The sequence below is a fragment of the Lytechinus pictus genome, chromosome 1 (assembly GCF_037042905.1).
Source record: "Lytechinus pictus isolate F3 Inbred chromosome 1, Lp3.0, whole genome shotgun sequence".
Classification (NCBI taxonomy): domain Eukaryota; kingdom Metazoa; phylum Echinodermata; class Echinoidea; order Temnopleuroida; family Toxopneustidae; genus Lytechinus; species Lytechinus pictus.
In genome coordinates, this window is record NC_087245.1 from 1,676,350 (window position 1) to 1,734,102 (window position 57,753).

The 57,753-nt window shown below is 35.3% G+C and overlaps 3 protein-coding genes across 3 annotated transcripts; 1 reads left to right on the forward strand and 2 right to left on the reverse strand.

Annotated features, from left to right (window-relative positions):
- Positions 1-5,854: 5,854 nt before the first annotated feature.
- LOC129284261 (tripartite motif-containing protein 2-like) lies at positions 5,855-14,785 on the reverse strand. The gene is made up of 2 exons (XM_064103966.1): positions 13,733-14,785; positions 5,855-6,748 (listed from the first exon to the last, which is right to left on the reverse strand). The coding sequence occupies exons 1-2, from the start codon at positions 14,679-14,681 to the stop codon at positions 6,249-6,251; spliced, it is 1,449 nt and encodes a 482-aa protein (XP_063960036.1). The 5' UTR covers positions 14,682-14,785; the 3' UTR covers positions 5,855-6,248.
- A 3,074-nt stretch (positions 14,786-17,859) lies between these two features.
- LOC129267977 (uncharacterized) lies at positions 17,860-36,461 on the forward strand. The gene is made up of 5 exons (XM_054905892.2): positions 17,860-18,975; positions 23,413-23,508; positions 24,728-24,842; positions 26,538-26,644; positions 33,874-36,461. The coding sequence occupies exons 1-5, from the start codon at positions 18,447-18,449 to the stop codon at positions 34,083-34,085; spliced, it is 1,059 nt and encodes a 352-aa protein (XP_054761867.1). The 5' UTR covers positions 17,860-18,446; the 3' UTR covers positions 34,086-36,461.
- A 295-nt stretch (positions 36,462-36,756) lies between these two features.
- On the reverse strand, positions 36,757-52,111 carry LOC129255646 (F-box only protein 16-like). The gene is made up of 8 exons (XM_054893992.2): positions 51,906-52,111; positions 48,374-48,409; positions 47,740-47,946; positions 47,039-47,203; positions 46,283-46,500; positions 45,740-45,905; positions 43,622-43,802; positions 36,757-43,057 (listed from the first exon to the last, which is right to left on the reverse strand). The coding sequence occupies exons 1-8, from the start codon at positions 52,014-52,016 to the stop codon at positions 42,990-42,992; spliced, it is 1,152 nt and encodes a 383-aa protein (XP_054749967.1). The 5' UTR covers positions 52,017-52,111; the 3' UTR covers positions 36,757-42,989.
- Positions 52,112-57,753: the final 5,642 nt, after the last annotated feature.

Sequence of the window (57,753 nt, forward strand, 5' to 3'; positions counted from 1 at the left end):
ATAAATGAGAATATGTGGGAGTCAGCATAGATCAAAGGCCTTTCTAAGGCTGGGCTACCGAGACCGTAGAGAAATTTTGCTGTATTCTTGGTGATAAAGAAATTTCCTCTTATTTTTCAGATTTATCTATCGGCGTCAATTAGGTGTTTTTTATAAATGTCTTTGAAAGAGGCTGATGTGCATCTTTTTATTTAGTATTTTGTTCCATAACATATAACTCCAGCATATTTTACAGATTTTCTAGGAGATTCATAGTTTAACAGAGACAAATATTAGTCACTAGATTGTCTTGTTGAATATGAAGGACATTTTCAGTCAATATAAAATATTTTGTGAATACGGGAGGAAGCTACTGGTGCTCAAACACATACACTCTAAAAATAGTTGGGCAAAAAATGCCCAACTTTTAACCAACCCTGGGCAACATACTGTCTACAGAACTCCAAATTGGGTAATAAAAACTAATGATTGGGTAATAAATTTGCTCAATTTGATAATAATTGCCCAGAATACATATATTTTTTACCAACATACATAACCCAACACAATGGACAGTATGCTGCCCAACTCTTCAAGTGTGTACATAAAAGATGCTATTTGTAAATATCACCAATTTTAAGAACTTTAAACTTTTAGAATAGTGGTACAGAAGGTGTTCTGGCATGGGAGCAAGTAAAATTGTGATGCAGGAAATATAAAAGAATATTGGGTCAAATGCATAAAAAGTGGCTCGGTTTAAAAATGGCAGTGGAAAAAATGGCAAAGGTAAATATGGCAGAGGAATAAATAGCAGCGGTAATTATGGCAGAGGTAATACTGGCAGAGGTAAAAATTTGAGTTGGTATTTTTTTTTCCTGGACATACATGCACGACCTCCTCATGTGAAATCGCTCTTCTAATATTCAAATTTGAAGAACACTTTGGATCTCAAATATTGTACTTAATTCATTACAGGGGAAATTCACACTGACATAAAGTTTATTAAAATGATATTGGTGAGGGTTTTAGGGAATCCATCAAAGATTTAAAAAGCTACTAAAATTTTACATGTTAATTACCTCTGCCATTATTACCTCTGTCATTTTTACCTCTGCCATTTTTACCTCTGCCATTTTTACCTTTGCCATTTTTACCTATGCCATTATTACCTCTGCCATTTTTACCTCTGCCATTTTTACTCTGCCATTTTTATATACATCTGCCATTATTACCTCTGCCATTGCCATTATTACCTCTACCATTTTTACCTGACACCATCTATTCGGATCCAATATGATGAATTTAATTGAATTGGATTTATTAGAACTTCACTGGCAATTGCCAATATTTTGTTCATAACAAGAAGTACAAAATGATACAAGACAAATATACAATGCAAGGAATATAAGCAAATAAACAAAAACAAAATAGTATTTCGTCAAAAAGAAAAAAAAGAAAGAAAAAAAAGAAACAACCTATAAGTTATATACAAATATACACAACTTTAAGTCAGTGTGAATTTCCCCTGTAATCAAATATACACAATGATGTTGAAATATGAATAATTAAAAGATTTGTTATTTTTCTGTTATCCAAGTTATGTAAGTGGTTCAAAGAAATCCCGAACTCGTCTATTTTCAGTGTGTTAATGGTAGCGCACATTGGTGTTTTCATTAAAATTCGTTTGATATGTATGTGATGAAGTGCTGTTTTGCTATACGAACTGCCCAATATAAATCCTTTCATCACTCATTAATTAAAATCATTTTGGCATGAAAATGTTTGAGTTTTATCATATCAACGATTAAGTACAGACCTAAAATGGTGAAAAACAATCCAAATAATATCTCATCAGTTCATAATACTCATTTCGTCGAGGAGTTCATTCAAGGTCAATAATTATGACTGATATTAAACGGAAAGGCTCTATCTTTTCCTTGCTGATGTAGCATGTCATGATCTTTACCTCTGTCATGTCTGTCATTTTTGCCTCTGCCATTATTACCTCTGTCATTTTTACCTCTGCCATTTTTACCTCTGTCATTATTACCTCTGCCATTATTACCTCTGCTATTTTTACCTCTGCCATTTTTACCTTTGCCATTATTACCTCTGCCATTTTTACTCTGCCATTTTTATATACATCTGCCATTATTACCTCTGCCATTGCCATTATTACCTCTACCATTTTTACCTGACACCATCTATTCGGATCCAATATGATGAATTTAATTGAATTGGATTTATTAGAACTTCACTGGCAATTGCCAATATTTTGTTCATAACAAGAAGTACAAAATGATACAAGACAAATATACAATGCAAGGAATATAAGCAAATAAACAAAAACAAAATAGTATTTCGTCAAAAAGAAAAAAAAGAAAGAAAAAAAAGAAACAACCTATAAGTTATATACAAATATACACAACTTTAAGTCAGTGTGAATTTCCCCTGTAATCAAATATACACAATGATGTTGAAATATGAATAATTAAAAGATTTGTTATTTTTCTGTTATCCAAGTTATGTAAGTGGTTCAAAGAAATCCCGAACTCGTCTATTTTCAGTGTGTTAATGGTAGCGCACATTGGTGTTTTCATTAAAATTCGTTTGATATGTATGTGATGAAGTGCTGTTTTGCTATACGAACTGCCCAATATAAATCCTTTCATCACTCATTAATTAAAATCATTTTGGCATGAAAATGTTTGAGTTTTATCATATCAACGATTAAGTACAGACCTAAAATGGTGAAAAACAATCCAAATAATATCTCATCAGTTCATAATACTCATTTCGTCGAGGAGTTCATTCAAGGTCAATAATTATGACTGATATTAAACGGAAAGGCTCTATCTTTTCCTTGCTGATGTAGCATGTCATGATCTTTACCTCTGTCATGTCTGTCATTTTTGCCTCTGCCATTATTACCTCTGTCATTTTTACCTCTGCCATTTTTATATACATCTGCCATTATTACCTCTGCCATTGCCATTATTACCTCTACCATTTTTACCTGACACCATCTATTCGGATCCAATATGATGAATTTAATTGAATTGGATTTATTAGAACTTCACTGGCAATTGCCAATATTTTGTTCATAACAAGAAGTACAAAATGATACAAGACAAATATACAATGCAAGGAATATAAGCAAATAAACAAAAACAAAATAGTATTTCGTCAAAAAGAAAAAAAAGAAAGAAAAAAAAGAAACAACCTATAAGTTATATACAAATATACACAACTTTAAGTCAGTGTGAATTTCCCCTGTAATCAAATATACACAATGATGTTGAAATATGAATAATTAAAAGATTTGTTATTTTTCTGTTATCCAAGTTATGTAAGTGGTTCAAAGAAATCCCGAACTCGTCTATTTTCAGTGTGTTAATGGTAGCGCACATTGGTGTTTTCATTAAAATTCGTTTGATATGTATGTGATGAAGTGCTGTTTTGCTATACGAACTGCCCAATATAAATCCTTTCATCACTCATTAATTAAAATCATTTTGGCATGAAAATGTTTGAGTTTTATCATATCAACGATTAAGTACAGACCTAAAATGGTGAAAAACAATCCAAATAATATCTCATCAGTTCATAATACTCATTTCGTCGAGGAGTTCATTCAAGGTCAATAATTATGACTGATATTAAACGGAAAGGCTCTATCTTTTCCTTGCTGATGTAGCATGTCATGATCTTTACCTCTGTCATGTCTGTCATTTTTGCCTCTGCCATTATTACCTCTGTCATTTTTATCTCTGCCATTTTTACCTCTGTCATTATTACCTCTGCCATTATTACCTCTGCTATTTTTACCTCTGCCATTTTTACCTTTGCCATTATTACCTCTGCCATTTTTACTCTGCCATTTTTATATACATCTGCCATTATTACCTCTGCCATTGCCATTATTACCTCTACCATTTTTACCTGACACCATCTATTCGGATCCAATATGATGAATTTAATTGAATTGGATTTATTAGAACTTCACTGGCAATTGCCAATATTTTGTTCATAACAAGAAGTACAAAATGATACAAGACAAATATACAATGCAAGGAATATAAGCAAATAAACAAAAACAAAATAGTATTTCGTCAAAAAGAAAAAAAAGAAAGAAAAAAAAGAAACAACCTATAAGTTATATACAAATATACACAACTTTAAGTCAGTGTGAATTTCCCCTGTAATCAAATATACACAATGATGTTGAAATATGAATAATTAAAAGATTTGTTATTTTTCTGTTATCCAAGTTATGTAAGTGGTTCAAAGAAATCCCGAACTCGTCTATTTTCAGTGTGTTAATGGTAGCGCACATTGGTGTTTTCATTAAAATTAGTTTGATATGTATGTGATGAAGTGCTGTTTTGCTATACGAACTGCCCAATATTAATCCTTTCATCACTCATTAATTAAAATCATTTTGGCATGAAAATGTTTGAGTTTTATCATATCAACGATTAAGTACAGACCTAAAATGGTGAAAAACAATCCAAATAATATCTCATCAGTTCATAATACTCATTTCGTCGAGGAGTTCATTCAAGGTCAATAATTATGACTGATATTAAACGGAAAGGCTCTATCTTTTCCTTGCTGATGTAGCATGTCATGATCTTTACCTCTGTCATGTCTGTCATTTTTGCCTCTGCCATTATTACCTCTGTCATTTTTACCTCTGCCATTTTTACCTCTGTCATTATTACCTCTGCCATTATTACCTCTGCTATTTTTACCTCTGCCATTTTTACCTTTGCCATTATTACCTCTGCCATTTTTACCTTTTGCTTGCGGTTTGAACAATAGTGACGTCACGCTGCGCTGGTGCGAACAATAGCGACGTCACGCTGCGCTGGTGCGAACACGACTCACAGAACAAAAGCGGTATTTGAAGCAAAAGTGTGGCAGTGTAAAATATCGCTTCTCTCCTGTCTGCCTGTAACATCTTTTCCTCAAACGTGCTGTCAAACATTTCTCTTTTCTAATTAAAAAATGTATAATTGGCATTCAGTTCGCACTTACTAGGAAGAAAACATGAACATGTAGGATACTGTACACCTTGGGGTTCTCTCTCAATTTACTTAAACATGTTCTAAGACGCGATCGGGCTGATCAAGCCCCGGCCGGATCAAGCAAACGCTCAAGCTGCTCTGAAGAATCTTTGGAAAACCCAAGGAAGTAAAATCATTTCATTTGAAGTTCGGCATAATGTTAGGAATGATTAAGTCTTTATTTTGCCCTATGCAAAAACCCTATGCAACAAGTTCTGCATGTGATCGGAGTAAAATCCAAATCGGCTTCAAGTCGCAGCCGATGACCGTTTGACGTCATTACGATTTGGAATTAAATTTGCTTTTATTCCTACAGGGAGTCTCGAACTGAACCGAGTTTCGATTTAAGTAGCCCTACCACCATTCTTTACTCTTATCGCTAAGATTCTATTGGCTGGAATGTTCATATCAAATGTTATTACAATTTCTTTAAACTTCGGATCGCAGTGACTCGCATGGTGTGCGCCGGGCTTTGGTTTGATTGAACCGTGACTAGACGACCAAAGACTAGTACGCGTAGTAGAAGACGGATGATAACATTTAATATGGGCAAGATTATGAAATGAATGATAGGTAACTAGCAATCATCAACTGGTACAATATGGATTAAGTTTGATTTATGAATACATTTTGATCATCCATTTTTCTTATCCCGACCCCCCCCCCCCCCGAAAAAAAAATTGACGAAAAAGTGGTCTAATACAGAATAGCAACGTATTGTTCTACCCGTTTCCTTGATCATGATCGCCATGTTTTCTGCTAGGGTAAGGGGATACTTTTTTTTCTTTCAATGATTTTTTTATTTTCATAACTTCATATACATATAACAAACATCATCATTATACATTGTACATATTATATACAAATTGAAAAAAAATACAAAACAAAGCATAATAAAAAAGGGGTAAAAATTAAAAAATAAATAAAAAACATTTCAGGATTGAATTGTTATGACATCACATTTGATTTCGTTTTCCATCAAGCTGCCTAAACTATTATATGAATGAGGGATGTAGAATTTTCCATTTCTTTTCAAACTTAGATAATTTTTTATTCTGAATGCCAATTTGTTTTTCTATTTTGTATATTCGTTTCAGCTTTACATAGAACAAATCAAAAGACGGTGAAATATTCAAATGCCTGCATGTATAAATCATTTGTTTAGCTACAACTAAACTACAATTTTTCTTTACATCACCTCTAGTTCCACGTCGAGTTGGGGGGAGAGGAGCAGTTACTGAAAGATTTATGAGTGTTAAAGAGATACCTTGGTAGTCGTTCAGCTTCCCTATTTAATGATAGAAGCTCAGTCCTGATTTTGGTACTTTCTTTACTATGCTTGTGTATCTTGCCATGGTCTTCAATATTGGGGTCTGGGTTGGGGTTGTTAAGTCCCCCTCTCAAGATTTCTACTTGAAAAGAACTCAAAGTGTTAGAATAGTTTGGTACCATAGCCTTTGTGAAGCTTTTCCGAACAAAGGCAGTGCTGGGCATTGAAGTTGACTGCTTGCTATTCAATAGTTGAGAGTAGTTATTATTAGAACATACATAAAGGCCAAACAGCGCCAGAATAATACAAAACTGGAGAGCATCCATGGTGTAATACAGGAAGCATTTCTTTCTTGATGACATTGTTGAGCACTGATAGTGAGAAGTCTGCTCATGCGATATTTGATCCTGTGGAACTTCTATCTCTTCACCTGCAGAAGTATGTGAGAGGAACAAAATATATCAGAGAATGAAGTCAAATGCAGAAAATATAATTTCATGGATTTAGCATTCATGAACAATGCCACCTGTCCCATTTTCAGTAATTTAATATATATATATATATATATATATAGTATATATATATGCGAAACAAATGATAATATTCACCAGTAATGTAAGTTTGCAATGCCAACAAAGTTTTTTATTAGCTTTCTAAATTTCCGGTAGTCATCTACCTTCTTCGGGAAAGATTCATGAAGATTCATATAATATGTATATATATATATATATATATATATATGTGTGTGTGTGTGTGAGGGTGTGTGTGTGTGTGTGTGTGGAGGGGCCGTGGCCGAGTGGTCTAAGGCGCCTGGCTATACATGGAAAGTTCGGGGTTCGATCCGCGGCACCTATGCTCCTATGTGTGTGTGCGTTAGGGTGTGTGTGTCTTTTGATTAGTAATGTGTCTTAATCAAACTAAATAATACGAGGTTTCAGCTTTACAGCTTGCTTACTCTTTATTTTTGGAGCATGGAATTGATAATGGAATTTATCAGGACAGGATCCCCCCTTAATTTTTTTTGGGGGGATGTTTTGTTTTCAATTATTTTTGTCATCGCAGTGGTTTTTTTTTAAATGGAAGGTTTATGAATTGGTACCACAATGGCAAATAAAAATATAATGCGCTTTATTTTCAGTGCTAGTTTTTAGTTGTGGTAAAACTGGAATTGAAGAGGAAGTGGTAAACCAGACGGGTGCAGTGTTTATCAGTCTATTCCTCAATTGCAGGAGGATCCACCCTATTCACGCATTATTTGGTTCCTATAGAATTTAATGTTGGAAATAGACTTGAGTTCTTTGGATATAATATGTTTGGGTTATTAACTTGGTGTTGGCATATTAGCTATGCATGACCGCCAAGTTAATGGCATGGGAAAGTGTGGTTGGGTGACTGGCGAATTGTTGCTTTGGATATGTTGGATGTTGAATGAATTTGATTAGAGTAAATAGGTCTTTAGTCCTCATTAACAAGGGAAAAAAAAGGACTGGAATGTTGATATTATTGAAAACAGGTATATGCTCAGAGAATAAGAAATCATTCCTTCATTATTTATTCATTTCCTTTGTGTATGGAATGTAATTGCTTTTTACGTGCAAAGTGCAGGTGTAGTTAACCATTCACGTGTGTAGGTCCTTTTAGCTTTTTATCTCTCTTTGCCCTGATTAGGGCTCTGATGCATAACTCCGGCAAGGCAAGGCTATCAGTCTTTGGAAAATATTTATGGAAAAAAAAGAATGCGATTTGATTAGTTATGCGTCTTAATCAAACTAAAAAATACGAGGTTTCAGCTTTACAGCTTGCTTACTCTTTACTTTCGGAGCATGGAATTGATAATGGAATTTATTAGGACAAGCTCCCCCCTTATTTTTTTTTTTTTTTTGGGGGGGGGGTTGTTTTGTTTTCAATCATTTTTGCCACCGCAGTGGTTTTTGACAAGGAAGGTTTATGAATTGGTATTATTATAATACACTCACTTTAAAGATATAGATGTAAAGTTGTAAGGAAATGGTGCATGATTTTCGTTGTTTGATTATCCTTACATCAATGATGTAAGAGATGTTCTAGCTAGTTGCAGCTAGACGGATAGCTAGCTGTATAGCCTTTTTCATTTTAGTATGAAGATGAATAATTTAGTAGATCGTTCTCTTTTATGTCATGTTTGCATCTGAGTAAAACCAAGAAGAGATTTCTTTGAAAAAATCCAAACCCCCACTTTTTTATGCTTGAGTTATAGTACATGAAGTAAAGATGAGAATATTCATTCTGAAACAAATTTAGGCACATCGGAAAAGTCTCATTGCAGTTGGTTTTATGGGGGGGGGGGTAATTTAGAAAGTAATGGAAAGGTATTTTCTTTTCTACGGTAAACCAGACAGGTGCAGTGTTAAACAATCAATTCCTTGAATTGCAGAAGGATTCATCCTATTCACGCATTATTTGGTTCCTATAGAATTTAATGTTGGAAATAGACGGGAGTTTCTTTGGATATAATATGTTTGGGTTAGGCTTAACTTGGTGTTGGCATATTAGATATGCATGACCTCCACGTTAATGGCATGGGGAAGTGTGGTTGGATGACTGGCGAATTATTGTGTTGGATATGTTGGATGTTGAATGAATGGGGGTGTTTGGAGTGTGATACTATGAGAGGGCGTGGTTGTATTGTGTTTGTGTTGCCTGTTTGCATTTCATGGGTAGTCTTTCATGTCTTTCATTCATTCAGGTTCTGTTGTATTTTTCGGATTGGGTAAAAGTGTATGGATAGAAGGTTATATTTTACTTTACTCACTTTAAATGTCAGAGGTCTAAGAGACAAGGCTAAAAGAAAAAACATTTTTGAATTTTGCAAAAATAAAGGGAGTAATATTGTGTTTTTACAGGAAACCTATAGTACGGAAGAGGTTGAAGAGAAGTGGAAATTAGAGTGGAATGGGCCTATATTGTTTAGTCATGGAACGAACCATAGTAGAGGTGTTTCAGTTCTCATTTCTCCAATTTTAAATATAAAAATGGATAATGTTATTTTTGATGAAAATGGAAGATACGTCGTTATGAAGTTTGAATTTCAACAATCTAAAATAATTTTAGTTAATTGTTATTTCCCCACAAGAGATAAGGAGAAGATGCAAATTGAATTTTTAGAGGAACTAGATAAATGTATTTCAAAGCTTTACAGCTCTGAAGAAATGATAATTATTGGGGGAGATTTTAATACAATAATGAATGGAGATTTGGATTATTTAGGTCCAAGAATCTTTTATAAAAACAGATTTAACAAGAAATTTGATGGATTTTTAGATAGATTCGGTTTAGAAGATATATGGAGGAGGATGAATCCTGAAAAGAAACAATTTACATTCAGGCAAAAATGTCCTATTATGCAAAGTCGATTGGATTATTGGTTCGGGTCCTCTGCTTTTCAGCATTTAGTTAATGGTTGTGATATTGTAACATCAATCACGCCAGATCATTCGGGCGTTCTGCTTCAATTAACAAGCAATGTAGACAAGCCACACTTAGGCAATTCATATTGGAAGTTCAACAATAGTCTGTGCGCAGATCAGGAATTCGTGAATTTATTCAAAGATAAAATAGTTGAATTAAAAAAAGAATGGCTCCCGAAAATAGAAGATAAATTATTGTTGTGGGATTTTTTAAAAATGAAAATGAGGGAGTTTATTAATAAGTACACAAAGAAAAAAGCAAAGCTTAGGAAACATGAAATTGAAAAATTAGAGGAAGATATAAGAAGTTTGGAAATCCACCTATCGACTCAGCCTTCGAGGAAAATACTTGATGAAATGGAGGAGAAAAAGTCTAAATTGAACAGATTGTTTGATTATAGCCGACAAGGTGTAAAAATCCGATCAAGAGCTTTTTGGTTTGAGGAAGGAGAACAAAAAACACAATATTTTGAACAGTTATTAAAATCAAACAAACGGAAAAGTGTAATAAAAGAAATATATGATCAAGGTGAACAGACTATAAAAGATAGGAGTGAAATATTGAAGAAGATAAAGTCATTTTACGAAAAATTATATTCATTGAATGAAGTGATTGTAAATGAAAACTCTTTTTTCCTGAAGGATATTCCTAAATTATCCAAAGAAAGTCGAGATATTTGTGAAGGTAAAATTACTATTCAGGATTGTTTAAGTGTTTTGAAAGAAATGAAATTTAATAAAACCCCTGGAAACGACGGTTTTACTGTTGAATTTTATTACACCTTTTGGAATTTATTGGGGGGATTTTTGGTGGAAGTGTTAAATGAAGTGTATAATAGGGGATTATTAGCAACTTCACAAAGGCAGGGAGTGATTACACTATTAGAAAAGGAAGGCAAAAACCCTTTATACATTCAAAACTATAGACCAATCACGCTTTTAAATGTTGATTACAAGATCTTATCAAAGGTACTAGCAAAAAGATTGAAAAAGGTTCTGAATGAGATAATTCATATTGATCAAATAGGGTATGTTGAAAATAGGAACATTGGAGATGGTGTGAGATTAATCGATGATATTTTATTTCAGTCCTCTTTTGGAAATATTGGATATTTGATTACGGTGGACTTTGAAAAGGCTTTTGATTCTGTTTCCCATGATTTTCTTTTTCAGACTCTTAAATTATTTGGATTTGGCCAGTCTTTCTGTTCTTGGGTTCGTGTTTTATATACAGATATAACTAGTTGTATTATGAATGGAGGTTATTCCACTGGTTATTTTGATATAAAACGAGGGGTAAGACAGGGGGACCCCATTTCTCCTTATCTGTTTTTGCTCTGTATAGAAACACTAGCTTTGGCAATAAGAAGAGACGCTCTAGTTGAAGGAATTCAGTTTGGATCTCATGAAATTAAGCAAATATTGTATGCCGATGATATCACTCTGTTTGTTAAAAATAGCAATTCTGTTAAACGGCTTAAATATCTTTTGGAAGAATTCGAAAAAGTGAGCGGTCTGAAGATAAACAAAGGGAAAACAAACTTTTTTTGGATGGGAAAAGATCAAGACAGACCTCAAACTCCGCTATTTGGAAATTTGGTTCAGCAAATTAAAATCTTAGGCGTTTATTTCTCTCTAAATGTAATAATAAAAGAAGATCTAAACTTCAAAGAGATACTAAGCAAAATAAAAAGACTTTTGGGATGGTGGAAACAAAGGGATCTAACCCTAATGGGTAAAATACAATTGTTGAAAAGTTATGCATTATCAAAATTAAATTACGTCTCGTCACTTTTAGTTGTTCCTAAGTGGTTGTTCGTTGAGGTGGAACGGATCACTTTTGAGTTTTTATGGTCAGGTAAAGACCGTATAAAGAGAAACATTATGTATCAGGATTACTCACACGGTGGGTTAAGAATGATGAATTTTAAGTTGTTCATAAAGGCCCAACGTCTAATGTGGCTGAAACGTCTATTATACGGGGAACGCAATGCTGGGTGGAAATTGTATTTTGATTTCTGTTTTAGATCACTCGGTGGGAGACTGTTATTTCTATGCGATTTTGATATTTGCAAATTAACACAGACAATGCCACAATTTTATTCTGAAATGCTGAAGGCTTGGCAAGATATGAGAAAATATAGATATACAAAAGAGGAAGTAAACCCGATTATATTTAATAATAAGAATGTATGTGTAAGAGGTAAAATGATTTTTGATATTGATCTTTATAATAAGGGAATATACACTGTAGATCATATTTTTGATAACGGGGTTGTGAGACCTGTGGCTTATTTTCAAAATCTTGGGGTAACCGCAGATGAACTGCTCCACATTATTGATATAGTACATGCTATTCCAATTACTTGGAAAAATGCCTTTAGCTCTATTAAATTTATAAAGATTGACGATGAGAACTTCAATGTTAATTTGAATATCAGTAAGCTGGAAACTACTTTTGAGGTGATTAAATCAAAAATTATTTATAGTTGTTTTGTTGAAAATTTACGGGAAACTTACAATTTAACATTGAAAGATAAAAACATTAATTTGAATTTTACAGATGTTGAAATGTGTAATAGGCTTGCCCAAACCAGGAGCATAACTTTGATTAGGAAACAAAGAGAATTCCAGTTCTTACTTTTACACGGGGCGATTTATACCAAAGAACAGTTATTGAGATTTGGGTATGTTAAAGACAGTTTATGCTCTTTTTGTGGCAGAGAAACCGAATCATACATTCATATTTTTCTAAATTGTCCCAAGGTAAAACCTTTATGGGAATTTTTCATTAAATATTTCTGTATGTCTGAATTAAGAGATTTAGAATGGAGAGATATACATTTGGGATTATCTGGAAGTACGAATAGAAATAATTGTGTAAACTGTATAATCTTTTTCATCAAATATGCCATTTTCCAATCCAGAACTAATGGTCAGGTTCCTTCCTGCCATAAAATACAAAAATATATTGCGGAACGTAGGGAGGAAGAAAAATGCTTAGCTATAAAATCGGGCAAATTGAGTTTGCATGTAAAGAAATGGGAAGAACTGAAGGTGAATGAGGCAGTGAATGCAAACAGGTGTGAAGCGTCTGCTGGTGCTGTGAGTATGTAATGGTATGTCCGCGTGTGAATGCGAGTGTGCAATGGTATATGTCCGCGTGTGAATGTGAGTGCTTGCTGCCAGGGATGGGGGGGGGGGGGTTCCTATCTCCATGGTTAGCAAAATATATGTTTGAGTAGATCCAAAAAGAAAGAATATTTTGTTTGGGGTGTGGAAAAGGTTTTGTTTGTTTTATTTTGTTGATGTTGTGTTTTGTTTTGTTTTCGTGTGTGCTTTATATACAAAATCTTTATTCAGATTATTGTATACTTTCTAAGAATAAACATAGAGACTTTTTTTTTTCTGTATTGTCTTACAAAATTTGGAGGAATGAATATACATGTATAAGTACTTTTTTTTTATTATGGGATAACCTCTTCACTTAAAAAAAGTCTGTACTTTTGATTTTTCATCATACAATACGGTATTATTATACAGTAAATACATGTGAAATTACGAGGTTTTTGTTATTGGTATTATGGGTTATGATACTATTTGTTCGAAAAATTTATATCAAGATGTATATTATTTCATATGTTATATTGCTGTATAAGTGTACTTCACTTTAATTTGCATACATGTATTTGATTTATTACCCTTGTACATGAAAAATGTAATAGTATCTGAATAAAGGCTAAAAAAGCAAGAGAAAAAAAAAAAAAAGTTAATACGTTTCCCTTCTCGCCGTTCTTATTCTCCAAGCCTCTTATCGAAAAGAGAACTTTCAATGACAAAATCTTCAGTAAAATCTTTGTACACATCTCAAATGACTTAAAAGTTGGAGATAAAAGTGCGATTACAAACAAATCGATATGCCTGAAACTCATTTCCATTTAGAGGAAATTATGAAATTGTGATCGTACCTTGGTTATTAGCTTCTGGAACCTGCAACCGAAGGACGCCCAAGTTAGGTGCCTCAAAAACCGGTGCCTCATTCTCGGAGAAATGAAAAGATCCAACTTTGGTACATTGACGCCTTGCAGCTACATCATTAGGAATTTGTTGGTCTGTTCCTTGACGGAGGCGTTTTGCCAAGTCCTCGTATCGCAAAACAACTTCCTTTGGCTCAGTACTATCCAAAAGTTCTTCAGCAAATTTGATTTCTTCTGTGACTTTGGAAACCGCTTCCCCTACAGGTATCAATATGTTGTCTAAAGCTTCGTTAAGATCACTCCGATTGGTTTTGACCTCTGCCAGGAGCTCCTCTTTCCTATGATTGATGATATCAGTAATACGTTCTAAATACGAATTGAAACGTACTTTGATTACTTCTGATATATTGTCAAGTCGTTCATTTCCTTCCGCTTGTTTAGCCGCATAGTCTCCACGAAAATTCTCAAAAGACTCCATCCATTCCGTTGCTTTACTCATCAATTTTACGATTTCTTCCACTTTTGCTGCGGAAGCTTTTTCCAAGTTCTTAATCAAGAATGTATGTTCCCCGTGATTGCAAAGGGCACACTCGCTACAGATTAGCACGTTACATTTCTCACAGAAGAATTTCTTTCCGGCACCATGCTCCTTGCAGAATTCTTTCTTTGATTCAGAATCCTCATGGCGTTTGATTTCTTCGATGATCTGGTTGGCCAACAAATTTGGTCTCAGAGCTTCCGATCTATCATAATCATAACCTGTTTCTTGACGGCATATCGGGCACCTGATCCTATTACCTGCATTTGCCTCTATTGCCCGATTAATGCAGCTCTCACAAAAAGTATGCAAACATTTGAGGCATTTTGCATGTTCCAATCTGCAGTGACAGATAGCACATTCCAGATGACCCAATATTGCTTCTACAACAGATTCGGCCATGGTTTGTGCGGAAAGAGAAACATCAAAGTATGGTTCAACTCCTACACAACTAAGAAGCAGGTAGCCCTATATGTTGAATATTTGTAAACAAAACTTATGCCTTTGGCATAGAGGTGGGTTTTCCCCACTGAACTATATATAGTTCAGTGGGGAAAACCCACCTCTATGCCAAAGGCATAAGTTTTGTTTAGAAATATCCAACATTCAAGTTCAGTAGTCTACCCGGTTCACAGAACCTTTCAGTGCACGTGTGTAATACTACTTTCTGTAGTGTATGTCAAAGCTATCCATTACTAGTTTGCAGGCACAGACCTTTATTAGTTTTTGCATAGTGCACAATGCAGATTTTGAAGTGGTGAGGCTAGATTCTCTTACTTGACACAGACAGAGAATTTGGCATCTAGTCCTCACCCTAGACTTGGTATAATTGGACAAAGTGTCAAACATGAGTCTGTTCTTGCAGACTAATCCATCGTCGCTTGGTTCAGTCATAAAAGAAACAAATTCTTGTAATTGGGATTTCAAACATTCAACATTCTGTTCTAATTTTCATGTATCAATTATTCTGTACCCGTTTAAGAAAAAAAAAACGCTTTCATCTCAGTAATGGAATTTCTGCAAACTTCCCCTTCTGTCAGCTGATACATTTGTAAATCACTGTCCACGAAGTAATGGCACCTGTATATATGTTATATCATGTATAATAATTGTAAATACATGTATGTTATTGTTAACCTTTATATACATGTACATGTAATATGAATAAGCCTTTATTTGCCCCAACGGGGCCAAAAGGCATTCTTCCAATAAAGTTCAAGTTCATAAAGGTAGAAAGAAATGATTTAATGCACTGAGTTCTGATATTCTAATGGTCCGATGCTATTCGATCCAGTATTATTTCCTCCGAGAGGCTTAAGTGTAAAAAAATCCTTTAAAACCATTCCGCAGCCCCTGTATAGTGCGAGTGAGCACATCGAGATACATGGTATTCAAGGGCGTCCTATTAAGGGAAAATATTAGAGATTTTAAAGCCCTCTCAAAAAATTAATCTTATGACATTGCAAGATTGATTGTTATTGATTCTAATTATGAAGTTTAGCAAATGATTTTGTGTCACACGATAAAATCGATTAATTGTTATTATATTCTTGAGGCACTGGTACTGTGCATGCACCCATTTTGATATGGTCATATGCGCCCAAAGTGTTTCAATTATTGGGGTAAATGGAATAGCGGAGCGGTAGAACGACTTGAATTTTGCGTTTAACGCAAATTGAGTCAATAAGCACCGATATTCAAAAAGCATTCAATTTGATTCTAACATGATATCATTTTCGCGCATGTAGGTGTGTGTGCGTTATTTGTGTGGGAACGTGTGTGGGTTATACATTTAATAGTGGTTGCTAAAGCCCAAGCACCCCCCCTCCCCATTCGTTTTGCGGCACAAAATGTAAATTTTGTTACATAAATACCACTTCATGGTATAGAGCTTGATCGATCGAGAAACTCATAGGCGAAAACTGCTATCAGAAATAGAGAGATAGTAGTATACTCAAATAATTTAAGGACGGTTCACTTTAAAGGGGAAAAAATGAGCTATTATGAAGTTGGTTTACTAAGTCAAAAATGTATTTCCATTATGCAAGTATAAAAACGAGTTTAACATTCTTAACCAAAAATATTCGTTCAAGCAATATGCGCGCGCACATTTATGATGCACAATGAATATGCTAACAATTGATATAAATGAAGCCCATACGAAATCGCGCCTGAAAATCATTATTTACAGCTTCAAAATGGTTGATTGTAAAGTGACCGGAAACACATTAATATCATTGCATAGACTAAAATGTAGTTTATTAATCAACTCAGAGGTGAAGTAATGATGATTTTCCAGTTACAAATATCTTGAAAGCGTCTCCATTAATTTTTTTTTCTACCTGGGTATTTTTTTTTCATTCATATGAACATTATTAAATAGCTAGAACTAATAATCAAAGTTCATCATTTTATTAATAAGACCTTTTTGATACTAACCTATACCTTTAGTAGGGGAGGTAGAAATTGGGTAAATACGGTAGATTCGAGGTCTGTTTCCTAGACTGGTCTGTATATACCTTCATGCATGGCAGGGGAGGAGGGAATGGTGGAGCAGGGGCAGTTGCCTCAAGAAGTTTCTCAAACTTATTTTTTACTAAATATTTTCACGAAATCACCGAAATTTAAAGTGTGCATGAATCTTTTAATTTATTTTTATTAAACACAAAAGCGCCCCTGACGATCTCGGTCGCTTCGCTCTCTTGCTTTCGAGTTTCTTCGAAAATTGTTAAGTGTCTTGCCCCCGCCCCCGGAAAAAAATCTGCGTGTGGTAATGAGTACCTTCAGTCAGATGACAGCAATTATTGTCGGTTTTTACAACAGGTTGGACAGAGAATATAATAACAACAAATTAACAGATTTAATTAAGAGAAAATTATAAACCTGCATGTCCTATTTCTCTATCATAGGTTTAATTACTATAACAAACGAAAACTTTAGATAAATTGTATTAAAATTGAGAAAATCCTTGCGTTACAGAATAGCAGAGTTATGGATTTCTAATTTTCTGACATTTTGAGATCATGCTTCCCTTATTTCATGAAATTTTTATTCTATAAAGTGTAATTCAGCAGTCATCTTTGATGAAGACGTAGTTATACTACCTATATTAAAGTGTATAGAAGAGCTGTACGATCATTTGACGTCAATATTAAAAATTAAAAAACTAATGTAAAGAATAAGATTCTTATTTGTATTGCCTTTTGTATTTTACCATTCATTCCTTTTAATTATCTATCATTTTCTGTCTTTATCAAAACAAATTTAATTTCAGATCAGACTTCCCCCTTATTAAGCGAGACTCAGATTTATACCTCGTTTGCGCATGCGTGTCGATTATTAGATCCAACTGGAGTCACGATTGAAAACTGCTCCTTTAGTCATTTTTAATTACTAATCATGCTTAAAATGACATAAATAGTTTTTTAGAATTCACAAGAATTGATAAAAAGACACATCCTTGCGATATTTAGCAAAATGCCAGTCTTTGTTTGTTCTACATCAGCAGTATACTTCCTAACAGAAATCGTTGGTTGTTTGTAATGTGAAAGGAAAAGGCAATTGGATTTGCTGACGACCTGACAGTCATCACATCTTCGCCAGGTTAAGGGAGTCCGTTAGTCATTCTCCCGCTCAAAGCAGAGTAAAGTGGTTCACTGTGTATGAGAGGAATGAATAGGAACAAACATATTTAGAGTTCGGAAGCAGTGGAGTAGCACTCCCAGTCGTTCACTCGTTGACAGAAGCTTGATTTGGTGGGCAAAGGAAAGTCGTTCATTTATGCAATCGAGAGCTCTTTTATCTTCTGAACTTCTTTACCCGACTGGAATTTTGTTTTCTTGTTCGGTCTAGCGCCCGTTCACTGTGAGCACTGATTTCATAGTAGTACCATTTGGTTGTATCTGGTATAATTTCAGAGTATGCACTATTGGGTGAGATTGTCTATCTCACTATATATTATCAAGATGATAAGCAATTGATAATTTAGTAACGTCAACCAGTCAAATGGAGTATATTACTTTTTGAAGTAAATGAAAATCTGCAAGAACTTATTCTATGAATTGAAAGATACGGGCTTCTACCCGCTGCTTTTCACCTAAACTTCAGACTGGGGTTTTGACAATTATAACTGTACAACTGTCATATGATTATTGTTCTCTAGTCAAAATGAGCAGCAAGAAACGTCCAGTGTCAAGGACCAGCAGTAGCAGTGTAACGGATGCCCTCTTTCCTGGTGTTAATCTTGAACAAGCGGAAAAGGATGCCGTGCTTAAGGAAGGTACAATTGACAAGGAATCTTCAAGCCTCTTCTATCCCTGGAGACCTAAATTTTGCGTCCTCACTCCAGAGAATCTAACCATCTTCCGCTGGCATTCCAAAAAGAAATCATCCCAAGAGAGGGTTCGAAATATTCTATATCGGATGCCCTTGGATGATGTTACAGCAATCGCCAACATAGCCAAAGGGAAGAAACATATTCACTTCACAATGGTGACGAAAGATGGCACTCTAGATCTACGTGTTGGTCTGAACAATCGCGAGTGGCTCACACAGATTCAGATGGCCGTTTTGGCGCGGAAAAATCGACGTGATTTCGTGAAAGAGTTAAAGACAAGATCGTCTGTTGTAGCCAATAAATTCAAAAGGAAAGCATTAAGACGAAGATCGTTTACTAAAGATCCAGAGTACGGAGATGGTAAGAACAATATAATATATTTTGACAGAATTATCCAATAGCTTTGAAGTACCATACATTAACTGTGAAGTTTAGAAGGTTTTAATTTATAAGTTATATTTATAAGTGCATATGGCATATTGGAAAACCCTCAGCCAAAAGTAGTAATCTATATTTTCATAAACTTAATTTAATAATCTCATCTAAGATTCACCTAAATAGCAACTAAAGGTGAATTTGCACGGGTATTCTGTTTGTTAATGTGTCGCTTTAGTTTATTTTTTTAATTGATTATTCCTATTAATATATTTATCTACCTGCACATTAACTGGCGTATGGATGCTCATTTTTATCATTCATCTTAATATCTTTCTTGGGTGTGCATTATGTACCATCGGTCATGAACCCTAAGGAAAGACACACGTCATCATCATCACAATCATGACCGACAGTAACCTTATACCAAGGAATGATTTTATACCCCCACCCTTCCCCTCCCGTCCTCAATCCCAGACTTTGAAAACAATGCAAATTCTCTACTGCAAGATACCATAATAACTTTAATTCATTTCGAGACGTCCCTCCCTTTAATGGAAATCGGAAATGAATTTGTTGGGAGGGATTAACACGAGGGATAATCGAGTCTAGTGCAGGCGCGTATATAGGAGACGTCTGATTAACATCGACTCTCTTTTTGTTTTTACTGTAATAATGTTAGAAGTTTCTGACTCAAGCTTATGTGACATTCGTTCATGGACATTGGCGATTCATAACAATTGATTTTCAATAATATGCGGAGGAACCTTAGACATTTATATTTGAGCTACTGTTTTAGTCATATATAATAATGATACGTGAATCACGCAGTATAAACATGACCACCGTTATTACGATGACAAACATTAATTCTATACCAACTTCGAAGATTTAGTAATATCTTTAATATGTTTACCAACAAATTTATTTACGTATTAAAGCATGAATATTGTTGTTTTCATACATGTTGCTCCAACAACTGACCATCAACGTTTTGATGAAACGTAGAACCACATTACTTTTCCCTGAGTTTTTTTTAAAGTTTAGTGCCTAAAAAGTACAGAGTATTGTTTTCCGGTAAAGGTTATGTTGAGTCATCTGGGGAGCATTTCATGAAAGCACTTGTCAGACGTTTTATCCGACATGTCCTGTTTTATCCGACAGTTACCATAGTAACAGTGCTTGTCAGCCAATCAGAATCCAGGAAAGTTGTCAGATCTGACAACTTGTCGGACAGAAATGTTGATGAAACGCTCCCCAGATTTCATTAATCTAAGGTCTTCAATCCACACTACCAGTGGGCATACCTGTCCAGTAGGTTCATATCAAATTTAGATAAAGTAAAATTCATTCAAAAATAGATTGGGTAACATTGATATTCAAAGCCATTCAGAGTTTAAATCTGCTCAGCACTCGTTCTTTTTCGATATCATCCTGTATAGTTTAAAGACAGTGAAAGGTTTTAAGCAGTTTAAGTGTTCAGCGTTTTCACTCCGACCACAATAAAGTTGTCCGACATTAAAAAATATTAATGATGGTATCTCACGTTTCCCTTCTCTTTCCTCAGGTGGACATAATAATTAAAACGATGACGGTGATGCATTCTCTTTACAATACAATACTTCATCAACAATGTTACTTTTGGTCATTTATATTATTTGTCATTGTTTTGTTCGTTTATTAGTCATACGACCATTCACTTTGTCAGAAACATAAAGTGTGCCAAGAAAACTCTTTTCATTCTCTCTCTTTAACAAGGTTTACGAAAAAATCAAATCTCTAATATTTTTTATTATTTGAATTTATTACATATCTTTAAAAAATAGCTACTGCTATTCTTTAAAAAACAAAACAATTTCATGTTCTAACTGGTGTATCACCACAAAATACGTCATCATAGTGCTGTCTTGTTTATTGAACTGAAATGACTTGATATTTCAAGTTCTCATATAGCTTTTTTTTTTCCAAGTGGGTTGTCGAATTGTCCGAAATATTATTTGATCGTATTCATGGTATTAGGATTTCATGACCACGGCATAGTATTGGGAGGGGTTATTATGGGATAATGGAGTTTTTCTTTAGTCTTTATGTATCTTGCTATGACAATCAAGGACTATTAAAATCACAGCCATTACTCATCCATCACTACTTATCCTATCCTCATAAGGCTTTTCGCATTCGTCTAGGCCAAGGTGCATTTTGGAGGCCGCATAATCCGTTTCTTTCCCCTACACGTTTTAATGTATGAGGAACTATACATGAGACCTGAAAAATGACAGTCTATCATCGGTCTATTACTACGCAAAAATACTGTTCGCCCATTAATAGTCACGAGAAAATTATTAAGGACAGGTTTTTAATTATAACTTCCCTTGGAATAGTTATACAAGAAGGCTGTGAATACACTTGCAATGGCATTGTCGGGAATCTTATCAAAATAAAATGTCAAGACAATTGAAAATCAACGGATCTTCTTGCCTTTTTTGTTCTTCTTTGTCTTTTCCCCCTTTCCTAGCATTTTTATTTCCGCACTTAGACCACGTACTACTACTCCATTGTCATAGTGCTTTCCCTTTTTCTCCCTGTCAATGTCCTTCTCCCCCCCCCCCTCCTCACCACTTTTTCTTTCCATACTCCTAGCTTGTCCATGTTATAATATCAATATATTTGGATACGTTTTTTTAAGGGGCAATTGGACATGCGTAAGAGTGTCGAAGAACAAAATGGTCAGATTGTCATTGACGATAAACATGATAATGCCAGAAACATTAATTTGTCGCCAGTGTGATCAAATTCAACCATTTCTCGTTTTGACGATACTAAGCAAGTTGTTGATTTATACGATGAGGTTCCATGGCGGATTTTAATCTTTCACCCCCAAATATCTATGTCATATTACATTATTTAATGCGAGATTAGATCCAATTGCATTATAATTGATTTTTTTTTTTTTTTTTTTTTTTTTTTTTTTTTATAATTCTGTTTTTATTATACAAATTGAAATTTGATCCAGACTAGGCATTTATTAAACAGGGAAAGGCATGACTTTTTGAGTTCCACTCACTTTCCAAGAAGATATTGAGTTGATGTATGTCCTCATGAATCTTGCACTTCGCAGGCTCCCATTTGTTATTAATAGAACATCACGTAGAAGACAAAGGAATTAACCCCTAATCTATCGACCTTGGCTGTGATGTATCATAACTTTCTGTATATAAGGGAGTGTGTATTGCGGGGAATGGATTCTTTGATAAGTTATCGACCTGGTATCGACAAAATATTGGAAAGGTGCTTTTCATTCTTGTGACTGATTCGAACAGACGGTAGTAGTAGTATACTATTGTCTAAATATTTTTTTACTCATTAATAAAAAGAAAAGCAATATTTCGAAGATGATAATTCATGAGAAAAGAGTCCTGTTCTAGACACGTGCTTGCAGGTCCCACTCCTATGAACCCACATCCACACACAAAAACAATGGTCATGAAGTTTGCACCCCGGTTCATTTTGCTTGAGACTAATTTAAAATGAACGTCTGGCATGGCCGAGCCTAAAATAAGACCTTCCTTCATTATTTCCTTTCTCTTTAACACTGCTCATTCCTGATACTGTTTCCTTAACTCTGAATCATCTTTTCTCGACTCTCTGCGGAATTAAAATGAAGGGGACAAGAAATAGAAAAAGAGAGAAAATGAAAGAGAGAGAAGAGGGGGGGGGGGTAGGAGATCAAAGAAATTTGTGGTATTTTGTTTGTAGATACTGCTGAAGGTAATAGGATGCACAGAGTATCTAAGGACACCCCCCCCCCCCTTCGACACACACACGCAAGCACACACAATGAATAAACTTGGGTAGAATGACGATGCCAAATTTTCTCGACATTGTTAATAATGTGTGATTAACAGAAGAGACAAAAAAGTTCGTAGTCTGTGAAGGCAGACAAAGAAGAACACAGAGAGACAAAAACGCATAAAATGGCCATATATGAAACTAAATATCAAAAATATGAATACATACTCATTCGTTTGGACTTCAATTACATGTTTACACCCTCGGTGACGGTGGCAGATAGGAGATTATGTTAGCAATGATGAGATACGAATAACAAGAGTGACTTGTGATTCGGATTTAGAATTTGATATCACAGTCTTTCTCCAAACTTAATGACGGGCTTATTTCGTAGTTGTAGAGTTCAAGAAACTTTTTAAACGGAAATTTTGATGAATACAAACAACGCACACAATCATTATCATATTTCATTACTACTGTTGATTATAATCATTATTGTCATCATTATCATGAATAATGATAATTTATTGTCACAAGTATAATTGTTTTTGCTATCATAATCACAATAATCATCATCATCATTATTATTATTATCATTGATTATCATGATTAGAGATATTCTTTTCCTTTCAGGTATAGGAATAACAATAAAGAATGAGGGAGAAACGATCGTTGTTGCTCGGCTCTTCTCTGATGGCCCAGCGGCTAAGAAAGGAACATTAAAAATCGGTTAGTGTCAGCAAATTATGCATAATTTGTATATTACAACATTATGTGTAAAATATATTTCTTGCAATTGAACATGTTGAATATCATCTATTTCAATATCAAGTTGAACGAGGAAATACCGTACAATGATTTCCATGAAAACTTGCAGAAATCGTTTGTGCGAGTCTTCTACTTTTGTGTCATTATAGGCTTAACGTCAGTGCGACCTCAAAATATTCCACACACATATTTTACAAATGAAAATAATTTTTAGTTTCAGTTTCTATCGGGCATTTCAGGAGATTCCTAAGATTAATGTTAATAATGCAATGTTAACTAAGGAATACAGATGTCCAATCACAAATAAATGAAATACAATATCGAGGTATAGAAATCGAGTGATCGAATGCTATCGATTAGGCAAGTAAAAGAGGTTCCGTGGCCGAGTGGTCTAAGGCGCCTGGCTATACATGGAAAGTCTGGGGGTTCGATCCCCGGCCGCTGCACCTATGCCCGTGAGCATGGCATTTAATCTACAATGCTCTTTTATCATGCCTTAAAATAAATGGAAATGCTATATGCATTATTAAAAAAGTAAATTTAAAAAAAAGTCCAGGGTTCGATCTCAGGTCGGGACACTCGTGCATGTGCGTTCATAGAAATACAAAATGTATATTGTGTATAATAATGTGAGATAACACATGACAAATTTAACGACAGTATAGATTTATCTGAAAATTGATTTCAATTATTCCCTACCCCTGAAAAAAACATTAAAGATAGTATTACCTTCTACATTGGATCCAATCATCTGTTTCTGTTTCTAATTCGTTTGCAATAAAAATTGCAATTTTTGTTTGTTTTCGTTCGCTCTTTCTCATCTTCCCTTTATTACATTATAACATAATTATACGATTATCCATTTCTGTGCATTTTATTTGCCCTCTTCAGATTCAGATTTATTTCTAACCGAACATAACGAATAATACAAATTATTTTCATACATTTTCATTTTTATGTGTTTATCTATTAATTTGATTTATACAATTATCTATATCGATTTCTACTATTCATTCATCTATTTGTAAATATATATCTTTATTTTTGGATGTGTTTATTCATGAGTTCAATGATTACTCGATGTACTTATACATTTCATTTTTTATATAAATACACGCATTTAGCTATTTTTGTTGTTTTTTAGTATTCATTTTTATTTCTTTATTTCTTTGTTTTGTAGGTGATGAGATTATAGAGGTGAATGGTCGAGATGTTCATGGCCATCATGCAGAAAAGGTGGCGTCTATCATCAAATCACAAACAGACAAAGTTATTCTAATGATCAAATCTTCAAAGTAAGACGCTTACTTATATCGTGTTTCTACGTGTTCTAGTACATATAAATTAATATTGATTTTAATATTAATTTCCTTTATTATAATTATTTTTTTATATCTTTATTTCATTATCAATTTTGTATTGCTGTTTGCTTTTGGCCCATATAGATTTAAGTGTTATACTTTTTTTTCTTGAGTGGTCCACACTTTACAAGCTTTGCTTTTCAGTGGGCCACTCCATTTTTCCAACATATCTTGCATATTGTTATTATCAAATTGGAAATATTATCTTCTGTATCAGGTGTATACTCTTTATATTTGGTTCATTTGAATATTTATGTCATTTATATTTTCTGATGTTATGTTTTATTTATTGTAATTATTGCATTATAAATTTTGTTGGAAAAATGAATAAATAAATGAATTAATTAATTAATTAAGTTGAGATATTTATTCATTCATAGATCATACTATTATGCGTTCAGCCATGTCATGATAACCTTTTTTTTTTAGCAATACCATTACAGAAGATATCAAGTATACATAAAAATTCGTTATTTGTCAATGTGCATTATAAAGCTACGGATCTTTTTTTTTTTAGAAAAACTATCTCACATCTGATTTTATTAACTGATTCTAAATTCACTTGATGTCAGTTCTACAAATTCAATGTGAAGTAATTAAAAATATTTTATTAAACTGGAAATTAATGGATGCCAATTGGTTCTTAGTTTTCTCGAAAAGAAAACAATAATGTATCCTAGTTTGTAGTGGTCCTGACTCTTGCCTGGAATCGAATTCCACCTTTGGCACTTCAATCCTTTGACAAAACATCAGTCCACATCATGCCACCTTCTATCGTGTCTACCGAGCTGTTAAAATGGTACTCGGGCAGTTTCATAAAGCTCACCGTAAGCTAAGATCAACTTTAAGAACGACTGGTGATCATTTTTTGTGGTAAATGATTTTCACAATTAAGATGTTCATGGTAATTATTTAGCGCGTAAGAAAGGATCACCAGTCGTTCTTCAAGTAGCTCTTAACTTACGAACTGGGGGCCGTTTCATAAAGATGTTTGTTAAGTTAAGAGTGACGCGCTAAATAATCACCAATGGTGAATATCATTAACCACAAGAAAGGATCACCAGTCATTCTTAAAGTCACTCTTAACTTACGGACATCTTTATGAAACGGCCTGCGGCTTTATGAATCATCCACCTGATAGGATGCAAAATAAAATAAGTCTCACTGGCGTTCAGATTATTCCTTCCATCCACAAAGTAGTTTCACGATGAAGGGGGGGGGGGAAGAATGTTACGGATAAGGATTAAAATATGATGTGATTTGTTTAATAATACACAGTACCAAGTTTTATCACAAAATAATATTTGATTTTGAAAAGGCCGTAATTTCCCCCACATAGGTCAATCTAGCCCCGTTGCTCATTATTTCACTTCTGAGCTTAGCAATTAGAGTTACACAGTCTTACTGGAATGTTCCACAGGAAGCGGAGAAAGTTCAGTTCGTGTAGTACAAGCTAGATCTGTAAAGTGGTTATGTTTATGTTTTGTGTAGAACAAACAATGACACAGGACATAGCGGTCGCGATTACTAACATTTTACCCATAAACTGAACTTATATATATAAAAAAGTTTAATTCCTATTTCAAATAATGGAGTTTGATTTTTTTTATACTTTACAATTTTCTTTAGTTCGAAGATCTCAGTTGGAACACAAAGCGAGTATCGTCATACAATATGTGGTGATGCACTGAAAAGACCAAGACCACTCAGTATAGTTACAGGATCAGCAATATCCAGTAAGTAGCTTTACTTGATAAAGATAATGATGATGATGATGATGATGACGATGACGACGACGACGGCGACGGTGATGATTATGACATCACTCGTGGAGAACAATTCTATGCTACTTGACATGCTTAACCTATAAGAGGATCAGTCTTCTATTGTGTTCAATTATCATTTTGTTAATAAAACCATAAATATATATTATACACACACATCCACCCACACTCACGCACAATTAGTGTTCTGTATGCTAATAATCAAACGTTCGCATGTTCATATTGACCTAGAGTACCATTAGGGAACGTGGATGAGAGAACGGTATAGGCCTACCAAACACAAGCCGCTGTGACTCTGAAATAAAATATGCTTTCATATTCCGATGAAGACTGAGAGTCAACATGGCGCTCTTGTTCTTGTTGGATTTTTATCCTTTTTCCTGCCACCTGTTCCTTGCCTTATTTCAAGCCTTAGTAGTTGCATGATTCACCGTGCGGTTGTAGATCTTTAAGTGAATTCTAATCAGAATGCCATGACTGCACCTTCACAGTGTATAGAATAAGCACGTTTATAGAAAGTGACTTGTCATGGTTTAGGCATAGAGTAATAGCTCCATGGTTTAGGCAGGGACGTCAGAGGGAGACTGGTTTAGGAAAGGGTCAACGGGGATGGGTCAGGTGGACTCCATTACCTAAATACCAAGACTGTTTGCGATTATTATTATTATTATTCATCTATCTTAAGTTCATAGTTTAACACCGAAGTCCTTTCTTTCCCAAAATGAATAGTTCAGTAACGTCTGACTACGGGTATTGACAATTAAGGCATCAAATATAAATAGGATATTAAGAAAGTTACGATGTTTGAAACAGTTATGCATTGTATTGTAAACATTAATATTATGAGCTGGGTTTTATGCAAATCAACGAGACAATGTTATTTCAATCCCCCTTTTCCTTACGTACTTTATTTTATGCCAAATATGAAATATAACTGTGAACAAAGACCCACTTCTAATAAGAAAGTGATGATGATCTCAGACATTTGAACTTTATTTTATGACGTGAAATTCAGGTGAGCCGATTAGTATGATTTGATAACACTTAAGCCCAAGTTTAAAAAAAAATATACTTCAAAATTTTGAAGTGTTTACTTTCCAAAGTAATCTATAAGACTGTGGCGTAATGTATCTGTGGGGAAAACACCGTATTGGGCAAGTATGAAAATTTCAAATATCTCACGCTAGAGGTTAGCGCTTAAATCGCACCCCTTCTGACTTTTGATGGCGGCAGATTTACGAGCTTTTTTTCCCCCGAAAGTCGCAACCGCCTAACCCCCTCGAATACTCCATACTGAGATTTGGTTGACGACACAGCCGTCGGAAAAAAACGGGCCCTGAGTGTCGCTTAAAATTGTATGCAGGCGAGAAGATAAAAAAAAGTTGTATTACTATTTTTAATTTGATCATTGAATAGAAATTGAATTAAATTATAAATACTACGATGGAGGAAAACAATTTCACAGATAACAGAGCAACACATATCCACATAAATCGACATGGTGACCGAGAAAAATGTTCTAATAAATTTCCATCAAATCGAGTATGCGATTGAACAGGCCACTTAAAACGTCTTCCTGAAAGTGTAGTTACAATAATCATGTGAAGTGAAAGTTGTAGAACATGCCAGATTTCAATCACCAAAGGAGAACACTTCTAAATCAGAGCTACCCAAAGCAATATGTTAGGGGTGAGATAAGAACGAAGAGGTAAATGGGGATTAGAGAAAATACATTGCTTGGCAGGCGCTCTGCCATTTAACATTATTTTTAAAGAATGCCACAATTCACAAGGTAGGACTCCAGTGCCTGTGAATAAGAAATACATATTGAAGGTTACAATATCATACAATGAGAATGTTGAAGTTAAAACGATGTTCAGTTTTATTTTTCTAAAAATATACAAGTATATATATATCTTCACATACGAAGATATATTTTCAACGAAATAAAACTTCAAATCGTTTGCACTTCAAATGTCTCTATGTATGATATATTATAGACTGCAAAAGCCACAATTGATCAAGTTATTATGCAAGGTACAAGATTCAAAATCCTTTCGTCATACTGGTATAAACAGAGTATATATACCAAGTATTCCAAATGAACAAGCATATAATTGAATACAAACATAATATAAGAGATACTGATGCTTGTAATTAGGTAATTCGACGAATTCGTTGTTGTATTACCCATTTATATACTTCTATTTTCTTTGTATGTTCCCTAAATACCATAGACTATCTACATGATCTATGCGGATATTTTTTTTAATAAATATTATATTATTCCTTGTAATGATTTGTTAAATTATCCTCCATGCGTTTTCCTTTAATTGTCGGCAGTCCTAAGTTTATATTATTTTGTATTTCGTTAATTCTATCCAACTTTTCAACTTACACATAATTTTGTCTATGTATCAAGCGCTTAGAAACAATGCGTACTAAGCGCTTTATAAGTAATGTATACTATTGTTTTATTCAAAATAATGTACTTTTATTACCAAAACTCAATGAATATATGGAATGGAAATCATAATCTTTGCTCTGTTGTTATAGCTTTATTAAGGACAATACGTACTACATATCGACCTTATGTTTACCCTCTTATGAAATTCGTGTTAATAAGATAAACCCACAGGAGGAAATCAAATTAAACTTCTTTTCCGTGAAGGCAACTTTCAGACGTGCTTCTCGCGGATGGTAGCCAAGCTGGCCGGTTCGACCCACTAATGTATAATGTAAAAGGGGGGTAACATAAAATCTGATCCAGACAAATGTCTTGATTGCCATCTTATCACTAGCGTACTGGTGAGTTTACAAGGGATGGAATGCCCCCACCCCCTGTTCTCGCCCCTATACCACACAGACACACAAGTTGTAATTCTTCGTAAAATCATTGTATTGTATTTTTCAAAATCACGATTTTCATCAACACATTTGATATCACTTATTACAAAACAATAGTATTTCCGAAACATTGCTCCATGTGAAGATTCATGTAGAAGATCTGTATAGGATTCTAGTGAGTCAACTTGATTTCAAGTCATTCCATAGCAATGATAACTACAAAATGAGGATTAAAACAAAACATTTCATACAGTGATCACATAATGATACCAGTGGGTCTCTTGTGCGACAGTTAGCTCCATTGACCAATGAACATTTTTTTTTTCATGATTATCATTGCGTATATTGTGTATATTGTGAACCAAAAATATGCTCTTGGCAGCCTGATCTCTATGATCTTCTGAATAGTAATGACAAAGCTTGGCAACCCTATCATCTTAATTCCTTTCCCAAACTAAATTGTTTGCAAACAGACCTTCATGAAGTATTGATGAACTCAAATCGAGTGAAATGGGGCTAAGTGCGACTAAGGACTACAAAATATGATCTGCCCAACCAACCCAAAACAAGCCCTAAACTGCTCCATTTCTCTCGCAATGCTGATAAATTTTTGTACAGACGTTTAAATGTCCCACCGGTCTGAGGAAAAACCCCATCTAAATATACTTTCCGTTTTCCATGTTACGATGATCACATCTTTCCCCTCGTGAGAAAAGGAGGGAACCCATTAGTGTTTGTTCATCTGACTTTTGCTTGCTTGATGTGGTGTCCCAAAGCAGACAACTGTTAATGAATGTTGGCATTTATGGACACAGTCATGCTTTTATTAAACTTTTTAAAGGGATAACAAGAGAGATTTCGATTTTGCTTTGCCGATTCTCAGACTATGAGCCCACCCACCAAAAAATTCAACGTTTAGTGTTTCTTTTTGTTAAGGAATGAAAGGCAATGTTGCTCCAGGAACGGAACAAGCTTTCACTCTTTATACCCTTCTTCATATTTTACTTCTTGAATCACGTGTTTATAATAAAATGCTTGGTGATAGTGGTCGGGTGGGAAGGGGGTGATAGCGGTCGGGTGGGAAGGGGGTGATAGCGGTCGGATGGGAAGGGGGTGATAGCGGTCGGGTGGGAAGGGGGTGATAGCGGTCGGGTGGGAAGGGGGTGATAGTGGTCGGGTGGGAAGGGGGTGTTAGTGGTCGGGTGGGAAGGGGGTGATAGCGGTCAGGTGGGAAGGGGGTGATAGCGGTCGGGTGGGAAGGGGGTGATAGCGGTCGGGTGGGAAGGGGGTGATAGCCACGGTCGGGTGGGAAGGGGGTGATAGCCACGGTCGGGTGGGAAGGGGGTGATAGCCACGGTCGGGTGGGAAGGGGGTGATATCGGTCGGGTGGGAAGGGGGTGATAGCGGTCGGGTGGGGAGGGGGTGATAGCGGTCGGGTGGGAAGGGGGTGATAGCGGTCGGGTGGGAAGGGGGTGATAGCGGTCGGGTGGGAAGGGGGTGATAGCGGTCGGGTGGGAAGGGGGTGATAGCGGTCGGGTGGGTAGGGGGTGATAGTGGTCGGGTGGGAAGGGGGTGATAGCGGTCGGGTGGGAAGGGGGTGATAGCGGTCGGGTGGGAAGGGGGTGATAGCGGTCGGGTGGGAAGGGGGTGATAGCGGTCGGGTGGGTAGGGGGTGATAGTGGTCGGGTGGGAAGGGGTGATAGTGGTCGGGTGGGAAGGGGGTGATAGCAGTCGGGTGCCAAGAGCCAAAAATTTCCCGGTCATAATCATGGTATGAACAGGCAGTGAATGGTGTAATGAGGCAACATTTTTGAGGGGGCCAGATATGGCGTATCGGGCAGAATTTATTATTTATAAAAAGTTGCCAGCAGGCGAATCGAGCGATTAAAAATTTTGACATTTTCATTTCAGAAATCAAATTTTGTGACAGATTTTGACATAGAATTCAAAAAATGATATCATTTTTACCCTTCCATCTTTCCTTTTCTTTTCTTTCCTTGTTTGTTTTTAATTATTTTTTTTGTCTGTACGCCACTGTGAACAGGATTCTTTTTTTTTTTTTCCTTTTTCCCGTTTTTTTATTTTCCCGTTGAAATCCGCCAGCCTGCCACCTTTCTGTTGCGTCACTGGTTTAGTTTCATGGAACTATAGCCTATCTATTGCTTAGCTCCCATTCGAGATAATCAATTTTAAGGTTTGGTTATTAATTGTTATAAAAATTATATTTCTTGCCTGTCTTTTCTGTACATTGTTTCGATGTTCAGTGTTTCAACTCACTATGTGGCTCTTTTCAGGTGGCTGTTTAAAAATGCAAGATTTTTTTTTTTTTTTTTTTTGGGGGGGTTGATGTACCTCTTACTTTCCTCACATGTCGAGCATGTCTCAGTTGGTGAGTCAGTAATCCGTTTCTTATGCGTGCTACGGAACCCTGCTCCACTGACAGGAAAGATGATAGACAAATGAAATTCAAACATTTAGGATTTTCTGAATGATTAACATTCAAGCATCCCACTCATTCTTACACCTAGATGAAGGTCATTTATTAGACTCCGTCAAAAATTTTAAACAGCCACCTGAAAGGAATTAAAAATCTTCTTCTTCCAAATTTTTCAATCATGTCAATGGTAATCTTTAGAGTCATAGAATTATTACATCAATAATGTCAATATTCTCAATTTTGTGAGGAAGACATGCCGGGCGCTTGTTTTCAGTGTTTTTTTTTTTCTAATGTGCATTCTGAACACATATGTATAAGAATCAGCACTATAGAACTGTACTCGGAGAATAATCTTAAACTGTGTGAAAGTGTTTGATTCGGGTATAAGGATGAGTGACGCATTTGCATGATATTTCTGTACAAGGCAGTTTGGGCTTTTTTTCAAAACCACATTTATATATATTTTCTCTTTGCTGTCTATGTCAACGATACCCCCTTAAACGAATGTAACCATATACATGAGATACCCCCAGGCCTAATTGCGAAATTTGGGGGTCATTCTCTTAAATTGCGACGTATATAAAAACTCTTGTTAAAACCCACCCCCTCTCATTTAATGGCAATCATACGCCGTAATGAGTCATGTTTATAATGTTCGTGTTTCATATCCATTAATACTTCTGGGAGCAAACCTTTCAAAATCTGTTTCCGACATATGTGTTCCAGTTTGGGAGTCTAGAATAAACCGCATTTAAAACTCGTGCAGCATTAAAATGTTATCAATTTAGTCTGGCTTTCTCACTCATGGGATTATTTTTAATATGAATAGTCTAATATCGAGGAGTTTCATAAATGAAACGATGGGTAAAAAATGTTAACGATCATTACAAAGTTGACAGAATACGTGCATACTTATTTGATTTGGCAAATCTGAGTGTCTGCATGCGTACGTTGCTGTATAATGGGTCGTTGTGGTAGTGGTGATGATGATCAGACATCGTGCTCATGACGACGACGATGATGATAACGACGATAAGATGGTTTTGATGGTGATGACGGTGAAAAATGATTCATGAATAGTTTCAACTGTGATGATTGTGAAAATGACGAAGACGACGAAAGTGATGATAATGATACAATGACTACGTTTTTTTTTTTTTTTTTTTTTTTTTGGGGGGGGGTTATTATGATACTACTAGGATACGTACCCCCCGGGGCACTTAACGCAATTGATGTACAAACGCCCGAAAACATACTTTCAAAACATCCCTAAACGTGTATTTTGCTTTTGTTTTCTTGGGATATTATTCATTTAACGCAATAGCAGCAAAATTTAGACCAGATGGGAGAAACATATTCTACACACAACATGGAAATGAAAATTATACAGCCTTTTATCGGTTCGGGAAATAAAGATATAATTTGATCCTCCTCTGTTTTATATGACGAACACCTGGCAAGAAATCAAAAGGTCCCATTAGTATTTTACTATGACTCGGTTGATGATTGGTCCCAACACCTTCTTGTTCATTAGGCGGGCGGACGTCCTGACCACTGAGCCATCATTCCAGTATGAGCCACCGTTCAGTGTGTGCAAAAATGAAAGAATAATAAATAAATCAATCAATATAAATCAAATAAATGAATTAATTGATTGATCAAATAATTGTTTAGTTGATTATTAATTAATTACTTAATTAAATAATTAATTAGTAAGGAATTAACCATTATGATATTTGTATGCCTATCTGTTTGAAATGAGGCCTTCTTAATGTGTTTTTAATTTTGTGGAAATGTTCATACGAAGCCAAAACAAGAAATTCCGGTACAGGAAATAGGTCTAGTATAATCTCATGATCTAATCATAATTCATTCTGTTGTATTTCACTCATTATAGATTCTCGATCCCGACGTCCCCACTCCTATGCACACAGTAGCTCGTCCGATGCGACCGGCGATCCGAGGTCGATGACGGCCGATCTTCTGAAGTCAATGAGGGTGGATGAAGAGGAGAATGCGTCTGGTTCGGACGGGATTTTTCGACCTCTAACTCGGGAACGACATCCGAAGCTAAGCCGAAACAGCAAGAATCTATCGCTCCCACTCTAAAATAAAAACCTAGAATATTACGAAGTTCAAGTCGTTTGACATCTGAATCACAATATAGAACTAATATGAAAAGCAAAACTGTGAACAAGTTCGTTCTGATCAACTGAAAAATATCAAAACGTTATGAATGATCAAGTTGAATTTCAAATTATCAAAACTTTTCTGGGATTAAATAAGCATTGAAGCGATACCACTCTATCATCATGTGATCTGCTACTAGTATATGAAAAGGTATAGAGATAATTTGAATCAAATTCTGGAAGAGAAATATGCATGATGCGATGTCACATGAAAAAAAAATGTTTGGTAGGTTTTTGTATATTCAATCTATGAATTAAAGGATAAGTCCATCCCAATAAAAATTTGATTTGAATAAAAAGACCCCCAAAAATCCAACAAGCACAACATTGAAAATGTCTTCAAAATCGGATGTAAAAGTTATGACATTATATTAAGTTTCGCTTTATTTCACAAAACTTTTATATGCACATCCTGGTCGGTATACAAATGAGGGGACTGATGACGTCATTCACTCACTTTTTCTTTTCTTTTTGTTTTTGGTATAAAATATGAAATATTCTAATTTTCTCCCCATTGTCCTGTGAAACAAAGTTTCATTCCTCCCAAACATGTCTACTTACCATTGTTTTAACATTTTGTTTCAGTCAAATCGGTCCTTAGTGTCATATCTTTAAAAAAAATATATCTGTAAAAATAAGATATTGTGTAATTCATAAAAACAAAAAAAAACAAAAATAGTGAGCGAGGGATATCATCGACTCTCTCAGCATTTTTACGTCACTGGATTACGCATTTAACTGTTCCAGTTGTGACAAATACGCGAAACTTTACAATTTTACAACCTTTCTATTTTATATCCGATTTTGATAAAATTTTCAGCGTTATCGGCTTGCTTGATTTTTCCCTATTGATTCAAATCAATATTTTTCTGGGGTTGACTTGACTTTCAAGAAAAATAAAAATTTCTGGATTTCTGTGAATGTCAAAGCATTATATTCTAAGTATCATTTCAAATTCCAAAAATATTTTTTGGCATTTTTATTTCATGCAAAAGTAATTTTATGTATATAAATGTATTTGCAAGCCCCAAATTATCATCTTGAAACTAACAGACGTGGTCTAAGATATTATTTCGTTTTAATTCTTATATTTCATGTATATATAGGACCTACAGACTTTAAGGTTATTTCTGCATATAAATATTTGATCTTTTTATAACCGGTGTATTCCAACTATGGATATACCATTGAATTAGTCGGTTGCAGTCTTTCTCTACTCCCAATTCAAGTTCCTGATCCTTTGTGTTTCTTTTGAATCTGACTCCAAGTTGATAGGTATGAACAAAGTTGTCATTCACTTCAATTCGGGAACAAAATTAAAATCATTGATAGTTAGGGTATGTACCTATTGTATGAGTTTGTAAACTATACTTTTTCTTTTACAAAAGTTATTTCAAAGGGCTTTATCTATGTATAGAAGTGAGGTCAGTGTATTTTGTTCATATAGAGGATAAACAAAGGAGAGTTTGAGGTGTTTTTAAATGGAAAAATTAGATGCATGAAAAAGAAACCTCTCTTTTCCTTTCTTTCTTTTCTTTCCCTTTGTTACTCTTCCCTTTCTTCATCATTAAGTAATCTTGGGTTGGCCTACCCGTTGCCCGCCAATTTCCGTGTATGTTGAAATGGTCTTTTACTATTATAAACTAATTCTATTTCGAATTTTCCCCAACTTGCAGTTCCATGATTACAAGATTCAAAGTAATGCCTCAACACATTACCAAGTTATGCACCTGTTGGTTGTAACCTAAATCCCTCTACTTTGAAGCCCATACACTGAGTCCTCCAACCTGATGATTGACACATCTTTATTTACAAAAAGGGGAAATAAACATAGTAAGCAAAAAAAATATATATATAATAAAATAAACCCTGACACACTGTTTCCATAAAATGTGTTTTGTAAAAAAAAAAGGGGGGGGGTGTTCAATTTACCCTATCGGTACAATTCATTCAGGTCTGGTTCACTGTATATAATGTAAATTTTCAGATAAATTACATGGAATACTTTTTGGATGATATGCTAGCACAATCATTTGGCAATGGACACGATTATTTTAATCTGTCAATATTCAGATAAATTAGGTGAACTAGAGAATTACACTGGAATTGTTAAAGAGAATATTTAAATCTACGTTTTTATTCAAGGGTCCAGATGGGATAATTTTCAAAATGAAAATCTGTAATATCAATTTTAGTGCAATTAGGAACACTATATTGTATTATATTCCAAAGTATAGCTGTTTATTCTGTGTGACTTTTCCATTGAATGTGCAATTAAAATGTATCTTTATTTTAATGATGGCTTTCGTGTGTTGTTTTATGTGCTCAGGACGAGATCATGAGAGAGGATGTGACAGCATAGGTGGAGAGGAAGAAAGAGAGAGGGGAAGAAAGAGGAGGGGTGAGATATGGGGAGAGGGGGGGGGGTGGAAGAAGAGGGGGAGAAAGATAGATAGATTGATACATAGAAAACAAGGAAAGAAACGTCAGAGAGAGAGAAAAAAAAACTGATGCAAAGATAGAGCAGATAGAGTAATTAATGAACCTCATTAAAATAGGATAATTCATCTAAAAGCAAAACCGGAGAAGAGATTCTTATATTAATTTGTGAATGTTAGATTTTTAATATGCTAATTGTTAAATGCAACCTTGTATCAATATTGCTAAAGCAAGCAACAATACATATTACATCATAGAGCTATTACAGAATAGCTCTATGATTACACATAAATGACTGGCATTCTGTCGATCCCTCACATTAGAAACATGTAGTTACTAAAAATAGTAGTCACAACGCAATGCAACAATTATAAAAGAAAGGCATAATTATAAAAGAGACCAATAGATAATGAATAAGGTTACATGATAACACATAGAACATGTACAGTTAATCTGACAAAACATATATCAATTGATGTGTATTTAAAAACTAAATTAGTGCTTCAAAATTAAGTTATAAAATTGAAAAATACAAAAATTTGAAATACAAAAAATACATCATATAAACACTGCACATTGCTTATTTGCATTGCCCATTACATCACAGCATCCATAAATTACACGCTCAAATGATACATTAATTGCTTTACTGAGATTTGTACATTATGTAGTGTATAGAGTGATCATGAAAAGTAGGTGCTTTTGATTCCATACACATCCATCATAGAGGATGATTAAGATACATACATGTATAGACTATTAATTTTATTGTCCTGTTAAGCCAAGCATCCCTAAAGATTATTTGAAAATTTAGATTTGCGATTAAAATAAATGAAATGAAATAAGTTAGAATAGAATAAAATAATAAAATTAGATGCAATAGAATACATTTTACAACAGTGAATTTTTGCTAGTAATGTACTGTTATAAATCTATTGAATTACATGTAACTAGAACTGCCTGTCAGTCGGCAAGCACATGAGGAAATAAGAGTGAATAAGATCGCTAATATACAAAGCAATATCAATTCATTAACCGTAAATAGACTGGGCTATTTTGACCCCTAAGAAGATGGGGGCTGAATAGATCTTGGCCGTTGATCGCGTGATCACAACAAAAATTAACATGCACATTACCCATGACATAATCTACAAAACAGTAAGAACAATATTCTGCGAAAAATCTCTTTACTAATTTATTATGCAAATTTATGCGCAAAATCAAAAGTTTTCTCTATTTAACTAAATAATGCCCCTAAAATGCTTATTTTTGGTTCACAGACTTTATAGGATTTTGATCAAATATACTTTAAAATAAAAACAATATCACATTTATTTTCTTATGTATTTTATTGTTTTCTAAATTTCTTATGTATATCTATATTTTTCGACTTTGTTTTTTATTGTTTTCTCAATGGACATTGTCAGGGACTTTATTTTGACCATAAACAAGATGAAAGTCATTGATTTTAATCATTAAAAGGAAAAATAATGATACATTTACGAATTTCGGCTAAAACACTATTTGCATTGGATTTGAACACAAATTCACGTTTTTGAGCAACTTTGGGTCTGCATGTACTTACAAAACGTTGCATCATTTTCGGAACTGCGTACCCGGGGGTCGCAATTTTGGTCTCAAAAGTTGTGTGAGACTTGAAAGTAAAAGTCAAAGAACAAAAATTTTGCGTGGCAGATTCATCGCGAAAAATGTTGAAGGGTGGCTGAATCAGCCCTCCCCCAGGGTTAAGGGTGTTATTATTGTACAATAAACACATTTGAAATGCTAGAAATATATCCACTATCCACATGGCAAAAAGGTTTAATCAGTCAATTCCAAATATATATGTTTAAGCTACCAGCTCACTTTCATTGTTCCTATATTTTTCAGAAACTCATATTCTTAAGCTTTCCAAATAAAGATCTATATATTAACCAAAACAGTTTGTTGGGATCTACTTGAATACAAAATACAATATTGATTGCATCTACCTACAGCATCAAATAAGTCTCCTATAAATCTCTGAAGTAGGATTTTAGATTTCTGTGGTTTCAACTTTCAAGCAGTTGGGTGACAGGAAAACACAGATCTCATTGGGTTACAGCTACATGCTGGTTTAGTTTGATTAGGAATATCAAAACAAAAGGGAAGACTATGATTCACTAAATTATTATCATAACATTACCCTTGTACACCTCCATTTCTCATAACTCACTTTATATGAGGCTGTCAAATTGGCTTGTTTCTAATAAACTACTAAATCACAAAAACAATTATTAAAAGAGGGGAAGCGTGATGCAATTTTACTTGATAGCTCATGTATTAAAATATCCATGGTACTACAATCTTTATTGCCATGCCTCTATTGCTTATATCTCCAATAAAAAAATCTTAACATTTTTTGGGCTAACTTGAATATTTTCATCCAGTATTATGTCAATTACCCATTCAATTTTAAATTGCATCATAATAAATCCAAATAGGGAATTCACAAGATTCTATAAAGATGAGAACAAATTGTTGTTGTTCTTAAGTGGTACATCAAATAACATTTAACATATATTATATATTTCACTAATTAAAAAAAAAACACCATCATACTAGGACAATAGGAACTATCAATATTGTACAAATAATATTAGCACTGTACACACATCTTTACAAACACTAGGTACAAAAATAAAAATCTATAGACATTATTCACATTATGTACAAATCAAGGTGACTTAAGATTATAAAGAATGATATCGTGATTACTCTAAGACAGCATCAAAGAAAACATAATTTGAATCAAATGAGACAGTTTTAAGAATATTGATGTCATAATTTCATTCAATAAACAACAGATGTATAAATCCCTCATTAAGATTGGTGTACAACCACTGTGTTTACTTTCCATTTGGTCTCATCCCATATGGTCTAATCCTTGTTAATCTACAACCAATCTGTTCTAACCATTTGGATTAATTGTCATTTAACCCATTTACCATTTGGTCTAATATTCACTTGGTCTAACACTACTTAGTCTATTATGTTTAGTTGACCTGATAATGAACCATATTTTCATTAGAAAAAAGTGACAAAGTTTATCAAGTGATGGTTGGACCAAATGGCAATTAGACCAATTTGACATGAGACCAAGTGAGTTTACCCATGATGGCATTAGACCAATTTGACATGAGACCAAGTGAGTTTACCCATGATGGCATTAGACCAATTTGACATGAGACCAAGTGAGTTTACCCATGATGGCATTAGACCAATTTGACATGAGACCAAGTGAGTTTACCCATGATGGCATTAGACCAATTTGACATGAGACCAAGTGAGTTTACCCATGATGGCATTAGACCAATTTGACATGAGACCAAGTGAGTTTACCCATGATGGCATTAGACCAATTTGACATGAGACCAAGTGAGTTTACCCATGATGGCATTAGACCAATTTGACATGAGACCAAGTGAGTTTACCCATGATGGCATTAGACCAATTTGACATGAGACCAAGTGAGTTTACCCATGATGGCATTTGACCAATTTGACATGAGACCAAGTGGGTTTACCCATGATGGCATTAGACCAATTTGACATGAGACCAAGTGGGTTTACCCATGATGGAATTAGACCAATTTGACATGAGACCAAGTGGGTTTACCCATGATGGCATTAGACCAATTTGACATGAGACCAAGTGAGTTTACCCATGATGGCATTAGACCAATTTGACATGAGACCAAGTGAGTTTACCCATGATGGCATTAGACCAATTTGACATGAGACCAAGTGAGTTTACCCATGATGGCATTTGACCAATTTGACATGAGACCAAGTGGGTTTACCCATGATGGCATTAGACCAATTTGACATGAGACCAAGTGGGTTTACCCATGATGGAATTAGACCAATTTGACATGAGACCAAGTGGGTTTACCCATGATGGCATTAGACCAATTTGACATGAGACCAAGTGAGTTTACCCATGATGGCATTAGACCAATTTGACATGAGACCAAGTGGGTTTACCCATGATGGCATTAGACCAATTTGACATGAGACCAAGTGGGTTTACCCATGATGGCATTAGACCAATTTGACATGAGACCAAGTGAGTTTACCCATGATGGCATTAGACCAATTTGACATGAGACCAAGTGAGTTTACCCATGATGGCATTAGACCAATTTGACATGAGACCAAGTGAGTTTACCCATGATGGCATTAGACCAATTTGACATGAGACCAAGTGGGTTTACCCATGATGGCATTAGACAACCTGAGAATTAGATCATCATATGGTGTTGCAAGAAACTTGGTCCCTAAATCAATCATATGTCTTGCAATTAATTGCAAGTCTATTTTTGGTCCCTAAATCAATCATATGTCTTGCAATTAATTGCATTCATGATTGATTGCTTATCTGCTCCTCGAAACAAAGAGTGTAATCTGATTTGCTCGAGCTAAAATCAATTTCTCACTTATAAAATTGCAACAGAATATTTGCAATTGATTGCAAATATTTTCTTGCAACACCTGACCCCCTAAGTGGATACTGATAAAGCCATCTGTTAAAACATGAGTCAATCCATTTAGGAAAGAATGATTCCTGACGGCATCTACCAATGTACCTGATCTGACTCAATGATCCATATCACATAAATCAAATATTTGCCACTTTGTATTCTCAAAAACAGGGAAAAGGGAGAGAGGCTTGGGTCTTGACCTTTGATTGCAATAGCTTACTTGAATTGTTGAATGAAGGTAAATAAAGTATAATCAATATTCTTTCCCCAAAAAACATATTCCTGGTTATTGCACTGTCTGATTTCTGCTTCAAACTTGAAGAATTTTCTTTTCGCACTTTCATTCAATGCAGGTAGTAAGATAGTAAGAAAATAAAACTTCATTACAATTGTGAATTCACTTCATTATTTCCCACATACGTACATTAATAATCTAACAAGGCAAACGCCAAGCGTTGTCTCGCCTGCATATTGCAGTCATGAAGAGACTGCATGTCAAAACTACATGTATGCTATACGACTTAGTTGGACCTCTGTTACGAGTTTGGCGATCCCACCTCGAAGCTATAGAAAGTTATTGTGTGTACAACACAGCAGTGCCAGTCATGGAAAGTTCATTGACCTTTGACCTTAATCAAATTCAACTCACATTCGAACTTGACCTGCACCTTCAAGAGATGGACCTCTTGTTTGAATTTGGCAATCCTACGTCAAAGATATAGAAAGTTATTGTGTGTACAGCACAGCACAGTGCCAGTCATGGAAAGTTCATTGACCTTTGACCTTATTCAAATTCGGCTCACATTTAAACTTGACCTGCACCTTCAAGAGATGGACCTCTATTATGAATTTGGCGATCTCACCTCGAAGCTATAGAAAGTTATTGTGTGTACAACACAGCACAGTGCCAGTCATGGAAAGTTCATTGACCTTTGACCTTATTCAAATTCGACTCATATTCGAACTTGACCTGTGCCTTCAGGAGATGGACCTCTGGTATGAATTTGGTGATCCCACCTCGAAGATATAGAAAGTTATTATGTGTACAACACAGCACAGTGCCAGTCATGGAAAGTTCATTGACCTTTGACCTTATTCAAATTCGACTCATATTCGAACTTGACCTGTGCCTTTAGGAGATGGACCTCTGGTATGAATTTGGTGATCCCACCTCGAAGCTATAGAAAGTTATTGGGTGTACAAAGTTATTATGTGTACAACACAGCACAGTGCCAGTCATGGAAAGTTCATTGACCTTTGACCTTATTCAAATTCGACTCATATTCGAACTTGACCTGTGCCTTCAGGAGATGGACCTCTGGTATGAATTTGGTGATCCCACCTTGAAGCTATAGAAAGTTATTGGGTGTACAACACAATTGTTGACGACGGCGACGACAACGACGACGCCGACACCGGAAATAGTGATACCTATGTCTCGCTCCGCTACGCAGGCGAGACAAAAATGACAATCATAATTCAAGTCTTGCAGTAAGTACTGCCATAAATGCAACTGTTTCACAAAGAATACAAAATATAAATTGTTTGGGAAAAAAATATGAACATAATAAGTACTGTTTCATTTCAAAAGCCACTTCACATCACAAGAAATGAGAGATAAGTACCATGAATATCTTGGTTCTAAATTTACCTCGAGCCCCAGTTGTCATGGTAATCATAGGCAATGGGCCACAATAGATATGAGAACGAACATTTTGGAGGCGGATCTTAAGCCAGGTAAAAGACATCCCTATTCCAAAGAGTAAGAGTAGTTTGTAATCAGGCACCTGTTCTTAAAGTCAATTAAGCAGCAGAACATCTTTTTGACAGCACACAAACCTGATCGGAGAGGGATGTTTATCATCAGCCTATACTCTCATCATCTGAATACTCAACCGTTTTCCATCCCTTCGCTGCAAAATGAACTCCACCTGCAAAAGACAAATGTGAAAATTAACATAATGAATACATGATAAAAATAATATCAATTTGACCTTAAAATTGATGATTCTTTTTAGGAGTAATGTGGATAATTTATACTTGAGTGATATCTTTTCAAAAAATCAGTGAAGCAGAAAGATTCAAATAGTGAAACTCATGATCACCATTCTATTAAGAATGGGTGAACAGTGTCAACACTTTGAACCATGTGTACTTAATAAGAAATATATTGGGAAGATCTACAACGAATATTTTTGTTTAAACCAGATTGTCATCATCGGCCATCAATCTTTAGGTAGACCTTTAATCCCCTATCGTGCTAACATTCTTTGTTATTACTTTTACATGATCTATTGAATATACATTTATGTTCAAGTTCATTTTTTACCTCTTCTTTCTTGGAAGTACTTCGTATATTTTTAGGAAAGGCACTTAAAGAAATAATCACATTATTATTACTATTATTATCATCTCTCCGATAAGAGACAATGGCTAGAGCAGTGTAGTCATTTCACCTCAATAGTTCATTTTGATTTCAATGTATGTTTACTTACTTGGTGGATCTCTCTCTGTCCTATTTAGTGCATTGGTTGAACGGGATGGTTTTAGAACTGGAGCCGGTCTCACTGTTGCATCTAATCCTCCTATATGATTGGCTGTCATTTTGGAGGCGTCGCCCCCAGCCATGGACTGGGCCCAGTCTGGTCTACCATGGGATGATTCAGCAGAAATATTCTGGGCCAAATAAATATACATGTAAAAAATTACAATAGTAACAGTTTTATTGTCTGTACTGTAAATGGTTCTAACAGCTTGTACATGTATGTTTCAATATAAAACATTAACTAAATGTTTGTTTGTCTTTCTTTCCAGCAGAGCTTGTCTTATGGAATGGAACTTCAATAACAATTGTGAAATAACTACGTAACTCTTATTAAAACTTTGAAATAACTGACTTTGCCCCCTTGGATATCAGCACACTAAATATTTGGGAATGCTACGATTTTTCACACACTTCTATTTTACTGTGGAAGGAGGAATATAAGAATCAAATATTCAATAACAATATCATGTTTGGTTCCCATCACAGTAGGAACTTTCCATTCCAATAATTAAAATCTGTATGATCATATAAGGAGCAGACTTCACACGATTCAAACTGATATAATTATAGACCCCCTCCCCGGTCAAAAAAACAAACAAGTGGAATGCTTCTGGCGGTCTCACATGCATCACACGATTCAATATAGTAGCAGTGCTGACTTTGAAAACTACTATAAAACAATTATTCAAAAAAAAAAATCATATAGTGATACTACGTTCATTGACCTTTGACCTTAATCATGTGACCTAAAACTTGTCAGTCAGTGAAACTTGATTACCCCTATATCCACATTTTATACACTATATCTATAAACTTTGAAAGTTATGACAGCAATCTTATAATTACCCCTAAAATGGCAAAAGTTCAATGACCTTAAATGACCTTTGACTTTGGTCATGTGACCTGAAACTCGCACAGGATGTTCAAAGATACTTGATTACTCTTATGTCCAAGTTTCATGAATCAGATCCATAGACTTTCAAAGTTATGTTAATTCAACAGATACCCCAACATGGCCAAAGTTCATTGACCTTTGACCTTGGTCATGTGACCTGAAACTCGCACAGGATGTTCAGTGATACTTGATTACTCTTATGTTCAAGTTTCATGAATCAGATCCATAAACTTGTAAAGTTATGATGGTAATTCAATAGATACCCCCAACTTGGCCAAAGTTCATTGACCCTAAATGACCTTTGACCTTGTTCATGTGACTTGAAACTCTGGCAGGATGTTCAGTAATACTTGATTAAGCTTATGTTCAAGTTTCATGAACTAGGTCCATATATTTTCCTAAGTTATGATGACATTTCAAAAACTTAACCATAGGTTAAGATTTTGATGTTGATTCCCCCAACATGGTCTAAGTTCATTGACCCTAAATGACCTTTGACCTTGGTCATGTGACCTGAAACTCAGGCAGGATGTTCAGTAATACTTGATTAAGCTTATGTTTAAGTTTCATGAACTAGGTCCATATACTTAGTAAGTTATGATGTAATTTCAAAAAACTTAACCTTCGGTTAAGATTTGGTGTTGACGCCGCCGCCGCCGTCGGAAAAGCGGCGCCTATAGTCTCACTCTGCTATGCAGGTGAGACAAAAACAATAGGTTTGCTCCTCAAAATAATAACAATGGATATAATGCTACTGGGCCTGTAGAATATTAAATATTAGAACCAACCCCTGCATAATATGGAGGAAAACCAAGAAATTATTGAAGTTAATGTATTAATTTCAAAAATTTTCTCTGATAGTAAAGACAACAGGATTTATACCACTGCATTTTCAGTAAAATTGCAATGCAAACCAAACTGTTCTCTAGCAAGCTGTCATAGCAATGTAATTCATGACTATGCAAACTCTGTAATTTTCTATAATAACAACGCAAAGTCCCATTCATTTCAATGTGCATCTAAATTACAAATTTTTCTATTGCTCTCTCTCTCATTTTTTCTTCCCTGTCTTCTTCATGAGCACTTTTGTCAAAGTGGAAATGGCACTATGAAATTATCATATATTATTATCATAATAATACTGAACATATAAAAGAATATGAGCATACTTACAGAAGCTGATCTTGCTCTTTTAAGCTTAGCATTAAACTGTGTTGATGGGAGTGTTTTTGATGCCCCACTACTCTTGATGTTAGGGGAATTTCCTGTTTTGTCGGGGGTCATTGCACCTTGTGGTCTTCTCTTCCCACTGGCTTCAAGCTTTTCCATTCTCCTTTGCCTAGGAATGAAATAGTGGTTTTACAAGTGAGATTATAGGTATAGTTTAAAACATTATGGTCAAGTGCACTGAAAACAAGTTCTTATTTAGTATTTGATTACGCTAAATAGAGATACATCATGATGGAGAAGTTTAAAACAATTTAGAACCTAATTCCGATAGATTTTATCACAATTTAAACATGGGTTATGCAAAATTTTGAGGGGCTAGTGGCGGAAAGGAGGGGATGAGGTGAACTCCATTTCAAACAACTAGAGCATTGTCTCCATGGCATAGGATGACTAAGTACAAGAACAAGTAAAGATCTTTGTTTGTTTTTTTGTTTTTCAATACATAAACAAGTAAAACTTACAAGCCACATTTACTCAATTAACTACCTTGCTTTCAACAATTCATCGTCATTATCCAAATAATTATTGCGATGTGTATCCATGGCAACAGGGGCATTGGCCCTCCAAGGTTTATGCTGGAGTGGTTTTGGGGGTTTACTCTTGGTAGACCATGCAGTCTTTCTTGGTGGGGTTACTGTCTTCTTGGTGTCATTCTCATTGTTACCTTGGCCATTTGTTGTGACCTGCTTCTGCTTTGGTGCATCCTACAAGAAATGAGAAAAAAAATCTTTACCTTGTCAATTTTGAAATTTAAAAACTGTTAGATTATGATCAATGGTAGTGTAGCAATCATAAAATAATGACGAAAGTAATACCAGATCCTACGTAACAGAAAGCTGTGAACCACGGGCAAAGAAGACCATAATAGAGACATGATATAAGGTTGAGAGAGAGAAAAGGAAATGACAAAATGAGAGCAAGGGAGGAAAGCAAAACAGAAAGTGAAGAGAGGAACTCAGATAATTCTTTCTGCCTAAATTATATGAGAGAAAATATAAGATAGGGAAGAGAGAGAGAGAGGGGGTGGGAGAGAGAGAGAGAGGATAAGCCCATGTTAAGAAGTTAAAAGTAGGTGAACTAAGGACAGTCAGATGGCACAAAACTGAAACTTTGTACATATTCAACACTAATTATTATTATTATTTTTAAGAAAGTCAAGATCAACAACATTCAATCTAATCCCCCCAAAATGAGTTTATCATTAAATCATTTAGAGCCTCAAACAGACCATGTGCTTCTCACCTTTGGAGGAAGATAGTGTAAGCTACGAACATTCTCAAGATAGTGTCGCTTCCAGACTCCTGTCTCGTACACGCTAGGAGTGAATGTCAGATACCAGCCAAGCTTGAGTGCCTTAGGCATCCATAGTTGATCCAACTCAGTCAGGTAGCGCCAGTACCAACAAACCTGGTTTTAGAATATCACAATTCATTATTAATCATACCTGTACATTCTAATAAACTTCAAAATATGATATATATTTGAATCAATTATCTGATACTTCTTTCTCAAAGATATCTCGGCATTATACTTTGATTCCACAGAATGTGATTTTTTTTTAAGTAGGGAAGTACTGCAAATATTTTGAAACTGTAACGATGTCAGCAAACAATGAGATAATTCACCTTCATAATAAAGTAAAATATTCTCTTCCTGCAAGTCTGCAAACCAATCTTAACTGAATAAGCGCATACTTAGATCATATCAAGATCAAAATCCAAAATTAGATCCACTAAAAAAAAATCACTTTAGAAATCAAATGAAGTATAAATTACCAAATATTTCCATTAAGTAACAAGTAAAAGCGAAATGTTTTCAAATGTTTTAAGTTTCTCCTGTTTGTTGTGGGTACCATGTCACAAAGGACATCATCATTGCTAGGTTGTCATTCTCAGACAAATCCGTAAATAACGATGGTGACAAGTTCAATGTCTTTAACTCACTTGAGCAGTTCTACAGAGACTCCTAGGATCCAGGAATGAGAAGATGTAAAGACTGAGTGCTCTAGGTAATACCCTTGTGAAGTCCACACGCTCAACAGGTAGCTGCACCTTGACCAATGATTTAGTGTACTGGAGCTGGGACATTGTACAACGGTCCACAATGTCCGCTATCACATTTCTCTTCTGTGCATCTGTCCATTTGTCAAACTGAAACAAAATAAGAATTGAAGGAACTGAATGAGAGATATACATATCAGCATTGTAGTGCCTTGATGCTTAGCCTTAATGCGCTATAAGACCTATAGTTCCATGCCTTAGTCTCAGACTTTGATGCCTTTGCACTTTCATAGAATTTCCAAGGCATATATTTCTACTAATCAAATTACTGGGAATGGTAAAAAATATTACGATAATAATAAGCATCACAATCATGGTATAGTAGTACTAACTATTAAGCTTATTGAAGTTAACTATTACATAGAGAAGTAATTTGAGTAAAAGTAGAATCACTGTTTATGTCATTACCATTATACTACTCATATGTAACACTAATGATAAGAATTATATCAGTTATAAACAGTCAGAAAAGAGTAAAAACAAGAATAAAATAAAAATGAAAGTTCTAGTTCTTTACCCATTTTTGGATGACTTCTCGCCTTTCTTCGAATACCTGTTGGCAAAAATATGTTAAAGGAAATCAATTACTTGTTTAAAATCATAGAGAAACCCCAAACAAAAAAAAGAGAACATTCTTTGAATACATGTCCATGTAAATAGAGAAAATTCATACAGGCATAATCCTGACAATTTCATCAAAATCAATAGCAAAATAAGAAAGTTATGACATATTACAATATAATGAAAACCAGATCATAAATGTAACTGAACAGAACTAGGTATTTGTGTTACAAAATTGATATAATTAAAGATTGTTTTAGAGTGTGTGCTCTGCTGTAAGTTGCCTCTAGAGACTCAATACAAACAGGGTGATATCAGGCTGCAAGTGAAAATGACATCTTTCTTATTTTACATATTATTTTGATGAATCTTTCATCATTGACATTGTGCTCATTTGATTTTTATCTACATGTATTTAGAAGTCAACACCCATTAAAATCAAGACAACATTTTGCTGGGATGGACTTCCTCTCTGTTTTAGACTTAAAGGGGAAGTTGACCCTGACAATATGTTGGTTTTAATAAAAGCAGAAAAAATAGTGATAATATTGGCAAATTTTGTTAATGAAAATCCATAAAAAATAAGATAGTTATGGATTTTAAATATTTGGCATAATATGGGAGCAGCTTTTATGTAATATAAATTTCCTAGATTCATTTTTTATGGTAACATGATGAACAAAAAAAAATGTTCTAATAAAAGGGATGATGAAATGATGTGTCTGAACAGTCTGATAATTTATCCACCTCAAGATTAAAATCACTCCCTACATGTATATTTTAAGGAAATGGGCATTTTGCAGAATAAAAAATTCATAACTCAGTAATTCTTTGACAAATTTTCCTTAAACCAATATATTCTCTAATCTTTCTGCTTTTATCAAAACTCATTTATCATCATGAACTGAGAATGGCAACACAGACGTGATTGGCTGGCGCGTTCATACTGTGCATTACGACGACGAACGATCCAAGAAAAAACCTGACTATGTGTGTTTGTCATAAAAATTCAGTATTTTCCAGCATATATTTCAGAAAGGTGGTAAGCTTATTAAATTCAATATTATTTTGTTGTCATCCTTGCTCCCTTTTTCTCCAATCAAAAGGGGAAATTAAGCAGTAATCGAGGTGGGTGCACTAGCGCACCTTTTTCTCCAAATGCATAGACGCTGCAGTTAAGCGTCGGTCGAACCTCCACCATTACGAGCCCTATGGCAGACATCCGTCTGTGAAGGAGGACAAAAAAAATCAGAAAATTTTTTAAAACTCCTTCGAAACAGCAGACATATCAGTCTAGGATAAAGGCAGCGCCAACACATCAGCGAATTCTCTCAAATGGAGATTTATTCATTTTCAGAAAGTTGGCGGAGTACAGCAAGCCTGCATATAGAGTTGAGGTCAAAAGTTTACATACACCCATGTAATTCAGTGAAATTTGTTCGCTTGCTAAACATCGTCAAATTTACTATATCTTCAGAAATATAAATACTACCATGACGAATTTGGTATCAAATGAAAGAGGTATTAAGCTCTTTCAGATGATAGGGATGACGTTTGGATTAAAATATATTTCAGTAATATTTGTGCCAAATGTATTATATTGTTTGTTATTATATTTTCAAACATCGTTTCACAGGAATATATGAATGTTAAATCTATGATTTATATATTTTCTATCATGATATGTAAATGTTTGTATTGATAAGTAACTAGCACAAATATGAAATTTTTTGTCAGGTTTTTATTTTGAATTTGTCTAAAATATGAAGTTTTTTTGGGGGAAACTGAACCCTAAATGTTTTTCAGCTCCTGATGACAAAGCGATGTGATAAAGGGGCATGACATATCTGGATCTGTACGATGCAGGGCCTTCCTGGGCATAAACGCATCGGGTGAGAGAGGGCGGAGTGAAGATTAGAAGGTTCTGTCGATGGCCTTGAATGAGCTTGTCGATGTTGAGTTGATGATAGCGTCACTCAGCTGGTTCCACTCAATGATAGTGGATGGGAAAAACGAGTTCCTGTATTGTTCAGTTCGTGCTCTGATTGGATTGTAGCATTTGAACATTATTTGTCACTTGCCTATATATAGTATTTGTCGTGTTACAGATACATCGTTTGGATTTTATAGGTTGAGCAAAATTTTGGATTGGGAGTGCTGGCACCAACCTCCCGACCACTTAGAAGAAGAGGGTGAGTTTGAGGTTCCTTCTTCTTTCCTTCAGGCTTGGGAGATGGAGTTCTTCTTCTTCTTCTTCTGGAAACAGTACAGTCCACCGTCTGGTGTATTGTCGTACTGAGTTCTGCTAGCTTGTTTGTGATTAAACCAAATTAAACAAGTGGAATGCCTCTGGCTGTCTCATCTGCATCATCCGATTCAATATAGCAGCAGTGCTGACTTTGAAAACTACTATAAAATATTATTCACAAAAAACATCATTCATATAATGATACAATACTACGTTCATTGACATTTGACCTTGATCATGTGACCAAAAACTTGTCAGTGATACTTGATTACCCTATATCCACATTTTATACACTATATCTATAAACTTAAAAGTTATGACAGCAATCTAATAATTACCTCTAAAATGGCCAAAGTTCAATTACCTTAAATGACCTTTGACTTTGGTCATGTGACCTGAAACTCGCATGAGATGTTCAGTGATACTTGATGACTCTTATGTCCACAGTTTATGAACTAGATTAATATACAGTACTAACAGATTTATGATGGTAATTCAACAAATACCCCCAACATGGCCAAAGTCCATTGACCTTTGACCGTGGTCATGTGACCTGAAACTCGCACAAGATGTTCAGTGATACTTGGTTACTCTTATGTAAACGTTTCATGAACTAGACCAATACACTTACAGAGATATGATCGTATGATACTGTTCAAAAGGCACCATAACCTTTGTAGCACACAATGAAAGGATTTGAAAAAAAATACAAGCTCTCACATACTTCGGTTGAAAAAAAAATGTTTTTGCTTGAAGAAGGAATATTAAAACTAAAACTAAGCTAAAAGAGAACATATTAAAAAGAAACAACAACAATTCAAGCAAACAAATAGATTTGAAAATGAATTTTGACCGCATAATTTGAAAATTGTGTCAAAGATAATGAAAAGGTTAAGAGAAAGTCTGCTGATTAGCAAAAAGTCCGATCATCATATTTATCCTTTTATGCCAATCTGGCGCAAGCCTCCTTTTTAATCCCATACAAAAACATTCCATGTTCGCTCAAGCATGAACGAAACTATATTTTTTAATGGCATTTGAAATATAAGACTTCAGAGCACCTATTAACACCAAAATATAGACATCATAATTTGAAACAAAAATTTTATAGACTTTTCAAATCTGTCCCGTTTTTTTTTTTATACGCACTGTACTGATCGAAGCTATAATTATCAATAGATGGGACTGAGGTAAGGCCTAGGCGCGGCGTACGCCTAAATACATTCATAAATAAGCTCACCTTGTCTTTGGTAGGTGCATGGTTCATAGGAGTCCATGAACTGAATTTTATTCTCGTATCTAAGTTCTTCTTCTTATTTTCTATCCGCTTCTGTTCACCTGACCAAGCCATGGTGCAAAAATATTATAGTTAGAAATTTGGGTCCATTCGTTTCCAACGAACGCCGTATCTCACACTGAAGATGCTGAAAATTTTACTTTTTATTTCTTTCTATGGTGGTGTTCAACCAAAGAATTGCATGTACTTTAAAATGATATACTAGTAACAGTATTCCCCCCCCCCCTTCCCATCCCGGTGGTCAAAACGAGGATATTCAGCAAATTCAGAGTAGAGAGAGAAACATAACATCTGAAAGCTAAGAAGTAAGAGAAATATTAGACAGTAAAGGAAATTAAGTTGAAGACACAAAATAGTATACCGTATATCTCTCGATCTCTGTTTCGATCCTCCGCGCTCTTCGGAGATTAGCGATAAATCGCCGTCAATAGCATAGATGACGTACTGGGATGAAATCTGGCTCATTAGCCTAGTTAGCATGTATAGAGTACAGGCGATGGGCATGAATTTTATATATAAAATGAAATAGTCATCTTCAAGATGGAATCGTTAAAGGGATGGTCCAGCTAGGCTGGAGATATTTATATCTCAATAAATAGAGTAAAATTCACAGGGTAAAATGCTGAAAATTTGATAAAAATCGGATAACAAATAAAGAAGTTATTGAATTTTAAAGATTTGCATTATTCCGGTGAAACAGACCTAGGCATGTCTCATAAAATAAGATTGTAATGTTACACGGAAATCAGCAAGCGAGATCGAGATACCAACTAGTTCTTTATTTAAAATCGTGCTCAAAATAAAAATTTCAGCTCGCGCTTCGCGCTCACATCATTTCTGTAGCAAAAACCCATACTTTAATGATTAAATAGGTTAATATAATGTCCCGTTTTCAGTTCTAAACCTCAAATGAACTCCTGCTTCGATTTGCAATAATCTTTTGTTGGATATATATCTTGTTCTTTATTAAAAGCGTCCATTAAAACCCTTTTTTTTTTCAGATCGAAATATCAAAATTTTCAGCTTGCGCTTCGTGCTCGCTTCCGTTTCTGTAGGAAGAAAACCCATACTTTTCATGATTAAATAGGTGAATAGAATGTCCCGTTTTCAGTTCTAAACCTCAAAAGAACTCCCACTTCGATTTGCAATAATCTTTTGTTGGATATATATCTTGTTCTTTATTAAAAATCGTCCATTAAACTGTCATTTTTTCAGATCGAAGTATCAATATTTTCAGCTCGCGCTTCGCGCTCGCATATATTGTTCTTCTAGATACCCATCTTAATCATGGTACCCAAAATGCTTAAAATAACAAGCTTTCAGGTCAGAATATAAAGAAATTTCAGCTCGCTCTCGGCACTCACATTATCTGTGCAGTGAGATACAGGTATCTACCCCCCTCATGAGTTACTACAAACAGTCCTAAACAGGAACCTTTTTCTGTTTTCATGTCAGTATACTAAAAAAAATTCAGCTCGCGCTTCGCGCTCGCATTAATTTGTTGGTGAGGGAGAGATATATGTCCCTTTCTCATGAGTCATATATATATATATATATATATATATATATGTATATACATATATGCATATATAATATAGGCCTATGTTTGTGGGGGTATAGGGGTGTGTGTGGGTGAGTTTGTTCGTTTTGTGTGATCGAGCGCCTTTGGAACGTTGATTCATGATTTTGCCCCCCCAATCTGAAAAATGGATCGTGACGGGTCCATTATGTATACGAGGGGTGCATCCTAGCTTACCACTGCATAGGTAAGTCTGAAAATTAAGTTTTGCTTATTCCTTTCACTTTATAATGACGTTTTAAATGTTTAAACAACGATAATTTATGAAATTGACACAAAAAATTACGTTGAAACATTAATTGTGTATACATTTTATCCCTCTGTAATGCTATTTCCCCCATAAAGCCGCAATGGAACATTCTGCACCACTATAGTCATACGATGATCGCGAGGTCTGCAAACGTCGTCTGCTATGTTTTTACATGTCCGGTCACTGTATGCAAGGTTTCGATATGTTATGAATATTCATTAGGTGGGCTGAACGATGATGTCATATCCCCACTTGTTCTTTTGTATTTGATGAAATTAGATTTATTCAATTTTTTTAGCTAGAACTAAAACAATTGGATTGACAACTGATTAAGTGCATTAGTTATTTATTGCCGCAACTTATTTCATCATAATGGAGAAAATAAAACAATCATGTTTTCATGTAATAACGTGAGAAAAAGAAAAGTTGGGATCAGTGACATCATCAGCCCACATGCACCTAATGAATATTCATGATGATGTGCCACACAACTGTTTTCACAAAATATTAACTTTAAAATTCAATATCTATGTTATTTGTTTGTTCTCCGATTTTGATACAATTTTCAGCGTTTTGCTCTGTGAATTTTACATTTTACTCTATTTATTAAGATATATATATTTTCAGCCCGGACCGTCCCTTTAACAGTATGAGCAGTATAGCATACGCAGGTTTTTTTTTTAAGTGGGAAGGGGGGCTGGTTCAAGCTTATTATGAAATGTTGACAACCCAAAAAAAAAAGGCCTTCAAAAAATTTTAGGGGGTGATTTCTTGGGGGGTCAGTGGGTAAATTTAAGGGGGGTTGAACCCCTGCAAAATACCCCCCCCCCCCCCGTGTACGCCACTGAGTATGAGGTCCATGGTATGAGGAAAGGGAAGGGTCATGCGGCAAGAGAGTGGCGCAAGTCATTTCAATTGGATCATGCATAGGTGTTGAGTGGAGTAATTCTTGGAGAGGATTGAAGAGCATCTCGTAAAAGTTTGCTCACTTTGGCCATGAGCCACTGTATGCTGAATCCTTATCATGGCAGAGTGGACATTTCGAATCAGTAATTCTTTCTTGAGTTTGGTGAGCCGAGTTCGGGTGAGATATAGTCATGTCAGATGTCACACATTGTGCTCTGATGGTATAGTGCCTGTCTGATAATTGATGATGGATCGATGATTCCTCGGGTAGAGATTCTTAGGGTTGATAGTTTTCCCATGCCAGAATATGAGAGAGGCCCAGTAGATCGTATTGTAACACATTGTAATTACATTTGGAAAAAATGACGTGAGTGAATAGTATCAGCGAACCCGGCCCCATCCCCCACCCGCTTCCCCTTTCTGTACCCCCCATGAAACAATATGATATGTTACGAATAAGAAAGGAAACTGATTTTAATGTGTCATTATCTGCAGATTGAACGTGGTCCGATCATTGAGGCCAGGAATCGCTCATGAGTCATGAAAGGGGTGGTTCGGGCTGAAAATGTTTATAGCAAAATAAATAGAGTAAAATTCACAAAGCAAAATGCGCACTCTTTAATAAAAAAGGGGTAGATTTGAAAGACTGGTCCATGGTCAATCGCAGGGTCAAACGTATTTAGGGTATGTTTTTCCCCGGGGTCATATTCTGACGACAACTTGTTTAGAGGCCAAAATGTGTAAATAAAGCCCGCGAAAAACTTGTTTAGGGGGTTATTTTGCACAGAGAGAAAAACTCGTTTAGGCCGGGGTGTTTGGAAATAATTTGGCCACGCGTGTACTGTACAGCAATAGATTTGACTGCCCCCCCCCCCCCCGGATCCCCACTTTCCTTTTTCTTATGCTATTACATGAAATCATAAATGTAATTATTTCATACATGATTGTGTAAATGATGTGTCTCCATTGTGATGAAACAAGTTGCGGCAATAAATAACTAACACACTTAATCGGTTGTCAATTAAATTAGTTCTTGGTAGAAAAAAATAGATAAAGACATGCTAGAAATGTTTCCGTCACCGGAATAATGCAAATTTGTAAAATTCAATAACTTCGTTATTTGTCATCCGATTTGGATCAAATTTTCAGCATTTTGCTTTGTGAATTTTACTCTATTTATTGAGATATAAATATCTTCAGCCTGGACCATCCCTTGAAGGGGATTGATATCGCCGTGGGGCGTACGTAAACTATAGGCCTATAATGAAAGGAAATCTGTAGGAAAAGCGCCTAAAATTACACTTTTTATATTTCAGAGAAAACAAAGTAATAGAAAGCGAAGAACATTACCATCGGTCCATATCCCTAGAAAATCGTTACAAGAAATTTCGAAATGACGAAAAATAGACACAAATTTGTGAGAAAAAAAATCACGAAAGAGGTGGGACAAATCGGCCCGCGGTCCGAGATGTCCCGAGGTCCGAGTTTTCCCGACCCCATGAGTTATGCTCAGACTTTTTAAAACAATCTTTGTATTGTATGTTTAACTATATGTTTGTTTTTCATTTTTTCGTTCATTTACTTTTACAATATATAGCGCGGGATATGGAGGTGTGATATATATAGCAAAGTCGGTAGAACACGGGGATTTCAGATAGTACAATGACTCGCTTTATGGTATAGGGCATTAATTATACCTCATTTCCAGGTCCCTCGGAGAGGAATTTAAGCCTTCGGTCCTCTAGTTGCTTGCTAACTTCACGTTTTCCCAGCAATCGCGTAAGAAAAATCACCACAAATATGCAAACTTTATTACACCCCCCCCCCCTCTCTCTCTCTCTCTCCCCCTCTGAATTAGGTCAGGATCGAGCATATAGCAAGCTGTGAACTATCCGAGTCGAAAATGATAAATTTGTAATTTGATCTAAATATATTCAGGCCAGTTTAGAGTCGAAATGTCGATCATTTTGTCTAACAGCAGTATACGTTTTGTAATAAAGCCAAAAGTTTTGAGGGGGGCAGATATGGCGTAGGCCTAAAGATCGAGGCAAAATTTCTTTTAAAAAAAATAATAATAAAAGAACCGAGCTTGCAAGAAAATACAAAAATACAATTTTGTGATAGCAGATTTTTACATTATATTCAGAAAATAATATCATAATTATTTTACCCCCTTTTCATATCATTTTCTTTCCTTTTCTCATTTTTCTTAGTCGTGAAAATTTTAAGGGTTCCATATTATGGCCCCCAAGCCATCAACCCCATCTGTACGCCAGTGTAACAGTGTGCACGGTACTGTATGCAGGGAAAGTCGATCGCTATATACTCGTAGTTAAGACATGTATAATATTCGGTGACCCGACAATTGCTCCGCCGACATCTGCTCCGCCGACAATTGCTACGCAAAATAAGACAATTGCTCCGCCGACAATTGCTCCGCCGACAGTTGCTCCGTCGACACTTGCTCCGCCGATATGTGCTCCGTCGACACTTGCTCCGCCGATATTTGCTCCGCCGATATTTGCTCCGCCGACATGTGCTCCGCCGACATCTGCTCCGCCGAAAATTGCTCCGCCGACAATTAATCCGCCGATAATTGCTCCGCCGACATCTGCTCCGATTATACGACAATTGCTCCGCCGACATTTGCTCCGTCGACAATTGCTCCGCCGATATGTGCTCCGTCGACACTTGCTCCGCCGATATTTGCTCCGCCGATATTTGCTCCGCCGACATGTGCTCCGCCGACATCTGCTCCGCCGAAAATTGCTCCGCCGACAATTGCTCCGTCGACACTTGCTCCGCCGATATTTGCTCCGCCGATATTTGCTCCGCCGACATGTGCTCCGCCGACATCTGCTCCGCCAAAAATTGCTCCGCCGACAGTTGCTCCGCCGATATTTGCTCCGCCGACATCTGCTCCGATTATACGACAATTGCATGAACATCTTATTTCTCCAAGTTGGTCTATGTTAAATGATAAGAAATTCATCCTGATACAAATTGTTTTGTCGTTGTTTTGTTCTTGTTATTCGTTAATGTTTTATTTATTTTAT

Excerpts from the sequence above, each read along its gene's own strand:
- LOC129267977 (XM_054905892.2), top strand. The coding sequence starts at position 18,447 with ATGAGCAGCAAGAAACGTCCAGTGTCAAGGACCAGCAGTAGCAGTGTA. Across the intron at positions 18,976-23,412 it reads AGATCCAGAGTACGGAGATG|GTATAGGAATAACAATAAAG; the intron begins GTAAGAACAATA and ends TTTTCCTTTCAG. Across the intron at positions 24,843-26,537 it reads CTAATGATCAAATCTTCAAA|TTCGAAGATCTCAGTTGGAA; the intron begins GTAAGACGCTTA and ends AATTTTCTTTAG.
- LOC129284261 (XM_064103966.1), bottom strand. The coding sequence starts at position 14,681 with ATGGCCGAATCTGTTGTAGAAGCAATATTGGGTCATCTGGAATGTGCT. Across the intron at positions 6,749-13,732 it reads TCCAGAAGCTAATAACCAAG|GTGAAGAGATAGAAGTTCCA; the intron begins GTACGATCACAA and ends ATACTTCTGCAG.
- LOC129255646 (XM_054893992.2), bottom strand. The coding sequence starts at position 52,016 with ATGGCTTGGTCAGGTGAACAGAAGCGGATAGAAAATAAGAAGAAGAAC. Across the intron at positions 48,410-51,905 it reads ATGCACCTACCAAAGACAAG|GTATTCGAAGAAAGGCGAGA; the intron begins GTGAGCTTATTT and ends TTTTGCCAACAG. Across the intron at positions 43,058-43,621 it reads GACAGAGAGAGATCCACCAA|GTGGAGTTCATTTTGCAGCG; the intron begins GTAAGTAAACAT and ends TGTCTTTTGCAG.